Below are 72089 nucleotides of genomic sequence, written 5' to 3'. Positions count from 1 at the left end.
ATAATAGTTCCCCATTTCATGACTGCTAATTTTGTTGTACAACCTTAAATGACTCCAAGCATTGGTATGGGCATCCTAATATTTTCCTGTGACGTTACCCAATTTCCAGACTCTGAACAACAGCCTCCATTATACATATCTTCTTGTTCTTTTGGACAATTACATTATGAACGTAGCAGTCAGGACACAGTCAGGAGACAGAGACCACAACTTGTTTTATTTTAAAAGAGAGAATTTAATGTAAAGAACGGTTAACTAAGAAATGAAAGGCAAAATGAATGAAGTTATGGTGGAGGGAGCAAATGCAGGAAGCAGCTACCACTGTTAGGGCTGGGAGAACAAGGAGAAAAGGTGGGAATTGGAAAACCTTAGAAGCGTGGAAGAGAGATCTCACGGAGCTGAAACTAAGAATTCTGAGAAGGAGCCATTGCTTAGCAGGTCCTTGTTTCTCTAAGCTGAGAGTAGGTGTCCTGGCTTCTAAGGCAGGGACACTGGTTGGCCGGTATTTCTGATGGCATACAATGGGGCTCGATGCACAAGTACCGGGAAAATGCACTGGTTCAGTTGATGCTCTGGGAAGGAGCTGCACCTGCTGGTGTAGAGAAGGAAAGCAGGGTGACACAGGAAGCAAGCAGGAAGGAGCAAATCTCTTCTACCTCCTCTAGCCTTGGAATCTCCCTTTAGTTCCTCTATGGGCAGCACCTGACAAGGAGAAGCTGGCAGGGGAATCACAGGGGAGAGTACAGAGGGTGGGTTTGGCACTGAGAGGCAGTGGCCTATTTGGCACACTGAGCTATCACTGTACAAATGCTTGTATTTGCAAAGGATTGTTATTCAGGTTCTGTAGTTTCAATGCAGTCAGCATGCCACACATAGAGAATGACTGTGATCAAGATATTTTATCACTTTCAAGTCATGCTTATAAAATGCTCAATAAATGTATTTTTTTAAAGTGCGAATATTTTAGTGAACACAAGAGGTTCCATCTGGGGACTACACAACCTTATGTGGTGGTTTTAAAATATGTCCACGAATCTTTCAAAATTGCTCCTTCGAAAGAACGTACCTCATGTCCCTCCCTTTCTTAATTTCCCTCCCCTGGCATGTGCGTAGACTTAGTTATTTGCTTCTAACTCACAGAATGTACCGGAAGTCACGGTATGTGACTTCTGAGGCTGGATCACAACAGGCGCTATGTCTGCCTTGCCTTCTTGGATTACTCTCAACAGGGGGTCACTCATCACTGTGTTTGAGGATATCCAAGCTGCATGAGGAGAGGCTCACGTAGGGGGAAACCGAGGTTTGCTGCAGCGACTTGCCAGGCGTGTGAGTGAGCCAACCTGGAAGCAGATCCTCCAGTTCCAGTGAAGTGTGTGGATGACATCAGCTCCAGCCTTCATTTTGACCACAACTCATAAGACACTCTAAGCCAGAACCACCCTTGAAGCTGCTTTTAAATTCCTAAAGTGGAAATAATACATTTTATTGTTTAAAATCACTACATTTTGGGGTAGTGATTTGTTTTGCATGCCATTTGTTATGTTGCAATGGATAACCAATACATCTTGACTTTTGGAAACCATGAGGAGGGATCAATGTTTTAAAAAGATTCATTGTCCTCATTTAGGTAGTAGCTATTATTATTTCTTAAGGGAGTCTGCCTACCTGGACTATAACTTTTCCAAGAAAGTGTTTATGAATACAGCACTGCCATGGATATTTAAAAGCAGGCTTGTGGATTCCACACCAACTTTGAAATAGAATATCTGACACCTAGCAGTTAGCATGAGATAAAAGGAATTATTTCCCAAATAAAGCCATATGTTATTGCTATCATCATCATCATCATCACCATCACTGCCATTAAACATCTAGCTGCAGATAATACCCATAATAGTGTACCTTTGAATGAGAGAAATCAGCAAAGTTCCCAAAAGGCAATTGCACAGGTCCTTATTTACTTATTTTTCCTAAATAATCAAATAGATCTTTTACCTTAAATGTAGATAACATTATAATTCATCAAAATAATTAATAATGGTGAACTGCCACTTAAATATTGTCTATAATTGATGCCTTTTGAAGTTAAAAGTGATGTTGATTCAATCAATTTTTTAAAAATATCTAGAACATATTAAACAAATGATATTAGAAGTGAAAAAAACTGTCTTCTGTTAAGTCTTCTAAGAAAGACAATTATGATAAGTTCCTGATCAGATAAAAACCATTCCATCATTAAAGGAAATAGAAAGAAGCATAAATAAATTTGAATAGAAATGTATGTATGTTTCTTGGGTTTTGTCCTTCTGTACAAGGCTGGACCTTCAGAGTTAGAATGATATTCTGATTTTCCCTCTATAAGCAAGAAATGACCTTAATGTGTTAGTGAGACATATTTCTTCACCTACTGATGGTCACTCAGTGCTCTCATGTCTATAAGATCTGCTGTGTCACCTCTGCTGACCTTCTCAGGCATCTCCACAGGAGGATGGGGAAATGCCTGTCCTCTCCAAGAGGGCTCGACCCAAGTAAGGAATCAGCTCAGGGCTTTCCTTGCACTGGCTTCCTTCTTTCTAAAGCACTCCAGTGCAGAAGGAAAATCCAGGCTGATGAGTCATTATCCAGCCATGATGTCCACCTTAACCTTCCAAACGTCACTGATGTGAGGCAGAACCATCACAGACTGGAATGGCAACAGAACCTTTCTGACCCAGTGGATCCACCACTCCTAGACCCTCTCCAGCTGACCCCTGGTACAGTCAATTATTCTTCTTCCAAGTTATTACTTTCCTCTTGTCTTAAAATCCTTAATATATGTAAGTGTGGTGATGCTTATATTTGTGTGATGTAGCCAGCATTCCATGGGAACAGACATTTGTGAGTCAAGGCAAGAGCACTGAATATGTAAGCATTGCACTGAAAACGCTACTGTCAACTCAGCCATTAGCTTCACTTTGCAAATTGATTCTCTTTATTGTTACCCATATTGGATGACAGAGGAAAGGGAAGAAATAGAAGGAAGAAGTAAGCCTGTTGTGATAACTGCCCTCTTCCCTCTCTGCAGGAAATAAAAAATCTTCTTTATCCTTTCCTTCCTCTAAGCATGCCAGTTCAGAGTACATTTCAGCAAAGAACTCAAATGTTAAAAAGCCCAGATGACATTTCCAGAACAATACATTATCCAAGTTATAAGCCAGGGACTGACAAGGTGACTAATGGCTGGTGGGTTGGTCATGTGCCCTGGAGAAGTGTTAGTAGTCACGATTTAAAGTGATTCCTCCAGGGGAGCCAGCAACAGGATTTTGAAACCTATGATTTGTTTTCTACAGAACAAGCCAAACATTGGGCCTTCATACACCAGTTGCATTCCATGCAGCTAGCGGTAGAGCAAGGTTGCATTTTCTTTTTATTCCATCCTCCCTTTGGTGGCTCTCAATTTCCTACGTGGGCTGGGAATACTAGCCTCCCTTACATATGTGGGTGCCAGAGATAAAAAGTACTTTCCCCAACTCTTCGTTACAAAGGGAACTTGATGCTACATTACATGATGTAACTCCTCCTTTTTTTTTTTTTTTTTGAGACGGAGTCTCGCTCTGTCTCCCAGGCTGGAGTGCAGTGGCACGATCTCTGCTCACTGCAAACTCCACCTCCTGGGTTCCTGCTGTTCTCCTGCCTCAGCCTCCTGAGTAGCTGGGACTACAAGTGACTGCCACCATGCCCAGCTAATTTTTTTGTATTTTTTAGTAGAGACAGGGTTTCACCGTGTTAGCCAGGATGGTCTTGATCTCCTGACTTCGTGATCCACCTGCCTTGGCCTCCCAAAATGCTAGGATTACAGGCGTGAGCCACCGCGCCTGGCCAACTCCTCCTTTTGATTATAGGGCCTTTAGAGGAAGGTCCCATGGACCTCTATTTCCGTTTTAATTCAATATAAGGATAGATGCAAGAGGGAGGAGTCAGTGCTCATGGGAGAGGGAAGAAAGGCAAGGAGAGACAGGCGAAGTAAGAGATTTGGAATTGCAAATCTGGAGTTAAAAGAACAGCTACAGCATGGGCAGTGTCCTGCAGGCCCTCCTCTCACCACTCTGCACACCTGAACCTTCTCCTGTGAGGGCCCCTGCACAGCCACGTGACACCTCGCACCTTCTACCTTGTCCTCTGTTTTAGGAATACCAGTGACAAATAACCTGATGATATATGTCCAGGTTAGCATGAAAAGAAGGCAACTTTCCTTTAAGAAAATAAGAAAGAGAAACAGCCTTTGATTGTCGGTCAGGAATCCCTCTGCAGCAGGGCCAAACTCTATTTGGATGGTCCTTAGCAGCCTCTGTTCCAAGGGACCTCACAAACCTGACCTCATGGGAAGGAGATTTGAGAGATGGTTAGAAATTTTGGGGATGTCAAATAGTTTAAATCTCTGTTGTAACATACAGAGATATAGTAATGTTGTGCTTAAAAATGCTTTGCTCTAAAAGAGACATTGGATTTTTTTTTTTTTTTGAGTCGGAGTCTCACTCTGTCGCCCAGGCTGGAGTGCAGTGGTGCAGTCTCAGCTCACTGTAACCCCTGCCTCCCAGGTTCAAGCGACTCTCCTGCCTTGGCCTCCTGAGTAGCTGGGATTAAAGGTGTATTCTACCATGCCCAGCTATTTTTTGTATTTTTATAGAGATGGGGTTTCACCATGTTGGCCAGGTTAGTCTCAAACTCCTAACCTCAAGTAATCTGCCCACTTCAGCCTCCCAAAGTGCTGGGATTAAAGGCGTGAGCCACCACATCCAGTCAAGACACTGGACTTTTGAGAGCACAATTTCTAGGAGTTTGGATAGACAAGAGAGATGTCCAAGACAGTCTGCTAGGAGCTGCTAAGGAAGCACCTTAATTTAAATTATGATAGCAGTAATACAAGCTTCAATTTCGAAAGGCAGAAGGCTAAGTTGGAAGGAAAAGGGCTTGTCGTTCCTTAGTACCATGGGGTGTAAGAACTGAGTGTTTCATATGGCTGAATGTTTTTGTGTAATTAAAAATAAAATGAAATTATTTTGCAAATTAAGACTTTAAAGAGTTTTTCTTCTATCCAGGCCGATAATATTTAGTCTTTAATGATGGCTCTTATGTAAGTTCTGAGAATATTTTTGAACTATGGGCTTGTACTAATTTGCAAGGTATTGCTAGGTAATTGTTCTGGCTGGCATGCTGCTTCCCTCAGGCATTTCCAACGTTAAGGTCACTCTTTCTCCTTTTCGCTAACTAGGTGTGTTTAGTCTTGCAGGGGTATTATAATTGCTGAGCCTTAGTTCCAGCTATTCAGGTGGGTGGTAACCTATAGAAGCCCTCTATTCTATTTTTATTGGGGTTGAGACATTATAATAAGCTCCTGGAATTTCCTCATAGGCACTGCTGTAATAATTTTAGGCATATTTTTTATGATTTCTTATTAAAATGGAACACATTATCATAGCCACTGAAGAACTTAGAATAAGCCTGGTAAACAGATGTATATGTTTCTTTTTTTTCAGGTTTTTTTTTTTTAATTTTTGATTTTTGTGAGTACATAGCAGATATGTATATTTATGGGGTACATGAGATATTTTGATATAGGCATGCAATGTGTAATAATCTCATCATGGAAAGCAGGATATCCATCCCTGCAATCATTTATCCTTCACGTTACAAACAATCCAATTATATTCTTTTAGTTATTTTAAAATATACAATTAAATCATTTTGACTATAGTCACCGTGTTGTGCTATCAAACGCTAGGTCTTATTCTTATTCTTAACCATCACCACCTCCCCTCCACCCTGCACTATCCTTCCCAGCCTCTGATAACCACCTTTCTACTCTGTATCTCCATGTGTTTTATTGTTTTGAGTTTTAGATCCCACAAATAAGTAAGAACATGTGATGTTTGACTTTCTGTGCCTGGTTTCAGATGTATATGTTCCTGAACTTATATTATCTTGGGTTTCTAGTATCTTGTGAAAAATATTTAGTTTCTCACAGAGAGTTCTAATTTCTTCCAAATCTAGTTCTCCTCTCTTTCTAGGCACATAGGAGGATTACACTTTCCTGCTTCCTTGCAGTTGAGTAATTAATTATTGCCCTTGGATTGTGAACAAAAGAGCTGTGTCAGGTCTGGGCTAGAGCATTTCATGGCTGCTGTGCAATCCTCCAGCTCTGCTCCTTCTTTGCAGTGGTGAGCCCCATGAAGCATCACAGAAAAACAGTGGCATCTCAAGACACAGTGAGTAAATGGAGCAAACTACACATGGAGCAAAGCCGACCTGCCAATCTGTACTAGCATAGAGTATGAGTGAAAAATCAACTCTTCTAGTTTTTAAATTATTATTATTATACTTTAAGTTCTATGGTACATGTGCACGACCTGCAGGTTTGTTACATATGTATACATGTGCCATGTTGGTATGCTGGACTCATTAACTCATCATTTACATTAGGTATTTCTCTTAATGCTATCCCTTCCCCTTCCCCCACCCCACAACAGGCCCCGGTGTGTGATGCTCCCCACCCTGTGTCCAAGTGTTCTCATTGTTCGATTCTCACCTATGAATGAGAACATGCGGTGTTTGGGTTTCTGTCCTTGCAATAGTTTGCTCAGAATGATGGTTTCCAGCTTCATCCATGTCTCTACAGAGGACATGAACTCATCCTTTTTATGGCTGCATAGTATTCCATGGTATATATGTGCCACATTTTCTTAATCCAGTCTATTATTGATGGACATTTGGGTTGGTTCCAAGTCTTTGCTATTGTGAATAGTGCCGCAATAAACATATGCGTACCTGTGTCTTTATGGTAGCATGATTTATAATCCCTTGGGTATATACCCAGTAATGGGATCACTGGGTCAAATGGCATTTCTAGTTCTAGATCCTTGAGGAATCATCACACTGTCTTCCACAATGGTTGAACTAATTTACACTCCCACCAACAATGTAAAAGTGTTCCTATTTCTCCACATCCTCTCCAGCATCTGTTGTTTCCTGACTTTTTAATGATCGCCATTCTAACTGGTGTGAGATGGTATCTCTTTGTGGTTTTATTCATTTTTTTTATTATACTTTAAGTTCTAGGGTACATGTGCACAACGTGCAAGTTTGTTACATATGTATACATGTGCCATGTTGGTGTGCGGCCCTTGTTAACTCGTCATTTACATTAGGTATATCTCCTAATGCTATCCCTCCCCGCTCCCCCCACCCCATGACAGGCCACGGTGTGTGATGTTCCCCACCCTGTGTCCAAATGTTCTCATTGTTCAATTCCCACCTATGAGTGAGAACATGTGGTGTTTGATTTTCTGTCCTTGTGATAGTTTGCTCAGAATGATGGTTTCTAGCTTCATCCATGTCCCTACAAAGGACATGAACTCATCCTTTTTTATGGCTGCATAGTATTCCATGGTGTATACGTGCCACATTTTCTTAATCCAGTCTATCATTGATGGACATTGGGTTGGTTCCAAGTCTTTGCAATTGTGAATAGTGCTGCAATAAACATATGTGCACATGTGTCTTTATAGTAGCATGATTCATAATCCTTTGGGTATATACCCAGTAATGGGATCACTGAGTCAAATGGCATTTCTAGTTCTAGATCTTTGAGGAATCACCACAACGGTTGAACTAATTTACACTCCCACCAACAGTGTAAAAGTGTTCCTATTTCTCCACATCCTCTCCAGCACCTGTTGTTTCCTGACTTTTTAATGATCACCATTCTAACTGGTGTGAGATGGTATCTCATTGTGGTTTTGATTTGCATTTCTCTGATGACCGTGATGATGAGCATTTTTTCATGTGTCTGTTGGCTGCATAAATGTCTTCTTTTGAGAAGCGTCTGTTCATAACCTTCACCCACTTTTGGATGGAGTTATTTGATTTTTTCTTATAAAATTGTTTAAGTTCTTTGTAGATTCTGGATATTAGCCCTTTGTCAGGTGGGTAGATTGCAAAAATTTTCTCCCATTCACTCTGAATGGTTGCCTGTTCACTCTGATAGTAGTTTCTTTTGCTGTGCAGAAGCTCATTAGTTTAATTAGATCCTATTTGTCTATTTTGGCTTTTGTTGCCATTGCTTTTTGTGTTTTAGTCATGAAGTCCTTGCCCATGCCTATGTCCTGAATGGTATTGCCTGGGCTTTCTTCTAGGGTTTTTATGGTTTTAGATCTAACATTTAAGTCTTTAATCCATCTTGAATTAATTTTTCTATAAGGTGTAAGGAAGGGATGCAGTTTCAGCTTTTTACATATAGCTAGCCAGTTTTCCCAGCAGCATTTATTAAATAGGGAATCCTTTTCCCATTCTTGTTTTTGTCAGGTTTGTGTTATTTCTGAGGCCTCTGTTCTGTTCCACTGGTTTATGTCTCTGTTTGGTACCAGTGCCCTGCTGTTTTGGTTGCTGTAGCCTTGTAGTATAGTTTGAAGTCAGGTAGCGTGATGCCTCCAGCTTTGTTCTTTTTGCTTAAGATTGGATTGTCTTGGCAATGAGGGCTCTTTTTTGGTTCCATATGAACTTAAAGTAGTTTTTTCCAATTCTGTGAAGAAAGTCATTGGTAGCTTGATGGGGATGGCATTGAATCTATAAATTACCTTGGGCAGTATGGCCATTTTCATGATATTGATTCTTCCTATCCATGAGCATGGAATGTTCTTCCATTTGTTTGTGTCCTCTTTTATTTTGTTGAGCAGTGGTTTGTAGTTCTCCTTGAAGAGGTCCTTCACATACCTTGTAAGTTGGATTCCTAGGTATTTTATTCTCTTTGAAGCAATTGTGAATAGGAGTTCACTCATGATTTGGCTCTCTGTTTGTCTGTTATTGGTATATAAGAATGCTTGTGATTTTTGCACATTGATTTTGTATCCTGAGACTGCTGAAGTTGCTTATCAGCTTAAGGAGATTTGGGGCTGAGATGATGGGGTTTTCTAGGTATGCAATCATGTCATCTGCAAACAGGGACAATTTGACTTCCTCTTTTCCTAACTGAATACCCTTTATTTCTTTCTCCTGCCTGATTGCCCTGGCCAGAACTTCCAACATTATGTTGAATAGGAGTGGTGAGAGAGGGTATCCTTGTCTTGTGCCAGTTTTCAGAGGGACTGCTTCCAGTTTTTGCCCATTGAGTATGATATTGGCTGTGGGTTTGTCATAAATAGCTCTTATTATTTTGAGATACATCCCATCAATACCTGGTTTATTGAGAGTTTTTAGCATGAAGTGCTGTTGAATTTTGTCGAAGGCCTTTTCTGCATCTATTGAGATAATCATGTGGTTTTTGTCATTGGTTCTGTTTATGTGATAGATTACATTTATTGATTTGCATTTGTTGAACCAGTCTTGCATCCCAGGGATGAAGCCAACTTTATCATGGTGGATAGGCTTTTTGATGTGCTGCTGGATTGAGTTTGCCAGTATTTTATTGAGGATTTTTGCATCAATGTTCATCAGGGATATTGGTCTAAAATTCTCTTTTTTTTGTGTGTCTCTGCCAGGCTTTGGTATCAGGACGATGCTGGCCTCATAAAATGAGTTAGGGAGGATTCCCTCTTTTTCTATTGATTGGAATAGTTTCAGAAGGAATGGTACCAGCTCCTCTTTGTAACTCTGTTAGAATTTGGCTGTGAATCCATCTGGTCCTGAACTTTTTTTGGTTGGTAAGCTATTAATTATTGCCTCAATTTCAGAGCCTGTTATTGGTCTATTCAGAGATTCAACTTCTTCCTGCTTTAGTCTTGAGAGGGTGTATGTGTCAAGGAATTTATCCATTTCTTCTAGATTTTCAAGTTTATTTGCATAGAGGTGTTTATAGTATTCTCTAATGGTAGTTTGTATTTCAGTGGGATTGGTGGTGATATCCCCTTTATCATTTTTTTATTGCATCTATTTGATTCTTCTCTCTTTTCTTCTTTATTAGTCTTGCTAACGGTCTATCAATTTTGTTGATCTTTTCAAAAAACCAGTTCTTGGATTCATTGATTTTTTTGAAGGTTTTTTTGTGTCTCTATCTCCTTCATTTCTGCTCTGATCTTAGTTATTTCTTGTCTTCTGCTAGCTTTTGAATTTGTTTGCTCTTGTTTCTCTAGTTCTTTTAATTGTGATGTTAGGATGCTGATTTTAGATCTTTCCTGCTTTCTCTTGTGGGCATTTAGTGCTATAAATTTCCCTCTACACACCGCTTTAAATGTGTCCCAGAGATTCTGATATGTTGTGTCTTTGTTCTCATTGGTTTCAAAGAACATCTTTATTTCTGCCTTCATTTTGTTATGTACCCAGTAGTCATTCAGGAGCAGGTTGTTCAGTTTCCATGTAGTTGTGCAGTTTTGAGTGAGTTTCTGAATCCTGAGTTCTAATTTGATTGCACTGTGGTCTGGGAGACAGTTTGTTGTAATTTCTGTTCTTTTACATTTGCTGAGGAGTGCTTTATTTCCAACTATGTGGTCAATTTTGGAATAAGTGCGATGTGGTGCTGAGAAGAATGTGTATTCTGTTGATTTGAGGTGGATAGTTCTGTAGATGTCTATTAGGTCTGCTTGGTGCAGAGCTGAGTTCAAGTCCTGAATATCCTTGTTAACCTTCTTTCTTATTAATCTGTCATATTGACAGTAGGGTGTTAAAGTCTCATATTATTATTGTGTGGGAGTCTAAGTCTCTTTGTAGGTCTCTAAGGACTTGCTATATGAATCTGGGTGCTCCTGTATTGGGTGCATGTATATTTAGGATCATTAGCTCTTGTTTAATTGATTCCTTTACCATTATGTAATGGCCTTCTTTGTCTCTTTTGATTTTTTTTGGTTTAAAGTCTGTTTTATCAGAGACTAGGATTGCAAACCCTGCTGTTTGTTTGGTTTCCATTTGCTTGGTAGATCTTCCTCCATCCCTTTATTTTGAGCCTATGTGTGTCTCTGTACGTGAGATGGGTCTCCTGAATACAGCACACTGATGGATCTTGACTCTTTATCCAATTTGCCAGTCTGTGTCTTTTAATTGGGGCATTTAGCCATTTACATTTAAGGTTAATATTGTTATGTGTGAATTTGATCCTGTCATTATGATGTTAGCTGGCTATTTTGCTCATTAGTTGATGCAGTTTCTTCCTAGCATCAATGGGCTTTACGATTTGGCATGTTTTTGCAGTGTCTGGTACCAGTTGTTCCTTTCCATGTTTAGTGCTTCCTTCAGGAGCTCTTGTAAGGCAGGCCTGATGGTGACAAACTCTCTCAGCATTTGCTTGTGTATAAAGTATTTTATTTCTCCTTCACTTATGAAGCTTAGTTTGGCTGGATATGAAATTCTGGGTTGAAAATTCTTTTCTTTAAGAATGTTGAATATTGGCCCCCACTCTCTTCTGGCTTGTAGAGTTTCTGCCAAGAGATCCACTGTTAGTCTGATGGGCTTCCTTTGTGGGTAGCCTGACCTTTCTCTCTGGCTGCCCTTAACATTTTTTCCTTCATTTCAACCTTGGTGAATCTGACAATTATGTGTCTTGTGGTTGCTCTTCTCGAGGAGTATCTTTGTGGCATGCTCTGTATTTCCTGAATTTGAATGTTGGCCTGCCTTGCTAGGTTGGGAAAGTTCTCCTGGGTAATATCCTGAACAGTGTTTTCCAACTTGGTTCCATTCTCCCCATCACTTTCAGGTATACCAATCAAATGTAGATTTGGTCTTTTCACATAGTCCCATATTTCTTGGAGGCTTTGTTCATTTCTTTTTACTCTTTTTTTCTCTAAACTTCTCTTCTCACTTCATTTCATTCATTTGATCTTCAATCACTGATCCCCCTTCTTCCACTTGATCGAATAGGCTGCTGAAGCTTGTGCATGCATCACATAGTTCTTGTGCCATGGTTTTCAGCTCTATCAGGTCATTTAAGGTCTTCTCTACACTGTTCTAGTTAGCCATTCGTCTACTCTTTTTTTCAAGGTTTTTAGCTTCCTTGCGATGGGTTCAAACATCCTCCTTTAGCTCAGAGAAGTTTGTTATTACCAACCTTCTGAAGCCTACTTCTGTCAACTCATCAAAATCATGCTCCATCCAGCTTTGTTCTGTTGCTGGCAAGGAGCTGCACTCCTTTGGAGAAGAAGAGGTGCTCTGGGTTTTAGAATTTTCAGCTGTTCTGCTCTGGTTTCTCCCCATCTTTACAGTTTTACTACCTTTGGTCTTTGATGATGGTGACCTACAGATGGGGTTTTGGTATGGATGTCCTTTTTGTTGATGTTGATGCTATTCCTTTCTGTTTGTTAGTTTTCCTTGTAACAGTCAGGACCCTCAGCTGGAGGTCTGTTGGAGTTTGCTGGAGGTCCACTCCAGACCCTGATTGCCTGGGTATCACCAGCAGAGGCTGCAGAACAGCAAATATTGCTGCCTGATCCTTCCTCTGGAAGCTTCGTCTCAGAGGGGTACTCATCTGTATGAGGTGTCAGTCGGCCCCTGCCGGCAGATGTCTCCCAGTTAGGCTACATGGGGGTCAGGGACCCACTTGAGGAGGTAGGCTGTCTGTTCTCAGAGCTCAAATCCATGCTGGGAGAACCACTGCTCTCTTCAGAGCTGTCAGACAGGGACGTTTAAGTCTGCAGAAGCTTCTGCTGCATTTTGTTCAGCTATGCCCTGCCCTGAGAGGTGGAGTCTACAGAGGCAGGCAGGCCTTGTTTTGCTGTGGTGGGCTCCACCCAGTTTGAGCTTTCTGGCTGCTTTGTTTACCTACTCAAACCTCAGCAATGGTGGACGCCCCTCCCCCAGCCCAGGCTGCCATCTCACAGTTCGATCTTGGACTGCTGTGTTAGCAGTGAGCAACACTCTGTAGGTGTGGGACCTGCCGAGCCAGGCATGGGATATAATCCCCTGGTGTGCTGTTTGCTAAGACCATTGGAAAAGCACAGTATTAGGGTGGAAGTGTCCTGATTTTCCAGGTACCATCTGTCATGGCTTCCCTTGGCTAGGAAAGGGAAATCCCCCAACCCCTTGCACTTCCTGGATGAGGCGACACCCCGCCCTGCTTTGGCTCACCCTCTGTGGGCTGCACCCACTGTCCAACCTGTCCCAGTGAGATGAACGAGGTACCTCAGTTGGAAATGCAGAAATCACCCATCTTCTGCATCAATCCCGCTGGGAGCTGCAGATTGGAGCTGTTCCTATTTGGCCATCTTGGAACGATCAACCTCAACTCTTCTAGTTTTAAGCCACTGAGTTTTCTGAGATTGTTACTGCAGCATAATCTAACTCATCCTAACTATCATATGCTTCCTCTTCAGAAATATATACAATGTCCAACTTTAATTCAAGGCTTAACTAACAGCAACCTGCCTGTTTTATTTTTTAAATTTTAAATTATTTTTACTTCTTTTATTGTGGTAAAATATTTATAATAAGGTTAACCATTTTAACAATTTTTATGTGTACAGGGATTCCGTGGCATTAAGTACATTTGCATTGCTGTTCAGCCACCATCCATTTCCAGAACTCTTTCATCTTCTGTGACTGAAACTCTCTACCCATTAAACACTTACTCTCCATTTCCCCTTCCCCCAGTCCCTTGCCAACCACCATTGTACTTTCTGTGAATTCATTTACTCTATTCCAATAAAACCTTATTTACAAAAATAATATGAAACTAGAAAAAAAATCAAGACTTAAAAGAATTTTAAGTGGAATCATACAATATTTGCCCTTTTGTGACTGGCTTGTTTTACTTAACATGATGTCTTCAAGGTTCATCTATGTTGTTGCACATGTCAGAATTTCCTTCCTTTTTAAGAGTGAATAATACCCCATTATATATATGTGTATATGTCACATTTTGCTTATTTGTTCTTCCACTGATGGACTTCTGGTTGGGTTCACTTTTTGTCTATTGTGAATAGTGCTGTTATGAACATTGATGTACAAATACTTGTTTTTGTGCCTCAGTTTATTTCTTTTGTGTATATACCCAGAAGTGGAATGTCTGAGTCATAGGATAATTCCATGTTTAACTTTTTTAGGAATCACCACATAATTTTTCCACAGTGTTTGCACCATTTTACATTCCTACTAGTAATGCACAAGAGTTCTAATTTCTCCATGTCCTTGTCAACGCTTGTTATTTTCTGTTTTTTTTAAATTGATAATAGCCATCCTAATGGATGTAAAGTGGCACCTTGTAGTTTTTATTTGCATTTCCATAATGTTTAGTGATATTGAGCATCTTTTTGTGTGCTTGTCATTTTTATATCTTCTTTGGAGATGTGTCTCTTCAAGTCCCTTGCTTATTTTTGAATTGGGTTGCTTATTTTTCTCTTGCTAAGTTGTTGCTGCCTGTTTTTGTAAATAAGGTTTTATTGGAATTCAACTATGCCTGTTTATTTACATGTTTTTTTGTCGGTGCTTTCAAATTTTAACAACAGAGTTGAATAGTTGTGATAGAAGGTGAATGGCCCACAAAGCCTAAAACATTTACTATCTGGCCTTGTACAGAAAACGTTTGCGAAGTTTTGCTCTAGACCATTCTGTTTCTATTTCTACCTTCTATGTCCACTTTCCTTAGGGAACCTGGTAAGTTGTTCTCTCCCTATCACTTGTGCTTTACTCCTGCTCACCCTTGTCTTCAAGGTGTGAGACTTGGTCCATTGGTCAAAGTCTAAAGGCTGTGAAAAAAGGCAGAATCTGGGAGATGTGAGGAAGAGAATGGATATTATAGGAAGGACAAAATTTCAAGACTGAGGTGAAAACATGGAAGTAGGACTCCTCAGTGTTAATTTTTTTAAACTAATATTTATTAGTGCTTTAAATGTGCCAGGTACTGCTAAGCAGTTTCTATGCATAATAACATTTAATCATCAGAACAAATCTCCGAGATTGTTACTCTGATTATTAACCCCATTTTAAAAATGAGGGCACTGAGGCTACTTGCCCAGAGTTATATAACAAGTGGCTGAATCAGGATTTGAACTCAGGTCAGTCTAACCCCAGAGCCTAAGCTTAACCACTCAATCACTATGCGGAGCAGATACAAGCTGCATTTGGAAACAGAAAGCACACCAACTAGGTTGGAGGAAAGGCTGTGTGTTGAGAAGTGGACGTAGCTAAAGTAAATGTAGATTTGAACCAAATTTCAGATGGCCTTGAATGGCAGGCTGTAGATTTTGGACTTTATCCTGAGAACTGTGGGGGCTTAGATAATAAAAATCAGTCTAGAGTTGTGAAAAATTGAAGGGAATGAGAAGAGGTGAGGCAGAGAGAGCTTTGGCAGGTTGCAGTAGTATTTGAGCACAACGATAAAGCCTTGAACTGGGATGCCATAAATTCAAAACTAGATAATAAGAAGTCATGAATCTGCATTCTCAGAGTAATGACCTCTAAAGGTATTTCTAGGTTAATTTAGAGGACATGTTGGTTGTCCCTCTCCTGTCCCTGTGTCCTTGGATGAATTTTTCATCTACCACGTGGAGAATACTAGGAGATCTGCCACAATAAAAATGGGAAACAGGATTCAGCATTCCCTGAAGTAACATTTACTATGGCTGCTGTTATTTGTGCCTTTCTCAAGGCTTACTAGGGCTTTCTTCATGGTCACAAAGACCGAGAACTTTAACTTGATCCCCTTCTAGTTCCTAACTCCTACAATCTTACTCTATTGTTGATATCAGATAGGACTCTTTATAATATTTTTCTTAGTTTTATCAGATAAGCAGAAAAGAAAGGGTCTTAATTTATTAATATTTAGGAGGGGTCTACAGGTAGGATAAACTTGTTGCTACAACTTCTCAGATGCCATAAATGTTTGAGAGTTGGAGGCCTGTCTATGCCCAAGAAGGTTCCTGGTATTAAGAAAGGTCCGGGATGGCCAGGCGCGGTGGCTCACACCTGTAATCCTAGCACTTTGGGAGGCCAAGGCAGGTGGATCACCTGAGGTCAGGAGTTCGAGACCAGCCTGGCCAACATGGTGAAACTCCATCTCTACTAAAAGTACAAACAGCTAGGCATGGTGGCAGGCACCTGTAATCCCAGCTATTCGGGAGGCTGAGGCAAGAGAATCACTTGAACTTGGGAGGTGGAGGTTGCAGTGAGCCCAAGATCGTGCCATTGCACTCCAGCCTGGGAGACAGAGGGAGACTTGGTCTCCAAAAAAAAAAATAAATTAAAAAAAAAATAAATCCAGGAATGAGGCAGGCATTTTAGGTATTTCTAACGAGAAACATACAATAATTATATCTAGTTCTGTGTGTATATCTTAGTAGAGATGGGGTTTCACCATATTGGCCAGGCTGGTCTCGAACTCCTGACCTCAGGTAATCCACCTGCCTCGGCCTCCCAAAGTACTGGGATTATAGGCATGAGCCACTGCACCTGGCTCTGTGTATTTATCTAAAGTTGATTTAAATTATAACATATTCATAATACAGTCGATTCACATGATTTGCAGTAGTTGTGACCTATAAAGTCACTGTAATCACTTAATACCAAACCATTGCTTCTTTTACCTATTTATGTATTTATTTATTTTATTTTATTTTATTTTATTTTATTTTATTTTTTGGAGACGGAGTCTTGTTCTGTCATCCAGGCTGGAGTGCATTGGCACGATCTTGGCTCACTGTAACCTCCGCCTCCCAGGTTCAAGCAATTCTCCTGCCTAAACCTCCTGAGTAGCTGGGATTACAGGCGCACGCTGCCATGCCTGGCTAATTTTTTGTATTTTAGTAGAGACGGAGTTTCACCGTGTTGCCCAGGCTGGTCTCGAACTCCTGAGCTCAGGCAATCTGCCCACCTCGGCCTCCCAAAGTACTAGGATTACAGGCATGAGCCACTGCGCCTGGCCATATTTATTTATTATACTTTAAGTTCTGGGATACATGTGCAGAATGTACAGGTTTGTTACATAGGTATACATGTGCCATGGTGATTTGCTGCACCCATCAACCTGTCATCTAGGTTTTAAGTCCTGCATGCATTAGGTATTTGTCCTAATGCTCTCCCTCCTCTTGCCCCGCACCCCGACAGGCCCCGGTGTGTGATGTTCCCCTCCTTGTGTCCATGTGTTCTCATTGTTCAACTCCTACTTATGAGTGATACCAAACCATTGCTTCTAGGGGAAATACAGGGTTAGGTTTCTGTAAGCCTCTGGTCTCAACGTTTTCACCAACTGATTGATACATAAACTTATTTTATGTGTGTGTCTGTTTAAAGAAATCTTATTTCATATATATTATTGATTCATTAATATGGAACTCATGGCCAACAGCACTATAATTCATGCCTGAATGAAGCTTATCTAAGATGTGTATTTTCTCTGTAAGACACATCACAGTCTTTTTATGATTAGAGACACTTGACAGCACTTTGGTGCTGTGCTTGGGGCCATTTTAAATAGCAAAGTCACCAACAAGAAAAACAACACAGAAATGCTAAAAACGTAGCACTAGACAGATCACAAAATGGATAATTATGTACAGAATGAGAGTTGAAACTAGAAGGCAGAGTGTTGCCTTGTTTGATCTGAGTCACATGTTGGGTGACTCATTTTTTCACTACTCTGCACAGGTTCACTAATGACCATGAAAGCATCACGAGTATTGATCTTTGGGGTTACAAATAAATTTTAGTCAGTAGGCAGATTTACAAACATGGAATCCATGAATAACAAGGACTGACTGTACATAATTATGAATGACTCTATTTCTAAAACAGAAGTTTAATTTGGTTAACTAGGTGCTAACCTATGCTTAGTTAACCCCTGTCTGAGGCAATCTTTTATCCCACACAGTTCTGCTTTGACCAGTAGGTACTAACTGGACCAGGTGCTTGCTTTATAAATCTAAACCCCTACATGACAGCAAAGGGCCCTTCCCTAGTCCAGGTGTTGGAAACACCAGGGTAAGCAATGACTACTACCAGCCTACTAGTGAGAACTCATGACATACTTAATCTACTTTTGCTTTCCTATACACTTATAACAATTAGGGCATGAGAAGCATGGATGTGTTTTAATTTTGAGACAGGATTTCCATCATAGGAGTCAAGGACACAAGGAACTTGCCAAAGTTAACCTTGCATAGACATCTCCCAAGACAGGGAAATCAATTAAACAACTTGGAAAGGAGGATGCCGTTTGATGCAATGCAAACAATTAGACCTGTATGTAGATAGAACAGGACATCTAACCTGGGTTTTGCCTAAAATATCTGGCTCATAACTCTTGGCAAATTAAATTTTCATAGGTGAAAGCCAAAGAGGTAGGAAGAATGACTCAACCTAGTTAATTGCAAAGTTCGATACAATATTGAAAGCTATTAAAGCACCATCATAATACATTATTGTCTCACTTGAATAGTGAGAACATTTGAGGTCATTTCAGATTTTGGAACCAATTGCCAAATGTGGAACTGAGCCCCGAATTCCCTAGATACAAGAGGTGCCAGTGCTGGTTTGTAGTCCTCTACAGCACAGTGGAAGCAACTCCAGGTCTCACCTTGAGCACCATCTCCTGCACTCCTCTGGCACCCAGCGTCCTCACAGTGCTGTTGATCCCCACAAGCCTGCTCTCTGTTGCAGGACTTCATACTTCTAGGCCACTCATTCTTTCTCCTTCTATCAAAATGTCTGATTTTCTGGTCAGGTTATGACCCACTTAGCCCTGTCTGAGCTTTTTAGAATAGTAAACCTGCTGCCTCCAAGCTGCTCTGACCATTTCCAGACTAGTAATGGGTTAACTGAGTGTCAGCTGGGGTCCTTGGCCTGCAAACAGAGCATTCAGTAACTTCTGAACTCCCTCTGCTGGGCAGCTCTCCTTACCACCATGTTCCTGTGGGGAAGCCAGGGACCCCTCCTGGCTACCTCTGGTGTTCTTCAGTGCCGCCCTAAGCTTTATTAAAGGACAAACAGTAGCAGATACTAACATTAGAAGTTCTGGGGAGATAGAAGTGACAGTAGAAAGCAAGGATGACTTCAAAGGAGAAGGTACTTTCACAAGGAGCTACAAATATTTTGAAATACAGTGTAGACTCACCCAGCAGGCTGGAGCAAGATATGGGTGTTCAGTGTTGAAGCAAATGGAACCTCAGGGGCATTACAATGTTCATGCACAGTACTATAATTGATACCCATAATGGCAGCTCTGATATTCAGGGAATGTTAAACTATGTTCAGACACACTGCCAACTAGGACATAGATGTAAAGCAGTCATCCTTCCTACCTCTATGGCTTTTACCTATGAAAATTTAATTTGCCAAGAGTTATGAGCCAGATATTTTAGGCAAGAACCCAGGTTAGATGTCCTGTTCTATCTACATACAGGTCTAATTGTTTGGACTGCATCAAACAGCATCCTCCTTTCCAAGTTGTTTAATTGATTTCCCTGTCTTAGGAGATGTCTGTGCAAGGTTAACTTTGGCAAGTTCCTGTGTCCTTGACTCCTATGATGGAAATCCTGTCCCCCAATTAAAACCCATCTATGCTTCTCATGCCCTAATTGTTATAAGTGTATAGGAAAGCAAAAGTAGATTAAGTATGTCATGAGTTCTCACTAGTAGGCTGGTAGTAGTCATTGCCTGGGTGATCTGGCGAGTGTTTCTGTTTCATGGCTTCCAATTAAGCCCTGAATGCTTACAACAACAACCCTAACATAAAAACAATACTAGCTAATATTTTACTGAGTGTTTATGATGTCCTGGATACTGTTCTAAGACCTTTACACATATTAACATCCTAATTCTCTGGATAACTCCATCAGGTAGTGTGATCGCTAGTCTCCAAGGTAATCCCCAATGATCCCCATGTCCTGGAATTCACATCATTGGGTGGTCTTTTCCAACATTGTATCAGGGTGGGTCTGTGTGGCCAACAGTGTAGGACACAAAGGATGGTATGTCCCATTCAAGATTAAACTACAGAAAATTGCAGCTTCCTTCTCGGAGAGGAACTGAGGACTTGATCCAACAGCCCACAGTGAATGAAAGTTGCCAACAACCACGTGGACTGTTGTTGCTAGGAACAGCATTGTTGTTGTTATAGATAGGAAGTGGATCATCTTATTTCAAAGGACTGCAGCCCTGGCCTGACAGCTCTACTGCACCCTCACAAGAGACCCGGGATAGAACTTCCCAGCTAAGGCTCTGTTGATTCCTGATTCACAGAAATGACTGGTTTATGTGCCAAGTTTTGGGGGTAGATAGTTACACAGCAATGGATAACAAATACAAGTTGGTACTAATTTTTTTATTTTATTTTATTTTACGGAAGAACCAAGACACTGCCAGATATGTAACTTTCCCAAGCCGACCTTTAAATGATGTGTTGGGGTGGAAATTCCAGTCTGTCTGTACAGCCTGTCGCCTCTAGGCTAGATTGCCTCTGGGCATTTTTATAGATGTATATTGTTAGATCATCTGGGGTGGTCTTCAGTGTGGAAGAAGGGGTATAAATCTGTAGCCACTATTGGAAGAATAAGCTCCCTGCTCACTGTGGGTCAACTTTCTGCATCAAGGATGCTGTGTATGTAGGACTCTCGGCCAACTCAGGATCACTCTATCAATCTGTGACTTAAAGGGCTCAAGTGGACCTAAAGCCTGAGCTCACTAGGCCTCTCTCTCCAATATTTGGTGCCTGCCAAGGATGTGGAATTGTGTCAAGGATAAAGAGAATTTGTTTAAAACATGGGTTGCATCTTTGGGAGAGCTTTGTTTAGTCACAGAGCTTGTTCTTGCTCCAAGCAGTGGGTTAAGTCCCTTTTCATAATCTTTTCAAATTTGTATTAATTAATTCCTCCTCCCAATGACCTCTGGATGTGTCAGATTAAATGCTCTTGGGAGATTGAGGTCCCAGAAGAAATGTTAAACATTTAGTGACATTGTAGAATATTCATTCCAGAGACAATACACACTCAGGCTCTTAGCCTTCAGTTTACCAAACTGAAGTGTGGCCCAAAATAAAAATACTCTTTGCAATAACAAACCTTGTATCATTTCACAATTTACCTAGCTCTTTTAACTTTTCAGAATGCCTCCACATCCTTTTTTTTTTTCCCTCAGCATATACTTATTCTGTCACAGAATTCCCCATTCTGTCCAGATGGGGAAAAGTGACTCAGGAGGCCAATTGATTCCCTAAGGTCCTACCTTAATAGATTTTTTTTGGTGCTTACTGTGTCTTCAAAGCACTTTGTACATATTAACTCATTTAATCTTAACAGTAGCCCTATGAGGTAGAGTCTACTATCAGCCTCGTTTTTACAGATAAGAAAACTAAGACCCAGTTAATTAGCTTGATTTCATAGCAAAAAAGCCATGGATTGAGTCAGGATTTGAACTCAGGAAGTCTGACTCATGGAGGCTGCCTGCCTCCAAAGCCTTCCAGGTAACCAGCCCATGCTGGTTTTACTGGCCATTAGGTTTTACTGTAATTAATTCACAATATAGGCTAAGATCTGAACCCAATTTTACATTTTCAACTCTCATTTTGTTGCCATGTCAAATATAAAATTTTATATCAGATGTTCATTTATTTGCAGGTAGAAACTTTTGTTTCAGAAAACGTAACGAGTTTATTTGTAAATATGGTCTATCTTTTCCACTAAGCTGACTGCGGTGTTTAATGGAATGACCTTCACATGATAGCATTGAAAAACGCAACCACCTGACAGTCATTCCTGAGTCCTGAGGGTGCCACACAGACCACAGAGCGGCCTGGAAGGTTTCAAGCCACATGTCATTGCCAGCTGGACTGTTGACTTAAGATTGCATGTAGCTCCTGTCCTGGGGAGGCTAGGAGCTGGGAGGACCTGTTTTTCCTGTCTAGTCTGGGACATAAATGGAAATTACGTTCAAGATCTTCTGTTTTCTTTCCCCAAGCCCCAGACTGAATTTGACTCTTGAGGTCTTACCCCTCTGAGAGTGAGAACTGAGATCTGGGGCTGTCTGCTCATTGCCTCTATTAGTCAGTTCTCCAGAGGGACAGAATGAATAGGGTGTGTGTGTGTATGTATGAGTTTATCAGATTAAAAGCTGACACAATTATAAAGTGAAGTCCCATACTAGGCCGAGCTGGGGAAAGACAGAAGGTGGTAGTGGCCCAGTCCAAGTCCTAAAGACTCAAAACTAGGGAAGCCTACAGCGCAGGCTTCTGTCTGCGGCCAAAAGCCAGAGAGCACCTGGGAGGCTGCTGGTCCAAGTTCCAGAGCCCAAAGGCTGAAGAACCTGGAGTCTGATGTCCAAGGGCAGGGGGAGAGGAAGCAAGGTCTCAGCATGGAGAGACAGCAGGAGTGAGAAGACGCAGCAAGCTGCTTACCCCCTTCTTCTATCTGCTTTATTCCAGCTGCACTGGCAGCTGATTGGATGGTGCCTACCCACACTGAGGTGGGTCTTCCTGTCCCAGCCCACTGACTCAAATGCCAATCTCTTCTGGCAACACCCTCACAGACCCACCCAGAAACAATACTTTACCAGTCATCTAGGCATCCCTCAGTCCAAGCAAGGTGACACCTAATATTAACCATCACATTGCCTTCAGCATTTGTTACTATTTCGTATGATTGCTCATTTCTGTATTACTTATAGGAGGCAGTATAGTATAGGGGTTAAGAGACTGGGTTTAGGCTCAGCTGGCCTGGCTTTTTATCTCTGTTCTACAATTTCTTTTCTTAACAACTCTCCTTCTCTTCTATGACTTGTGTGAGCTGAGTAGAAGCAGCATTGAACATGGCTTGAGCCCATTTCTCCCACCCAGTGTCAAAGGCTGAGCCTCATTACCCTTTGTGCCTTTTGACCTAAGAGGCCACCAACAGTTCTTACACTCTGAGGGAGGAGGGTCATGCGGGGAGAGTGGCTGGAAAATCTTCCTACGTCTGCAGAAATACCATGACTACCAGTGCACACAGTACTCTAGTGCTTACATTAGAGAACTTTCTCACATGTAGTTACATTGGATTCTCACAATTCCGTCTACTAAGTAGGACAGTTATCTTACCTATCCTAAAAGATTATCCTAAATGGTCTTACAGAGGTTTTAAGGCGTGATGAAAGGGTAACACGAGAATTCTAATTCATGTCACGCTGCTTTGCCCATTACCATGCTATTTCAAGAGCTTTTCAGGACATTATAAAGAAGATCTTACAGAATATCCAGTCACTAGCTTGGAGCCCGATAATTTAAATTTCACTATAACAACAGAAACAACAATGATCAGATCAGCTTATAGTTACTGAATGCTTACTGTGTGCCATGAACTGTGCTGAGAACTTCGTGTGCATTATCTCATTTAAGCTTAAAACAAGAACCCAGGCAAGCTTTGCCCCTCAAAATGTGGTCCACAGGCCAGCAGCATGGGCATGGCCTGGAAGCTTGTTTTAAATGCAGACCTCAGGTCCTGCCTCAGACCTCCTGAATTAGAGCCTGCATTTTAACAAGAGACCAGATGATTTATGTGCACATTAAAGTTTGAGATGTTCCTCTGGCTTCTCTGTGAGGAACTGTCATAGCCCATTTTATAGAGGAGGAAAGGGAGGCTAAGAGAGATTTAAGTAACTTACATATTCGTTTATCCAGTGGAGTAAAACCAGGCAACTTGCCTCAAAAGCCTTGCACATCACTTCTGGTCACCTTCCTTCTTTGAGCCTTAGCCTGCACACCGGATGCATGGAAATAATTGTGTCTTGGAGCTTTGATGTCATTTCGTGAAATGCAAGAATCACGCAAAGTGGCAGGCTCAGTGTTTGGCCCACAGATAAAGAAAAGCCTGATATATTTTCTGTAAAATAGTCTTTCTAATACTCACTTGTCAGTATTCCAAAACTTCTGCCATAGCCCCTGCAAAGGACTTAGCCAGAGTTTAACAAACGATGCTTATTATGTGTATAAGAATGAAAACCTGTGGTTGAGGACTGGACTGAGCAAGTATTTTCACATGAATTTCCAGGCAAAGTGTGATTTCTGATTGTTTGCAAGGACAAAAACCCTTTCTGTACACACACACACACACACACACACACACACTCCTGTTGCAAGAAACCTGGAGCGAGATAGTGGGATCAGAAACATCATATCTACTCAGAGGCATCAGGCTTCTCTTGAAATTATTTGCTTAGTGGGAAGCAAGCTGGACCATGAGCAAATGTCAGTTTCTGTATTTTCTAGCAATATCTCCCTGCTATGGATGTGATTCTGGAAGTGTTTCAGCTTGAGTGAGTGAATGCCAGTTTTTTGTTTAGGAACAAACCATAGCTGGCTTGAAATCTGTAATATAATCTACACATTCTTAATTGCCCTAATTTTCTTCCCTGTGTCCTCTTATGTCATAAGGCCCCCTTTCTTTGTCACCAAGGAGACATCTTTGTTGGCACACACTGGGGGCAGGGGGTCACACAGGGACATGGCATACTGGGATCTGGCCATTGGGAGGCTTGCTGGCATCACGGGTGTGAGTCTGACCTCTGACTGATGAGCGCTGGTCCCTCACCCACTCTTTGTACCCTTCTACACCCTCCTCCTGGGTTAAAGCACCCTCCTGCTTTGTACACCTTTTCCTGGGGTGACCAGTGCCATTCCCCTTTCCTTGAATGCCTTACATTGTGTAGCTACTAAGTCTAGGGCTTCTGTTTTCATTGTTTTCCATTTACAGTGAGACAAGGGTACAGTGGCCAAGGCACCTCAGTTTAATAGACTGCCTAAGTTTAACTCCTGGCTCTGCAGTTGACTTAACTTTTTTGTGACTCATTTCCTCTGTATTAGGTCGGTGCAAACATAATTGCGGTTTTTACCATTAACTTTCAATGGCAAAAACTGCAATTACTTTTGCCCCAACCCAGTGAAAGGGTAGTAATAAAAATACCTACCTGCTTTATAGGGTTGTGAGATTTTAGTACAACTTAGAACAGTGCACACACAGTAAGTATTCAGTCATGCTCTTGGTACCTTTTTTTTTCCCCCAGAAAATCTGTGATCTGGTCAGGACAATTTTGTGTTCTCCTTTAACAGATGAATACTTTAGAGTCACCCAACCACACGTTCATAATCCTTTGTACCAAAAATCCCTGAAAACAAAAGGGAATTCTTTTTTAAAAGTAATTCGTTTGATGACCAGGTATTTGTAATCTTTCATCCCAGTTTGTGTAAATATTTATGTGTCACTGAAACGTAATGTATTTGGTTTTGGATGTGGCTGCATGCACTGCTGGGGAGTTAATGAAGTTCTCTGAGCCTCAGACCGCTTGCCTGAAAAACAGGGTTAACGATTCCCCCCTCTTTGGATAGCTGGGGGATTAAATAAAGGAGCCTATAAAAAATGAGGAGACAGGGCCATCCCATTTCTCTTCTCCCAAAGGGAGACTAACGACAGCCAAGACTTATGGAAATAATGTAATACAACTGTTTCCTGAATGGGGCATTTATTGTGTCTCTTGTGTAAACAATTGGGTTATACCATTAAGGTGTGCTAAGGCCAAGTTCTCAATTCTGCAGGCTCCCAGGCAAGCAGAGAAAGAGCCAAACACTGCTCTGCGCACCAGTCGACCCTGCAATCCTGCTTTCTTCCCCCTTTTCTACGGAGCACTTATCTAATGTGTTCTGATCTGTTGAGTTATCTTCTTCTTGTCCCTCTCCCCTCGTTGGAATGTAAGCCCTCTAGGGAGGGGTTTCTCAGTCTTGGTCATTACCATGTTCCCAGAGTTTAGAGCAGTGCCTGGCAATCCACTAATTGTGAATAATGAATGTGTGAAATAAATGAGTTAAGGAGCAGAAAAGGGAAACTCATCCTGGAAGACCCATACTCACTTTATACGATGGTGTCTGGAGAGCCAGATTCCACCTCTTTTCCCCACTTTGAAATGTTTTGAGGAGCTTGACAATCCTGCTGGCATCATGGGAAAGCAAACCCTAGACTTCTCCAGCCCAAAAAGTGTAGACTTGAGAAAAATGCATGAGGCAAAACATCATATCCCTAAAGCAGTTTCCTCCAGTTAGGGGATGAGGGAGGAAGGAGGGCATGGGGTGGGAAGTGTTAGGATGATGGGATTTAATTATTTTTATGAAATATTGTTACTTTTTAGAAAAAGAATCACAGGTAAATATAGCAAAAGTGTTTAGATTTAATAAAGCTTGGAGGAGGGTGCACGGATATTTAGTATATGATTCGTCACAGTTTTCTCATTGTTGGAAAGACTTTATATTATAACATACTATGCAAAAATAGAGATTCTGTAAGATCCAGGAGAGGAGACTCCTTTCTGTGGATAGGGATGATTTCACTGAGAGATAGGTGGAATTCACACGTGGACACTTGCAGAAAGAGGTGACTGGGAGAGAGAGAAGCAGGAATCGCAGGGCAGGGCAGCCAGGTAGGATCTGTGGAGTATCCATGAATGATCCTCTTGTGGAGGGTTCATTTCCTTGGGGACTTTCCCTCTGGCTTCTGGAAGTAGTTAATGAAAACAGCCTCTCCTTCTCTCCATGTTGTAATTCCTTTTTAAAATTTGTCCTAACCCTTTAGTGAAGAAATTCATAAAGGTATAGCTTCTTGCAACAGCCTGGAGGAAATGGAAGACTCACTCCTATCCTGGAGAGGAAGCCTCATCCTGTTGAGTTGACAGTCAGAATTTCTGCCTATGGCCATTAGTGCTGTGAAAAGTTGCTCATGGTGGGGGTTAGGAGGGATGGAGGATGAAGTCTTGATACTGAGAACAGCTCCTCAGGAGCCACTCACAGCTGTATAAAGCCTGTGCTTATCCTTATATGTTAGGAGGCTGGAATCTGAGCAAGAAAGGGAAGTGGACATCTGGATTTTACATGTGCGGTAGATGTGTAATAGAATGTCAATGGAAGGTCAATCTCCAAAATTTGGTTGAAGTCTGTATTAGTCTGTTTTCACGCTGCTGTTAAAGACATACCTGAGACTGGGTAATTTATAAAGAAAAAGAGGTTTAATGGACTCACAGTTCCATGTGGCTTGGAGGCCTCACAATCATGACAGAATGTGAAAGGCACATCTTACATGGTGACAGACAAGAGAGAAATGATAGCCAAGTGAAAGGGGAAACCCCTTATAAAAGCATCAGATCTCATGAGACTTCTTCACTTCCATGAGAACAGTATAGAGGAAACTGCCCCCATGATTCAATTATCTCCCACTGAGTCCCACCCACAACATATGGGAATTATGGGAGCTACAATTCAAGATGAGATTTGGGTGGGGACACAGCCAAACCATATCAAAGTCCAAAACCTTAGACTAGGAGATAAGTATCCTCACATTTGTAAAGGCAAGTAATAGACACATCCAAGCCAGTCTTACTAAAAGATAGAAAATCTGATCCAGCAAATAGCACCCCCAACCCGGCCGCATTTTCAGCTTATAAAGAAATGAAAAGAAATTCGAATGGGTTTTATTGGAAGGAGTCCAAATAAATAGAGATCTCTGCCTTTTTTCTCAGGGTGTTTCCAACAACTCTTCCCCTCCTCCAGCAAGTGAGGCCTCCCAGGAGGACCCCTGTAGAGACTGGCAGTGCCCACAGCCTACAGAAGGGAGGATTGGTTCTTCAGTCCTGGCGGGAGGTCTGTTGGGGAGTGTCACCATCTGTATGGAGCATGGAGAGGGAGTTCCTGGGAAACGTCATGTGTCCACAGGTGTGACATTAGGACTGAAGCCTGTGTCCTGCAAGTTCTGAAGGCAGAAGGGTATCAGAAGTAGCCCACAGAGGCAGAGGGTGGGTGGGCTGTACCTGGGCAGATTTATAACAATGCTGAGTTCCCAAGGACCAAGGTAACAGGGCCATCTGGATGAGATCCTTCCCAAAGATCACCTACAGTTAGATCTTTTGGGGGTTTGACTGCTGAGGATAGGAGGTGGAGGTGATGCAGGATTTTTGCTCCTTAGTTCAGCTAAATGTGAGTTCTTGTCTCACAACTAGAAAAAATTAGACATGCAGAAACATTGAATGGTGAGAAGGATGGAATTTATTAAGTGAAAAAAGGTTCTTGGCAAAAGAGGGGAGGTCCTGCTAACAGGTTTTCACCTCCCTAATTGAATATCACGGCTACCACACACGCACCAAAGAGGCCAATCCTCCCTTGCATAAGGCATGAATTCTTGGTGGCTCCATCCCATTCCCCCAGTATGCTGGCAGGCACGCCCTGGCAAGCCATAGATAGTATTGGAAAAGGCAGCATTTGATTGGTTAAAAGGCCTTATTCAGAAAGAATCAATTGGGAAAGGGTGGGCAAACAGGGGCAGAAGTTTTCCCTCTGGGTTGCAGGTTTCATCTGGAACCAGCACTCCGGTCTTTCCGCTTTCAGGCTGCTTTAAGCTTGAAGGGGGGGTCTCACCCGAGACCCTACCCTATCTGCCTAGGCATTTGTCTGCCTCCTGCCTTTATTAGAGCAAGATTGAAAGAGGCTGGCCAGAGAGCCCCTTGACCAGGTCTGAGAGCTCAACACAGCTGCAGGGAACCTTGGAAGTATGGACGTCTTCATCACTTGAGGGCTGATGTCCAGCTGGGGTGATCTCAGGGGGCGTTTCTGTAGTTTGCTTCTCTTCCCCTTTGGCTCTATGAGGCTGAGAGAGAAGGAAGATAGAGAAGGAAAGGTGGAAAAGATATGAGAGACCAGTTTGGGCAACCTTATACCTACTGTAGTTGTCTGACCTGCAGGCTAGGCCTGAGTTAAGGGGGAGGAGAAAGTTGTAAATGTGATCTTGGTGTTTTGATACGACTCTACTGGACTTTTCAATATCTAAGAGTGAGTCTTAGTTAAAGTGAATGAAAGTGGTGGGAGCTGCCTGAGCTCTTGTCCAGGGATAGGACAGAAAGCTTTGACGTAGCAGACCAGCAATGGGAGAAAAAAAGAAGTGTTTCCTGGTTGTATCTTGTTGTGACCATCTCACCTAATAAGCCACACAGAACCTGATATGTTGCTGTAAATGGCAAATTCTTGGTAAGTGCTAAGTGAAAGGCAGTTTTGTGATCATCCTTTTTATCTTCCCTATGTATCAAGTGAGTCAGAACTAAATCACCACTTTGCAGACACAGAGGGCACGAGGTAACAAGAGTTAAGCAATGCCTGACAACCAAAAATCCAAGAAAATGTCAGTAATCAAATCATACTTTAAAGTTCACCCTCTGACCCACTTGCCTGGGAAAATGCCAAGGAAATAAATAGGAAAGATGAAGTCTCTTAATACACAATACACATTTGTATTGAACAAATGTGCTGTCTTTCCCAGGGGAGCAGGACGATGTTGACCCACCTTGAGTGACATTTCCCAGATGCTGTCCCTGAAAATCCCCCTTTATAAAGCCTTCAAGACACTTCAGTAAACTGGGGAAGGAGTTGTGGTTTTCAATGGTCCATAGGTCATGGGAATAGCAGGGCGTGAATCCATTCCTGCTCTTCTTGGCTTTGGTGTAGGATTAGCATAATTCCATCTTTTTGTAATCCTAAATCATGCCATTTCTTCACGCCTGCATCTTATAAGTGGAGAAGAGCTTACATACAAATTCTCAGGGTAAGGAGGATCTGGAAGGCATGACTATGCTAGTGAATATCAATTTTCATGACATGAACTGGCCTGGGGAAAGTATAGATGATTGAAATACACACATAATCCAAAAATGTCATCTTAGTCAATTGCTTTAATCCTTACCGCCATCTTTACTGAGACCTTAAGTTCTTAATAGACTAGTTTGAGTTTTATTTTTTTTCTTCTTGCCAACCTAATACTTAGGGATAATGACAAGCACTGAAATGAAAAGAAAGTAGGTAAAGTGATGGAACAGGGTAGTCGAATTCATAAACTGGATCATCAGCCTTTGAATGCTTTGGAGTCAGCTATAAATACTGTTTTGTGATTATGCGTAAGCATCTGGGTGATTTAAACCCACAGTCTGTGAAATGTGACAGGATAGATGTACCCTGCACCTGTTTTTCTTCCTGTTTGGATTTCTTAATAATGAAGCTTATACAACTCAAGAAAATTACCACTGACAGAATCACAGGAGGCTCAGTGCTTTGGGCGGTATAAATTTTAGGCGATTGAGTCTGAATGTGAAACAAACCTTTGTTGGGTCAGACGAGTTCCTGGAATAGAACACTATTGAGATTTGCCATGATTGATTCTGAGAATCTTGGGGTCACTTTCTCTAGTACTGTTAGAAAAAAAAACCCCACACATAAAATCAATACGGTCAGGAATAGCATCTACCGAACAGTTTAACACGTCCTTCTCTCCTTTAGGAAATAGCTTATTTTTCATTCACAGGAATACTTTGCTGTTTTGAATGCTGACCCTACGTTTATTCGAGCTGACCGGAGACAATAATTTAACAATAAAAAAATTTCTTTAAATGCATGACAGAAGTTGACTCATTAATGTGGAGACAAACATTTAAGGAAACAGAACCTGTCTAAATCCAGCTACCCTGTTATTCAGCTGCAGCCCAGGGACCTGCCTGAGCCTGTGTACAGCTCTCTGCCCCCACTGAGACCTCCAAATGCTGTCTGCTCCTGATTATCTTAATTCATATATATACCCCCCATTCATTCGTTCATTTGCCATATACCCCCCAATCATTTCATTCATTTATTATATATCTCATTTATTTATTTACTTTTTGAGATGGAGTCTTGCTCTGTCACCCAGGCTGGAGTGCAGTGGCATGATCTCGGCTCACTGCAACCTCTGCCTCCCAGGTTCAAGCCATTTTCCAGCCTCAGCCTCCCGAGTAGCTGGGACTACAGGTGCATGACACGTGTCCGGCTAATTTTTGTAATTTTAGTAGAGACGGGGTTTCACCATGTTGGTCAGGATGGCCTTGAACTCCTGACCTCAGGTGATCACCCGCCTTGGCCTCCCAAAGTGCTGGGATTACAGGCATGAGCCACCATGCCTTGCCTCTTGTTCGTTTAATCCATTGTTATACATCTTGCTCATTTTGTTCATTTGCTGTATATCTCCTTGTTTAGCTCATTGATTTGTCATTCAGCTCTGCTCATTTGCTGGGACGGGGCTGGCCAATGGGAATAGAAAAAGCTTCAGGACAGAAGAAATGACAGGAACCTTGTTTCCTTACAACGAAGACTGAATGAATGTGGGAAAACCTCAATCAAATCCAGGGCGGTCTCACTATGCAAGGAACCAGGTTGAACTTTAAAAGGGCCAAGGTAACCCAATCCTGTCTAAAATATGGGTTTGGTTTCCAAGTAAGAAGAACCAGTAGCTGATTACAACTCCCAAGGGAATTGACAAGTACTAGGCAAAGTATGTGAGGTTGCCTGGCTCACCGATTGGAACTGAGGACCACTGCTTGAGTCCCCTCTCTCTGGAGTAGTGGTAGATGGTTGGGGGAAGGGGGGATTAAGATGGTAGGCAACTGAACAATGAGAACTCATGGACACAGGAAGGGGAACATCACATTCCGGGTACTGTTGTGGGGTGGGGGGTGGGGGGGGCGGGGACAGCATTAGGAGATACACCTAATGCTAAATGACGAGCTAATGGGTGCAGGAAATCAACATGGCACATGGATACATATGTAACAAACCTGCACATTGTGCACATGTACCCTAAAACCTAAAGTATAAAAAAAAAAAAAAAAAAAAGATGGTAGGCAGGTTCTGGTCAAGGTAGGAACACCCTGTGGAATGGGAACAATGCAGAAAAGCCATAACCTTATGCTAGTATTGCACTCAGAACGCTCTGCTTCTGGATATTCAGATTTGAGGTAAGAGATAGCTAAGAATTTTTCAATTTGATGCTGGACTGGACTTTATTGCTTCATAGTTAAGCCGTCAGATGACTGATCTTAGTGTATTTTCAGTAGCCAGAGTTGGGTGACGCTTCTTGAGGACAGGCTCTGTGCCTTATTCACCCTCCTATATGTTTCAGCACCTCTCACTGGGCATTGGGCATAGTCAACATGTCAAGGCAACATTTGAATACATATTTGAATGTTTTGATATTGAGCTTTACTCTGTCAACCTCATCTATTATTTTTTTCTCATTTCAATAGACTTTGTGGTTAGAAAGACCTGGATTTGGATTCAAGTTGTGTTAGTTAATAGCTGCAAGACTTCAGGAAAGTTACCTTCTCTGAGCCTCCTTACTCACCTCTGAATTGTGGATGACACAGCTATATCTTAGAATTATTGTGAAGATGCAATAAAGTAGAAAGTATAACATACCTTAGGGTGCTAACAAGGAGGTGCTGAATCTCCTTACTGTCCCGGACCATTGTGACACCCTCCCTCAGTGGTTAGTGTGCCTCTTCATGCATCACTCTAAACTATTGTTTTTATCATAAGATGTATTATCTTTATTTCCTAGTAAAACAAAAACAAGTTAATTTATTCATGGATATAGGCCTGGAGTTCAGCATAGCCAGGATTTGAATCCCATTCTTTCTGACTCACATGCCCACAGACTCTTTTTTTCTCTTATTTCTCTCTCTGTTGCAATTAGCAAGATTCTAGCATTAACTGTATTTTATTTTACTTTGGCACTTTGAAAATTGGATCAAGTTTTTGCAGTTTTGTATTCTCACAGAATCACTTATGATAAACACAAAGCAGACAAAACAAAATGCTAAATTGCTGTGGTTATGTTTTGCTGACTCAATATTCCATTCCTCAACTCGCAGAAATTGGTTTCCTTTGTGCATACGTCTGCACTTTCACATATACCCACGTGTGGTCAGCTGAAAAATGACTCCTTGAAAGATATTCATATCAAACTCCTGGAAGCTATGAATGTGACCTTATTTGGAAAAAGGGTCTTTGCAGGTGTAATTAAATGAAGGATGTTGAGATAAGGTGATCATTTGGGATTGCTCAGGTTGGCCCTAATTCGAATAATGAATGTCTTTATGAGAGAACGTCAGAGGGAGATTTGAGACAGATAGGAGTGAAAACACAGAGAGGAGGAGGAGGCAATGTGACCGTGGAATAAGATATTGGAGTGAAGTAGCCACAAGCCAAGGAATGCCTAAAGCCACCAAAAGCTGGAAGATGCAGGAAAGGAGCCTCTGGAGAGCCTTCCAAGGGAGCACAGCCCCACCGATGCCATGATTTCAGACTTCTGGTTCCCAGAATTGTGAAAGAGTAAATTTCTGTTGTTTCAAGTGGCCAAGTCAGTGGTAATTTGCTACTGAAACCCCAGGAAAGTAATATACCATGTTTTTATCTGCATATGATAAATATAATGATAAGAAATTATATCTCTTGAGGACTTACCCTCTTCTGTGATTTCTATCTCAGACATTGCTCCAAGCTTTGAAGCAACTATCAGCTTTGCTTCTTATCTTAACTAAGATATAAATCTTAATGCAGCAGCTGCCTCAGCTGGTAGTGTAGCTGCAGGGTCTCCGCTAACCCATCTTGAATAGAGCAAGGTCAGATGACTTTGAGTGGAGTTTGGAGAGTTTGGAAAACTGGGTCTTGAAGACCCAAGGTCAGCTTTTCTGTCTTTAATCATTTGCTTAGAGGAAGGTGGAAAGGTGAGGTCAGAATTTCCATTAAATATAGAAAATATTAATTAGGGAAATGGGCAAAGAAGATTGTCTCATTACCTGGCAAATTAATTTTAGCTCACCAGCAACATGGTGCCTCTAGATTTGAAGATCCTGCCAATGAGTAGTTTAATACATTCTTTGCAAGGAGGTGACAACTGCCACAGTGAAGACTATGCATCATTTTAAAATGAAAGTAAATTCCTGTAGAATACTATTGAGGTAAAAATCAGAGTGATCTCTTAACGTCTAGAAATGAATAAAATGACCAAGGGTTATGGGTAAGTGATTTGTAGTGAATAATTGCAGACTTAAGATGGAAAATGAAATAGATTAAATCTTAAAGACTTGAGATAAGGATTCTGTTTCTGAAGCTAATGCGGTGCAATATCTGTATCTTACTAGTGAGGAGAGAAAGAAGAATGGCATTCTGATGAAAGAAACCTGTCCACAGCGATGAGTTCTCTAAGGGCCTATTTTCATTGTCAGAAAATCCAAGAGAAAAATTACGTTGCAAGGGCACAGAATTAATCTTTCTCTGAACAACAACCATAACAAAAATGCAATTAAAATATATAGATTTACACCTGGAAGTCAATCTGTTCAAAAGGATGCAGTTCCTCTTTGAGTGTCAGGTGAGTAGAGACTCACACATGAATTAAAAAATCTTCCTAATTACAAGAGCTTTGGAAGTTGGGTTTGATTTCAGGTCAGAGTTGCTGGTCACTCAGGTGGCCTAGCTCTGTGCTGCAGGAAGGGCAAATGAATTCTGGTGAGCAAAAAATAGAAGTGGAGATGTTCCTGTTCTTCTCTATTTTGTCACAATTTTATAAATTCTCTGTTTTAACTGTAATATCCATTATAAATTCTATTTTTTCATGGCTGATACTAGGTCAGAGACATCACACAACTGTCCCTATGGCTCAGGTCCCTTCCTGTCTCTTTCTTTCATTCTTTTCTTTTCTTTTCTTCTTCTTTTTTTTTTTTTAAACAAGTCCCTATCATTATTATAGTGCTTGAATGAAAGGTAAAAAAAAAGAATATAGAGGGCAACAGTCCTTTTCCCCCAACTGTTAATGCCTACATGTAGTTTTCTGGGGAAATAGATAAAAAAGAATGTATAATTTTTGGAAATCAGCTATTCAGTGGTAAATATAAGGCATGATTCTTTTTTTCATGTAAATATAAGAATTTTTAAAAAGTACCAACAAAGAAAACTAAAATAAGGAAAGCAGTGAGTATTCTTTCTTGGAGATTCCTATCACTATCACATCTGGGTTATCTGGGACTCCTGGACAAGGTTTTATTCATGTTGGGTGTATATTATCATTGTTGTGTAACAAACTAGCTTAAGACTATCATCTTCAAATAGCAGACATTTATTATATCTGAGTTTCTGTAGTTCAGAAACCAAGAAGCGGCTTAGCTGATGGTTCTGTCTCAGAGTCTGTCCTGGGGTTGTTTTGAAGTTGTTGGCTAGGGCCATAGTCACCTCAAGGCTCGACCGTGGGAGTATCTGTTTCCAAGCTCATTCACGCAGTTGCTGGTTCTTGGCAGAATGGGCAGTTAGCAGTGGCTGTAGCCAGGTTGGTCTTGGTGAGTGGAAGTCCATGTTGCTGAGCCCATGCATAACCTCCATCCTTGCCTCCATGGCCTCTTTGTGAACCAAGTGGGCAATGACAGGAATGGCAGGGAAGGAGGCTGACTAGCCTCCATAGACTGGCCGTCCAACCCACCTGATTATTATAATCCTTCCCTGAGGTCACTTTTTAATGAGCATTCATGAGGGACACAAATATCTTTACACTCTACTCATTTGAACATATCTTTCTACATACTTCTTTCCTAGACTTCCTAGCCACCAATTTTCTAGTTGTGTTCCTTTGAAGTCTCTGACCATCCTGCCAAACAATTTATTAGCCACAGCTCATAAATTGGTATAGATGTGTATCTTTGGGCATCTCTCTTTCCTGAAAAGTGAACAATCTGGTGCATTTCTTGAAGTTCAGCCCACTGGAAGAACCTCCCTTCATCTTCTGGGTTCTTCCGCATTGGGACTGTAATATTGCAACTCTCCACTTTGGTTGGTAACTGAATATTGCGCAGAACTGTGTGTAATCCAAGCCTTAGATTTTTTTCTTCAATCAAATGATCATAGAGAACTCCCTAAGAGGCCATAGATATTGTGTGTGTGTATGTGTGTGTGTGTGTGTGTGTGAGAGAGAGAGAGAGAGAGAGAGAATATAATGTATCATGATTGAGGCCATGGGCATCTGGATTATTTCTTGTCAGACTTGTGTCTAAAGACCTGCTTAAGCCTGACCTCATAGTGCTGCTGTGCATGCCCATCTCTATAGCTGGGTGAGTTAGAACACACCCAGTTCATGATGGGCAGTTCAGGTTTAATGTTAACTTGATATCCTATGGACAAGTATTCAGTCTCTACCAATGCCCAGCAGCAAACCAAATGCTGTTTCTCAAAATGAGTGTAATTATCTTCAGAGGTTGGAAGAACTTTGCTCCAAAATCCTAACCATCTTCACTAAAATTCATGTATAGGGGCCTGCCAAAGGCTTCAAACAGCATCTTTATGGGCCACTGCCACTTCAAACACCACCAGATCTGCTGAGTTGTACAGGCCATGTAGCAGAGCACCTTGCATGGCAGCCTGGGCCTGTTGCAGAGCCCTCTCTTATTTTGAGCACCACTCAAAACTGGCAGCTCCTATGGATCACTTGGTAAGTGGGTTGAGGTATACATTGCCCCTCAAATCAAAAGAAGGCTACTAGGTGTTATACTTCTTTCTTATTGGTAGAGAGGACCAAGTGCAGCAATTGTCTTTCTCTTGGAAAGGCTACTCAACATTCCCCAGACAAGTGGGCCTCTAGAAATTTCACTGAGGTGGCAGGCCCTGGAATTGTTGTGGAATTTATTTTCTATTCTTTGGTATATTAGTATCTTATCAATATATTTAGAGTAGCTGCTATTCCCTGATCACCAGGACCAAACAACATCACATCATCAATGTAACGGACATCCTGTGGAGAAGGAAAGGCAGTCAAGGTCCCTGCAAACTTGATCATGACATAGGGCTGGAGAGTTGATATACCACTGAAGTAGGTCAGTAAAGGTATTTGGCCAGTCTTCCTAGCTGGAAGCAAACTGCCTCTGATGGTCTTTACTAATAGATCTAGAAAAAAAAAATAATTTCCCAAATAAATTCCTGCATAACAAGTACCAATGGATGTGTTTCCAAATGAAACCACATTTGGAAGAACAGCTGCAATTGGAGTCCCCACCTAATTACACTTATCATAGTTCACTGTCATTCTCTGAGACCTGTCTTCTTCAGAAGCCAAACAGGCAAGCCGAATAGGAATGTGTTAGAAGTTGGGAATAAGCACCTTTCAAGTCCTTGATCATGGCATTAATGTTTGCAATTTCTACAAGAATAGTTATGACTTTTGGTTTACTATTTTCCTAAGTAAAGGCAGTTCTAGTGGCTTCCACTGGACTTTCCTACAGTACTAAGCCTTATTCCATGGTCAGGGAACCAATGCGGATATTCTTCCAGTTTGTAAGTGTATCTATTCCAATTATGCCTTCTTGAAATGGTGTAAAAACCATACATTGTGTTTAGACTCACTTGGCCTACTATAACAGACCTGAGCCAAACTCCATTGATCTCCATTCACCTGACCTCCACAAGCTTCTTTTGCTCTGATGTGATAGAGAAGTGACACTTAGGTCTCCAGGAGTTAGTGACAGTTTGGAGTCAGTATCTGGTAAACCCCTAGAAAGCCTGATTATTTCCCCTTCCTCAATGTGCAATTACTCCAGTAAATGGCTTCAGGTACAATTTGGGACAGCTGAGAAGATTAATAATATACATGTACTTTTTTGGAAGCATAGCAGGATTCCTTCTTAGAAGGATCTGGCCTCCTCTTTATTTAAGGAGATCTGGGCCTATCAACTGGCTGAAGCTGGGGATTGAGTGAGGGACTGTGACTCTGTTTTGGTGATTCAGGTTAGACTTCTGTTCACTATCTCTAGCGCTTTCCTCCTATACAGATCAAGTAAGATTTAAGTCGGCTGACATTATATTTCAGTTCTAGGGTTACCATGATCAACTAGCCAATAATGAAGATCTCAGACTATATGAATACTGCTTTGGCTTTGCTGTGCATTATGGTGACCAGGCACAACTTGCTCGTGGATTGCAGAATCAGCTCTTGCCTGAGAGTTTTCAGCCTACCCTTCTTGACAATTTGCCCTGCAGATTTTGCTTTGCCTAGCCAACCCCGACAGTCACTAATTCCTTGCAATAAGTCTCTTAATACATATTTCCCATTGGTTCTTTTTCTCTGGTGGAGCTCTGACTGGTACAGAAGCCGTGCTTCCTCCCACTATTTTCAAGCTTTTATTCTCATGTCATTCCCTCATATTTCATTATTTGTCTCCTCATTGTTCAGTAGCAGCCATGGTATATCAAACAAGATCATCTTTAGTGGCATAAAACTGATTAATGTCTTATTTCAAAGAGAGATTTATTGTTCTCATATAACTATTAGTCTAAAGGTGGCAGTCCAGGCTCATTCCTCAAGGGAAACTTTAAGGATCAAGGTTCCTTTTAACCTCCCACTACCATCCCTAGGACATGGTTTTCCCACTCTTGATTTTAAGAAAATAGCAAAGTTCTTCTAACCTTTCTCTACAGCTTTGTGCCTGGATACTAGCAGGAAGGAAGAGGAGGAGCAAAAGTGGAAGGTTTGTGCCAACTAGTTCTTATCCTTTTTAATGAGGAAAACAAGAGCATCCCTATTCTGCTCTTATCTCACCGAGTTCCGTGGCCATTCTGAGCTGCAGTGGAGTCTGGGGAGGTGAGTATTTTTTACTGGGCATATTTTCTTCCCAAATAAAAATGGGGTTGTCTATGGAAGGAAGAGAGGCATAATGGATGTTGGAAGTTCCTACTGCTTGTGATTTTTTTCTTTTCCAGAGTTTGCATGTGTTGAAGTTGGTGGACAGACATGAGAAGCAGATTGAGGGATCTGTGGAAAGGGAGAGGAAGAGGAGGAGGGGGCTGTCAGAGGAGTAATGGATGCTAGAGGAATGGATTCCCTCCAGTTTTAGTAAATATAGATAATTTTCACTGCATGTAAACTCTCATTCTCTTCTTAAGAGAGAAGGCTTGGGAGATAAGAATTCCTTAAACTTCAAGCCACTTCTGCTGTCTTTTCTCTCTGAAAGGAGAATCTCTTTTTCCCCATTATTGCTTGCTGAGTCTTACGAGGGTTTGCTTTGGCCCACGATACCTGTTTGGTGATCTTGTGTCTTCTCTGTCAACAACCAAAGTGACTTCTTTGGGTTTGGATTTCCATTTTTCCATTCCTTGGAGACATTGTCTATAAATTTGCTGTCAAAGTAAGAGAATGACTCTCAGCTTATGATTTTAGGCTGAGTAGTTAGGAAGGACAGAATTTATAACATCAATGAAAGAGTTCCTTTTAGGCAGGTGGAACTTGGGTAGATACCAGGTCACACCATACAGAAGTTTCCTACTTGGTCTAAACACAGATGTTATGGCTGTGGAAATTCTCCTTAAACTCATTCTAGTGGCACTGATTACCCAGGTCCCATCTGAATGCTTCCTAAATCCCTGTGGAATAAACTTTGAACAAGGTGGCCTACCCTGCAGAAACCTTCATCCTATGGTCATGACAATATTTAATTAACAAGACATCAGCTGTGCTGAATATTAGCTAAGTGGCAGGCCTTTCTGCTAATGACTTATTAGTATGCCATCTTCTGACACTATACCAGAATAGAACATTGATTATTTGGGGGCAGGGCCATGGTAGTTAACACATTTGTTATGTGCAACTCTGTACTATATCCTCTGGTAGATCTTATAAATCATACATATATAAATTGACAAACTGACAGGATGAAGCTATGGAAGCTACTGCACCATAAAATTTCTGCATCTAGACTAATAATAAATATAGTGAGATAAACCTAGTGTCACAGTTCATAAACTATTTAGAAAATAATGTTAATTTCTCTTTTGCTCCAAGATAAGTATTGCCAGTCTAAATGGAAAACTATTCAAATTATCAGGGTTTCTCCTTAGATTAGTAGGTTTTAATAATTTAAGTCATATCTTTGATTTCTAAGCTGTCTCCATGGTAACCTAGTTGGAAGTCTTCGTGGCAACTAAGTGGGTGAGAACAGGTCCCATGGCCACTTTGACTTGTGGAAAACTGCCAATAGCTGTTTATTCTTATCAGATACAGAGCATCTCATTAGAGCTGAATTATCCCCAACAATTTTGTACTGAAGAAGATTTAGACACTTACATTTCAGGATGGGGGACTCCACTGCTTTCTGCCTGACATGTCACCACCTACCCCCATGTCCCACCCCTCCAGCCCATGTTCTCTATTGTGGTATGGCCAGTGTCCAGATTCCCTGATTCTGTTGGAATTCAAATTTCTTAGAGGCAGAATGGCTTGTGGTTGCTAATATGGTTATTGTTTGTGACATTTATGTGCCCTCTATGATCCATCCTCTGTGATGACTTTGTGATTTTCTGCCTTCTCCAAGCCAGGCATATACTTTGTCATATGATCTATCACCGCATTTGAATGAAGTTCTCTTCATGTTCATGACCCACTTCTGCATAACAACAACATAAAGTGAAGGAAGACGAAGGGAGGCTTAGAGCACTCAATTCTTCATTGCCTGCCATCCCATTCTCTGGCAGCTCATTAGACAAGGCTGCCAAATACCAAGGTGAGATGTCAGACTACTTTGGAAACTATATTTACTAAAAACTTCATTTGTAACAGACACCTAGGGGAACATAAGAGAGTGTCACAGAACAATTAACTGATGATATATTTTTTTTCTGAATCTATTATTTATCCTTTTCTTGCAACTGTCAGAACATATTTGTTTGGGTACTCATTTCAAAATGCTAGCAGGAGTTTGTAGAAATCCATTTTTTAGTTTATCTTCTATTGTGGTCTCGTGGAGCAGTTGTCTTGTTCATGTCCTAGAGAGATACAGCCCACAGGAATTCAGGGAGTTAAGGCTGAGTAGTTAGGAATTCAGGGAGCATTCAGATGGAGCCTGGATAGTCAGTGCCACTAGAATGAGTTTAAGGAGAATTTCTGCAGCCAAAACACCTTTGTTTGGGCAAAGTAGGAGACTTCTGTATGGTGTGACCCGGTATCTTTCTATGTCCCACCTGCCTAAAAGTAACTCTTTCATTGATGTTGTAAATTCTGCCCTTCATAACTACTCACTTACCTAAGTCAGGGACTTCAGATAAGCTGACTAGGGAAAATGCGGGATAAGAAATCCTCTCATAAATATATTGTAATACTTCAACATCTCATTTACTGTTTCTATCCTCTCTTTCTTTTCTTTCTTCTCACAAAAAATTCTTTTAAAAAATGGTAATTTCTCAGATTTTTAATCTCCTCAGATCAACCACAATCCTGCATTCCGTGGTTTAACTGGCCATGGCAGAGACCAATAGCTGTCCAAAACAAATTTGTGCTCCTCTTTACACAGCTGTCCAGTGAGACTACACTTCCCAGAAGCCTTTGCATCAAGGCAGGGTCACATAACTAGTTTTCACCAACAGAGTGTGAGTGGAATAATACACTCCTCTTCTGGGCTAGGGTTTTAAGAAATGTTTGTGTGTTCTCTACTCTTTCTTCTCTGGACATTTGGCTGGATTCAAGGAACTTTGAAGCCTAAGGGGATGGAGGAACCACAGGATGGAAGGTACCTGAATCCTGAATGACTGTGTAGACAGTTTACAAACATTTGGGCAGTGCCATCTCTATCACATAAACTTCTTTTGTCTTCTTTTGTTTCTTCTTACCGTCCCATGATTTTCCTGGATGAATGGCTAATTAGAAGAGTAAGATGAGGTAGAGGGTGGAATAGAGAGATTATAAATTCTGCTTTGAGGATATTAATCTGAGTTGTGTGTGAGATGTTCAAGTGAAGATGTCAAGCAAAAATTTAGATGTTTGCACCCCAGTGTGGTGGCTCACACCTGTAATCCCAGTACTTTGGGAGGCTGAGGCCGGTGGATCACTGGAGGTCAGGAGTTGGACACTATCCTGACAAACATGTTGAAACCCTGTCTCTACTAAAAATACAAAAATTAGCCAGGCGTGGTTGTGGGTGCCTGTAATCCAAGCTGCTTGGGAGGCTGAGGCAGGAGAATCACTTGAACCTAGGAGGCAGAGGTTGCAGTGAGCCAAGATCATGCCATTGCACTCCAGCCTGGGCAATAAGAGCAAAACTTGTCTCAAAAAAATTTTAGATTTTTGCCTATGGATTTCAGAGGAGAAATGTGGCAAGAGTAAAAGTTTCAGAGTCAACAACCTAATACTTGTATTTAGCTCCAAAAGAATTGTTGAAATTATATAGGGAAAGAGGGTAGAGAATAAAGAAGTGCCTGAAGTTGAGACTTAAGATTCCTCAACATTTAGAGTTTGGGTAGGAATGGAGTTCAAGAAAGAGCAGAAGGAAAAGTAGAAGGGATATCAGGAGAGCATGAGGTCAGAGAAGCCAAGAGAGAAATATTGTTCAAGACGGAAGATGTGGCCACCATTATGAGTTCTACTGACTGTTGAAGTAACTATGGGAGCCATCAGTGGCCTTGACAAGAGACATTTCCTGGGATGATGATTGGAACCTAGACTAGAGCAGATTGAGGAGACAACCAGTAGTAAGGCTACAGAAAAAAGGGAACACTTACACACTGTTGGTGGGATGTAAATTGGTTTATCCACTGTGGAAAACAGTTTGGAGATTTCTCAAAGAACTTAAAACAGAACCACCATTGACTCAGCAATCCCACTACTGGGTGTATATCCAAAAGAAAATAAATCATCCTAACAAAAAGACACATGTTCTCATATGTTCATCACAATACTATTCACAGTATCAGAGAAATAGAATCAACCTAATACTCATCAACAGTGGATTGGAAAAAGAAAATGTGGTAATATATACCATGAAGTACTACAGAGCCATAAAAAGAATGAAATCATGTCCTTTGCAGCAATATGGGTAGAGCTGGAGGCCATTGTCCTAAGTGAATTATGCAGGAGCAGAACACCAAATATCACATATTCTCATTTATAAGGGAGGTATTAGGTACTCATAGACATAAAGATGGCAATAATAGACACTGAAGACTACTGGAGGGAGGGGTGAAAGGGGGAAGAGTTGAAAAACTAACTGTTGGGTACTATACTCTGTACTGGGTGATCATCTGTATCCCAAACTTCAACATCATGCAATATAACCTAATAACAAATCTGTACCCCCTGAATCTAAAATAAAAGTTGAGATAATAAAAAAAGGTGTTCATTATCATTAGCTATTAGAAAAATTCAAATTAAAATTACAATGCAGGCTGGGCGCGGTGGCTTATGCCTGTAATCCCAGCACTTTGGGAGGCCGAGGCAGGTGGATCACGAGGTCAGGAGATCGAGACCATCCTGGCTAGCATGGTGAAACCCTGTCTCCTCTAAAAATACAAAAAATTAGCTGGGCATGGTGGCGGGCGCCTGTAGTCCCAGCTACTCAGGAGGCTGAGGCAGGAGAATGGTGTGAACCTGGGAGGCGGAGGTTGCAATGAGCTGAGATCGCGCCACTGCACTCCAGCCTGGGCAACAGAGCGAGACTCTGTCTCAAAAAAAAAAAAATTACAATGCAATATCACTACACGTCTATGTGAATGGCTAAAATAAAAATTAGTGACAAGACCTAATGCTAGCAGGTTGCAGGGAAACTGAATTACATTGTTGGTATGCATGGGTGAGAATGTAAAATGGTACAGTCACTCTGAAAAAGTTAAGCAATTTCTTATAAAACAAAATATGTATAGTACACCTCAGAAATTTCACTCTTAGGCATTTATTACAGACAAATGAAAACTTACATGCACACAGAAAACTTATACACGAATATGCATGAATATGCATAGCAGCTTTATTTGTAATCGCCAAAAAGTAGAAAAAACCCAGATATTATTTTTACAGGTGAATGGTTAACAAACTATAATACACCCATACCATGTAATATTACTCAGCAATAGAAGGGAATGAACTATTGATACTAGCTACAATTATATAAATCTTCAGAATTTATGCTGAGTGAAAAAAATTAATCCCCAAAGATTACATACTGTATAATTTCAAATACACACACACACATATATACATGCATATATGTATTTTTTAAATGATAAAATTTTAGAAAAGGAGCACATTAATGGTTTCCAGGGCTTAGGGAAAGAAAGTTGGGTGGGGAGGAGATGAGAAGGAGAAAAGGGTCAGGAAAGAATGAGAAGGGGGGCGTGTTTATTAAATGGCAACCAACTGGAGGGATCATAGTGATGATGGAATGGCTCTGTATCTTGACAGTGGTGAAGGATACATGACCCTATACATGTGGTAAAATTAAGTACAACTAAATAGATGCACGTGCACACACATGCACAGGACAAAAAGCTACTCAAATCTAAATAAGATCCATTGATTATATGAATATCAATATCCAAGTCATGATATTGTATCATAATTTTGCAAGATGTTACCATCGGGTAAAGGGTATATGACATTGCTAAGTTTTATTTCTTACAATTGCCTGTGAATCTGCAAATTTCTCAATTAAAAATTTGATTTATAAAAAGGAAAAAAAAGAAATTACATAAAAAGAGGGGCAGGGAAATTAGGTAGAGTGGGAGGGGATGTGAAGTGTGGGGTCAAGAGGAAGATTTTCTAAAGATAAAAAGTACTCGAGCCTCTTCTAATACTATTGGAAATAATCCAGTGGGGACAGAGAGAGAAATGATGAGGAAAGAGAGGGAGGGAGAGGAAAGAGAGGGAGGGAGAGGAGAGAGAGAGAGGGAGAGAAAGAGAAAGAGAGAGAGAGATATTAAAGAAGAGAAGTCCTTGAGAAAGAGATGAGTGATGAAGAGAGGAACCCCAGTGGGGGAACTGAGCTTTGAGAGCAGGAGGCACATGGCTTCCACTCTAATAGGAGAGAAGGAGAGGGATCAGTTAGGCAAGGATGCAGGCAGATTTGGTGGTGGGAAGATGAAGGATTTTATTTCTGTTTTCTGAATGAAATATGTGGTGGAGACCTTACATGGAATAGAGGGGAAGGAGATGGTGAGAAAAGTCTAAAAGAGTAGGTATGAAGGTTGTAGTAGCCAAGGATATCCAGTCCTAAACCCTGGAATCTGTAAATGTTACCTTACATGGTAAATATTTTGCAAATGGGATTAAGGATCTTGGCTTGGGAAGATTGTCCTGGATTACCTGAGTAGGCCCTAAATGGGATCACATAAAGGGAAGGCAGAGGGAGATTTGACACAGACACTGTGTTAGGCCATTCTTACATTGCTATAAAGACATACCTGACAGGAGTAATTTATAATGAAAAGAGGCTTAATCGGGTCACAGTTCTGCAGGCTGGACTGGAAGCATGATGCTGGCATCTGCTCAGCTTCTAGGGAGGCCTCAGGAAGCTTTCAATCAATCACGGTGAAAGGTGAAGGGGGAATAGATACACCACATGACAAATGCAGGAGCAAGTGAGAGAGAGTGAGGCTGGAGGTGCCACACCCTTTTTTTAAAAAAAATTATACTTTAAGTTCTGGGGTACGTGTGCAGAACGTGCAGGTTTGTTACATAGGTATACACGTGCCATGGTGGTTTGCTGCACCCATCAACCCATCATCTACATTAGGTATTTTCCGAATGCTATCCCTCCCCTTGCCCCGCACCCCCTGACAGGCCCTGGTGTGGGAGGTTCCCCTCCCTGTGTCCATGTGTTCTCATTATTCAACTCCCACTTATGAGTGAGAGCATGTGGTGTTTGGTTTTCTGTTCTTGTGTTAGTTTGCTGAGGATAATGGTTTCCAGCTTCATCCATGTCCCTGAAAAGGACATGAACTCATCCTTTTTTATGGCTGCATAGTATTCCATGGTGTATATGTGCCACATTTTCTTTATCCAGTCTATCACTGATGGGCATTTGGGTTGGTTCCAAGTCTTTGCTATTGTGAATAGTGCTGCAATAAACATACATGTGCATGCGTCTTTATAGTAGAATGATTTATAATCCTTTGGGTATATACCCAGTAATGGGATTGCTGGGTCAAACACACTTTTAAATGACTGGATCTCATATGAACTCAGAGTGAGACTTCACTTATCAAGGGGATGACCCAAGCCATTCATGAGGGATCTGTTCCCATGCATCACCCACCAGGCCTTACCTCCTGCACTGGGGGTTACAATGCAACCCCCAGTGATTTGGGTGGAAACAAACATCAACACTATATTAGGCAAATAGACGAGAAGGTGGTGTGACGATGGAGAAGAGGGGGGCTACCAGCCAAGAAATATCACTTGCTACCAGAAGCTGGAAGAACTGAGGGATGAATTCTCTTCTGGAGCCTCCAGAAAGAATGTGGCCCTGCTGACACCTTGATTTTAGCCCATCAATACTGCTTTCAGACTTCTGGTCTTCAAGCTGAGAGAATAAATTTCTTTTGTTTAAGCCACTAAGTTTTTGGTAACTTATTGCAGCAGGCATAGGAATCGAATACAAAGGTACTCTACACTTGTATTTCATTCAGTAGCTCTCTGTAAGACACTGTGGGGTGTGAAATAATTTCTCCTAGGATAGTCAGTCACCTAGTACTAATTAGTACTTTTGTTAGTACTGGTTAGTACTGGTACTAATAATCTAGCTAAACTAAAATAATCTAGTTTTCTGTGCTGCTAATAATTTCCAAATTTCTCACACACACACACACACACACGCACACACACACACACACACATTTTTTCTCCCTGCAAAAAGTACAAATTTTTGAAGGCAAGCAGCTGCTCTATAGGTTTTTTGTTTTTTTCCAAAGTGTTCCTTTATTGTGCTTAGAACAGTACTGGGATGTGACAGATACTAAAAAACTAGTATTTGAATTTAAATGAAGTAGTCATTTAAGTATGCGTTTAATTTTGTTTTGGTTCATATATAAATCTATGGTCTTTTGGCCTGTGAATTTTGGGGAAAAGGATGTCTATTGCACTGTAGTGTTGACAGAATGAGACAGTGGATGGGAAAGTGGCTGTCCATGGTGGTGCGTGAGCTTGTTTTGACATAAAGCCTCCTCTGTCTAGGGCTTCACAACTCCTGTTCTAATGCATTTCCTTGGGACAGAACTGTGTTTTCTGAAGACTTTACAAAAATTCTTTTATGAAACAGATTTGGTAGTGTTGCATATTTTACTTTTTGAGTCAGATAATTTGTTTCAATTAATTTATTGTTGATTTTTCTTCACTTAATGGGATATACATACAGATTTTCCTATACTTAATAGAATATGTTCTGCTTTCTTAATTCCTGGGGCACTTTGCTTTTTTTTTTTTTTTTTTTTTTTTTTTTTGAGATGGAGTCTTGCTCTCTCGCCCAGGCTGAAGTGCAGTGGTGCGATCTCGGCTCACTGCAACCTACAACTTCTGGGTTCACGCCATTCTCTTGCCTCAGCCTCCTGAGTAGCTGGGACTACAGGCGCCCACCACCACACCTGGCTAATTTTTTTGTATTTTTAGTAGAGATGGGGTTTCACCATGTTAGCCAGGATGGTCTCGATCTCCTGACCTCATGATCCGCTGGCACTTTGCTTTGATCTTCCACTTCCTCCTTAATCTAGGCCTTCACTTCTAGTCTGGTTTATTTACCAAGTAAGGAAATGTTTTAAAAACACTTATATGAGAATGTAGAATTGACACACAAAACAAACAGGGTGTGTTCTCGAGTAGATTATAATTCATTTATCTATCCATTTATTAATCCATCTATCCATTATCCATCCATTTTGACAAACATTTTTCAAATACTTATTGTGGTCCAGGCCCTATATTATGGGTATAATAAAAATAATAATATTAGTAATAATAAAACATGCCACCTCTTTCATCAAGAAGTATACACCTGGGGAGGTAAGGGAGAGAAATGACTATCGTATTGTGTGCTTTTAGTGCTATGGTAGAGATGAGAACATGCTGCTTTAGCAGCATGGTGGAGGGCCATCTAGCCATCTAGTCAGGGGCAAAGGAGCTGGGAGAGGTGAAGAGAGCACAGAGGAAGTCAATCTCAATTGTGAAGAACCATAGATTAGTTGGGTGAGAGCTATTCTAAGCATAACACAATATGGCACCACCCGACCGGAACCATTTTTCCAGATAAGGTACAGTCTCTTGGTACTCCATGGAGCCTTCCTTGATTGACGTAACCTAAAGTTACCTCAGTCTCCTCCAGTCTCCAGAATGTATGCTATGTATGGTGTCTTTCACATCTGCCCTGCACAGCTTGGTGTGGTGGGAGCACCAGGGTGTGGTTGAAAAGACTGGGGTTGAGTCTTCCTCCGCCTATCTGCCAATGCCTCTTGACGCACATGCCTTTTCACTCCTACCTTCCCACTTTCTATTCCAGCCATTCTGACCTACTCAAAGTTCCTTCATGTGCATTTCTCCATAAATTCCTGACCTTTGCAGGGGCTAATTGCCTGGTCAGGTGAGCCCATGTCCTCTTCTCCCATCTTGGCATGGCTAACTCCTGTGTATCAAACTCTAGTATTTTCTGCATAATATTTCCTTGATATCTATAGTTAGATTCCAGTGTGCTGCTGCAGAACTGCAAGCATCCCTCTGCAGTGCACTTATCACAGCAAAAGACAATTGTCCTTGCCACTCTTATTCTCCAGTAGACCTTGAGCACTTTGACAATAGCGACCATGGCCTGTTTATCTTTGGATCCCAAGTAACTTGCATAGTGTCAATGACATGATATGCATTCAAAACATAATGGATGAATGGGCGACTGAAATAGGCAACAGATTGGCTGTTGTTTCACTGAGTTGGTTGTTATTAGTAATCTTTACCCAGCACCTAATAATACATTTTTTCTTATGTAGGCTCAAAAATACCCTGCATTTAATCACATACAAGATCACTATACTTAAGGATTAAAGAATGTCTATTCCATTGCTAGAAATTTAGTAAAATATATTCTAGTTATAGACGACATGGCTTAAGAAACTTTAACAAATATAGAGTTGAAATTAGGTAGAAAAACACAATCTGTTGATTAGATCTAATTCTACTGCTTGGAACAAAGCTTTTGATTTTAAAGAACTCAAGGGGTATTATGCAGTGTATTTCTGCTGCTGAGAAAGTTAACTTACATTAGGTAAAGAAGACCAATATATGATGTAATGTCAGGAGTAATTAAATTGATGATGACAAAATATCTTTCCGGTTTATCTTTTATTGAAATGAAACTGTTGTTTTAATCCCCCTTTGAGATAGAGTGGGAGTGGGGAGGGCATGATGTCTCATTTTCTGGGTAATTTACTTTATGAAATATGTCATTTTCAGTGGGACCATTTGTTAATTACCAATAAGGGATTTGAAATGCCTAAAATTTAAAGTCATAGCAGTTGGTTTGTTTTAAGAAATAAGTCACCTTGCAGGCTCTGATTAGAAGATGCTCTCAGTACTCAGAGAATTGTTAGGATCTCCTCTGGGAGCTTGTTAGAAATGCAGAATCTGAAATCCCAGCACTGCTCTAGGCTATCCATGCTAAGATTTTAGTTCAACCATTCTGTACCACCCACCACCCCCATCTCTGGGCCTTAGTTTTCCATCTGTAGGTTGGATAGAGTGGGGTTAGTCACTAGGTTCTTATTCCTGAGCTTGAAGAGACACTGAAGTGGAGGGACTCTTGGGAGGGAGAGAGCTATGTCCATGCCAGATACCTGGCAAGTGCTGGGCTGAACATCATGGAGTTTGTATCCTGTAAAATGCAATACACATGCAAAACTGTTCTGTCAGTTGATGAAATGCCAGACCAGAAAAGGTGACATTTTTTCCTTTGGAGTGCTATACTGTGATGGCAGAGGTCATCAGCCATCAGTTATGGACAACAGGGAGCTGAAGTCAAAGGAGAGAGAGCAAGAGAGTAAGGGCATGTGAGCTCAGGGCAGAGCAGCTGCAATGACCTGGGAGGACAGGACCAAGTTAGAACAATGTGGAAGGAACCAGAGCCATGGGGCTTAGTGAAGCAGAGATTTAATAGGGGCAGAGCAGGGCTGTCTGACAATTTGAGGGGTGTAAAACTGCAAGAGTGAGAGAGTGTTTGATCCATGGGAGATTTCAGCATGAGATGCAAATGGAAACCTCAGTGCAAGATTTTCCAGAAGAGCTGATGAGAAGGGGATAGACTCAAGGGATATCTGACAGCTTGAATCATGAAATGGACAGAGTACTGAAGTATACTTCAAATCAATCCTCTCTGCTCTCTGTGTGTGGGGTGGGAAGGAGCAAAGGAAACAGGGTACTATCTTTTTGGGCTACATTAATAACAGCACACTCACCTTGCTTTTTCCTCCACAGAGTCCTCATTGGATCTATCCCAGTGACTTCCACCTAGTCTTTACCGGTCTACTCATGTTAACTACCATTAAATATTTGCCTGGTCTTGATGTGCCTCAAATCTTTTTTCATTTAATGCTAGCCTGAGAGCTCCGGAGTCTTTTGTATTTCACTTCACCCTCCATATCCCCCTGTTCAAAAATGCCACAGTACATCTCACAGGTGCTGCCTGGAACTGACAAACAGCTGTTCAGTTAAGCTGTTCCTTTTCAGTCCCATCTCTTGCCAAATTTTTACAAGAGCTACAGACGTGCAGATAAATCAGAAATGATTGAAAAGCTAGCATTCCAAATAGTGCCAAAAAACAACAAAAATAAACTAGATAAGTGAAAGATAGCATAATTAACCCTTGCACAATGTGGAGGGACTGAGTCACTTGTCACCTCTGCTGGGACCTCTGAGAGAAACTGATCCTCAGGGGCTGTTGTTACCTATTTAGAGGGGACATGTTGTCCATAGTGCCCCATTTTTCCTTAATCTCAAAAGGATTGGCTTTAGTCCCTTTAAATTTAGTTGTTTGAAATGTTCTGTAGCAATGTTTCTTAAGAAGTCTCTGACTTTTTCATTGTGAAGATGCTGTGGTATAGAAAAATCAACTTTGGGTCTGGAGTTGGAAGACTAGGTTCTGACTCACTAGCTAAGTGCCCTTAGGAAGGTCACTTAGTCTTTTTGAGGATCTGTTGTCCTGCAAAGTCTGTTCCTTCCTCCTGGGCACATGGTTGCCCAGCTAAGGACTACATTTCTCAGCTTCCTTCATAGCTGGATATGACTGGTCTCATGACTAAGTTCTCACCAGTGGAATATAAGGAGAGGTGTTGTTTCAGAAAATTGCCTACCCTAGACTCTCTCCTCCTTCCCCTTCTCTTGAGCTGGATCCTGGACCTACGGGTGATCCAGATTCTATGGTGCAGATGAGAACGACTTCCCTAGGAACAGCAGACCAAGAAGATGAAGGAACCTGGTTCCCAAGATGACTTTGTGAAGTATAGCTTTCCCACCAGCTTGGACCTCTCAGCTCCACAGGATAAAATGGGAGAGGAACAAATGTCTGTCTTATTTAATCCTCTGTATTATTTGCCTTTATATGATACTTGCTTAGTCTTAGCCTTAGTTAATAGAACATCTGTATCTTTATTGGTAAGATTGGAGAAATCATATGTAACTTGCAGAGCTGTTGTGAGGGTTAAGTCACATGATATATACAAATGTTTTACAAATTGTTAAGTACTATGACAATGCTATCTTTTGTAGTTGCTGCCATTCATTGCATTTGTAAGACCATGAGGTGGAGCATGGCAAATGATTGGATATAAGGTGAGTACCAATAATCAAGTCTCTGGAGGGGCATGCAGCACTTCTGGTGGTCTATCTCCTGCCCCTGCAGGGAAACATGGGTAGGTATGATTAGAGAAACATGATGTTATTATAGTAGAATGATTTCTACTCCTTTGGGTATATACCCAATAATGAAATTGCTTGGTTGAATGGTAATTCTGTCTATATATATATATATATATATATATGAATATATATGTGTGTGTATATATATATGTATTATACTTTAAGTTCTGGGTACATGTGCAGAACGTGCAGGTTTGTTACATAGGTATACACATGCCATGGTGATTTGCTGCACCCATCAACCCGTCATCTACATTAGGTAATTCTCCTAATGCTATCTCTCCTCTAGTCCCCTACCCCCCAAAAGGCCCTGGTGTGGGATGTTCCCCTCCCTGTGCTCGTGTTTTCTCATCGTTCAACTCCCACTTATGAGTGAGAACATGTGTTGTTTGGTTTTCTGTTCCTGTGTTAGTTTGCTGAGAATGATGGTTTCCAGTTTCATTCATGTCCCTGCAAAGGACACGAACTCATCCTTTTTTTATGGCTGCATAGTATTCCATGGTGTATATGTGCCATATTTTCTTTTTCCTGTCTATCATTGATGGGCATTTGGGTTGGTTCTAAGTCTTTGGTATTGTGAATAGTGCCGCAATAAACATACATGTGCATGTGTCTTTATAGGTGAATGATTTATAATCCTTTGGTTTTATACCTAGTAATGGGATTGCTGGGTCAAATGGTATTTCTGGTGGTAGATCCCGATGATTTGCCACACTGACTTCCACAATAGTTGAACTAATTTACACTTTCACCAACAATGTAAAAGCGTTCCTATTTCTCCACATTCTCTCCAGCGTCTGTTGTTTCCTGACTTTTTAATGATCACCATTCTAACTGGCATGAGATAGGGCAAAGACTTCATGACTAAAACACTGAAAGCAATGGCAACAAAAGCCAAAATTGACAAATGGGATCTAATTAAACTAAAGAGCTTCTACACAGCAAGAAAAACTATCGTCAGAGTGAACAGACAACCTACAGAATGGGAGAAAGTTTTTGCAATCTATCCATCTGACAAAGGGCTAATACCCAGAATCTACAAGAAACTTAAACAAATTTACAAGAAAAAAACAAACAAACAACCCCATCAAAAAGTGGGAGAAGGATATAAACAGACAATTCTCAAAAGAAGACATTTATGTAGCCAACAAACATACGAAAAAAAGCTCATCATCACTGGTCATTAGAGAAATCAAAACCATAATGAGATAATTCTGTTTTAAGTTATCTGAGAAATCACCAAACTGCTTTCCACAATGGCTAAACTAATGTACTTTTCCTCCAGCAGTGTATAAGTGTTTCCTTTTCTCCACAACCTCACCAGCATCTGTTGTTTTTTCCCTTTTTAGTAATAGCCACTATGACTGGTGTCAGATGGTATCTCATTGTGGTTTTGATTTGTATTTCTCTAATGATCGGTGATGTTGAGCTTTTTTTGATATGCTTCTTGGCTTCATGTATGTCTTCTTTTGAAAAGTGTCTGTTCACATCCTTTTCCCACTTTTTAATGGGGATGTTTGGTTTTTGCTTTTAAGTTTGTGTAAGTTCCTTATAGATGCTGGATATTAGACCTTTGTCAGAGGCACAGTTTGCAAACCTTTTCTCCCATTCTGTAGGTTGTCTGTTTACTCTGTTGATAGTTCCTTTTGCTGCTTTAGTTTAATTGGGTCTGATTCATCAACTTTTGTTTTTGTTTCAATTGCTTTTGGCATCTTCACCATGAGATCTTTGTCAGGTCCTATGTCCAGAATGGTATTTCCTAGGATACCTTCCAGGGTTTTTTATTTTTTATAGTTTTTGGGTTTTAAATTTAGTTCTTTAATCCATCTTGAGTTGATTTTTTATATATGGTGTAAGGAAGGGGTTCTGTTTCAATCTTCTGCATACGGCCAGCCAGTTATCCCACCACCATTTGTTGAACAGGGAGTCTTTTCCTCATTGCTTGTTTTTGTCAGCTTTGTTGAAGATCAGGTGATGGTAGGTGTGTGGCCTTGTTTCTGGGTTCTCTATTCTGTTCCATTGGTCTATGTGTCTGTTTTTGTACTAGTACCATGCTATTTTGGTTATTGTAACCTTGCAGTATAGTTTGAAGTCAGGTAATGTGATGGCACACATATGTTCATCGTAGCACTATTCACAATAGTAAAGACATGGAATCAACCTAAATGCCCAGCAGTGGTAGGTTGGATAGAGAAAATGTGGTACATATACACCATGGAATACCAAGCAGCCATAAAGAAGAATATCATGCCCTTTGCAGCAACATGGATGGAGCTGGAGACCATTATCCTAAGCAAATTAACATAGGAACAGAAAACCAAATACTTCATTTTCTCACTTGTAAGTGGGAGCTAAACTTTGAGTACATATGGACACAAAGAAGAGAACAACAGAATTCAGGGCCTCCCTGAGAGTGGAAGGTGAGAGGAGGGTGAGGATCACAACTACCTATTGGGTACTATAGTTACTACCTGAGTGACAAAATAATCTGTACACCAAACCTCTGTGACATACAATTTTCCTATGTAACAAACCTGCACATGTACTCCTAAACCTAAAATAAAAGTCAAAAAGAAAAAAAAAAATGGAGAAGCACAATGGCCTAATGCAAAGGCTTTGATTCACACTGCCTGATTTGAATTCAGGACCTGCCACTTACTATCTCAGGCAAGTTATTTAACCTCTTTTTTCTTTAGTTTTCTTAGCAAAATGAGGATAATAATGATGGCACCCTTGTTGGGTGGTTGTAAAGATTAAATGTAAAAGAGGATTACTGCATGTATAAATGATGCTGACAACATGGGAATCACTCCATAAATGTTATTAATATTTGTATTATCTATATGCTTACAGGAAAGGACAATAGAAGTGGGAGATATGAGGTACATAAATGGATAAGCAGCTTCTTCATCTTAGATTCACTATAGTTAAGACAACTTCAATGTCTTTATAGATGACTTACTAGCACCAAGGTCCAAAGTTCCTTTTCTTCTCAACTTTCGCTACTATACCTTAGTTCTAATGGCTCTAAGAGGTACATTTTTTTTTACATTTCTAAAATTGGGATGCATCTTAAAATTGATAGTGTTGTTGGTGGGAGTGTAAATTAGTTCAACCAGTGTGGAAGACAATGTGGCGATCCTTCAAGGATCTAGAACCAGAAATACCATTTGACCCAGCAATCCCATTACTGGGTATATATCAAAAGGATTATAAATCATTCTACTATAAAGACACATGCACACGTATATTTATTGCAGCACTATTTACAACAGCAAAGACTTGGAACCAACCCAAATACTCATCAATGATACACTGCATAAAGAAAATGTGGCACATACACATCGTGGAATACTATGTAGCCGTAAAAAAGAATGAGTTCATGTCCTTTTCAGGGACATGAATGAAGCTGGAAACCACCATTCTCAGCAAACTAACACACAAACAGAAAACCAAACACTGCATGTTCTCACTTATAAGTGGGAGTAGAACAATCAGAACACATGGACACAGGAAGGGAACATCACATACTGGGGCCTGTCGGGGGGTTAGGGGCAAGGGGAGAGAGAGCATTAGGACAAATACCTAATGCATGCGGTGTTGATAGGTGCAGCAAACAACCATGGCACATGTATACCTGTGTAATAAACCTGCACGTTCTGTACAGGTATCCCAGAACTTAAAGAAAAATTTTAAAAAATATTGACCGTGTTTTACAATTGCCATAGACCAGGCAGGAATTGTGATGTAGTTGTCATTGCCTGTCACTGCATACACAAACTAGATCATAGCTACTCATACTGTTGTTACTGCAATGAACTCATGTACCTTGTCAGTTTAGTTGCCATTTTAAATATCTTAATAAGAATTACACTGATATTTGGCATTGAAATGATAAATTATGAAAACAAGTAGACATGGAAACAGAACAGCAGCATGTGTATTTGATATTACTGAAATAGATATTTCTAGTTGGAGGCATAATTCCTTATTCTTTTGAAGAGCAAAAGCCGAGTATAATAACATCTAAGGAAAGAAGATTCCCTCAAGTAGGTGAAGCTGTGTTATGTTTGTGGAGATACCTGTACAAGGATTGTGGACCCCATGTCTACATAAGTAACTGAAGATGGAGAAATTATAAAACTCCTCAGTATACATGAAAAATGTCAAAGCCACGGAAACTGTGTGTTGAAGAGAACTATGATTATAGCATTAAATCACTGAACAACAATTTGTCAGAAACTTCTTGCTAACTTTGAACAGAGAAGTTATTAATTTCTAGCAACATATGATTCAATTGAGGGAAAATGTATGAATTAAATCGGAAATGCTGATGAAACCTCAGTGGTTTTTGGCATGCCTAGAAATTTATACTAATGGTACTTAAGAGATAAAGCACTTGATCATGGATTGGAAAGCACCGTATCCTTTAATAATACACATAACTGCACTGGTCAAAAGTCACCACATTTAACTGAGTCCACAAAAATACATCAAATAATGAGATATTCCTCAAAGAGGAAAGAAATGGATGAATAGGTGATGGTTAAATTGGTAGAGTACTGGCATGAAGTCCCATTTGTCTATTTTTGTTTTTGCTGTATTTGCTTTTGAGGTCTGTATCATACATTCTTTGCCTAGGCCAATGTTGGACATCCCAATGTTCACATTCGCACTCCAACCAGAATTTCATGGCCTTCCAGAGTTCTTATTCTCTTACGCAAAATGTTTTCTTTGCTTCAAGGAAGTCTCCAATTGCCTTAGTTCCTCTTTTCCATTTTCCTTGCCAGTTCATGTCTCCCCTCCTTTGTCCACTTCACCATCCAGTCTGACCCCACGGCACATCTCTTCAACTACTCTCCTGCTGGCACCTTCAACTTTCCAGTACTTTCCCTTTAATCCCATGTCATAGTTGTTTAGCTAATTGTCAACTTTGTATCAATATGCTTTAATTTCTTCTTTAAAAATTAATTACAATATGTGATATGATTAGGCTTTGTGTTTCACCCAAGTTTCATCTTGAATTGTAATCCCCATAATCTCCACGTGTCAAGGGAGAGACCAGGTGGAGGTAACTGAATTACAGGGCCAGTTTCCCCCATGCTGTTCTGGTGATAGTGAGTTCTCATGAGATCTGATGGTTTTATAAGTGTTTGGTAGTTGCTGCAAGGAAGATATTTCTTTTTTTTTTTTTTTTTTGAGACGGAGTCTCGCTCTGTCGCCCAGGCTGGAGTGCAGTGGCGCGATCTCGGCTCACTGCAAGCTCCACCTCCCGGGTTCACACCATTCTCCTGCCTCAGCCTCTCCAAGTAGCTGGGACTACAGGCGCCCGCCACCACGCCCGGCTAATTTTTTGTATTTTTAGTAGAGACGGGGTTTCACCGTGTTAGCCAGGATGGTCTCGATCTCCCGACCTCGTGATCCACCCGCCTCGGCCTCCCAAAGTGCTGAGATTACAGGCGTGAGCCACCGCGCCCGGCCTGCAAGGAAGATATTTCTTTATGTGTCTTTGAGCTTGTGTGCAAGAATCTGTCTAGAGTATAATAGAAGTGGGATTGCTGGATGGCAGGATATACACCTATTCAAGTTTACTAGGTATTGCCAAATTGCCTTACAAATATACCAGTGCTGTATGTTGATTTCTGTCATAGAGAAGCTTTAAATATTAAAGAAACCAAGTTTATCAATCTTTTTCTTTATGAATTTGTACTTTTCAATGTGTTGTGTAAGAAACCTTTTCCTACCACAAGGTCATTAAGATATTTGACTATATTTTGTTCTAAAAGCTAAAATGTTTCTTAAAAAAATTTTGTCATTTGATGTACTTATATTAACTTTTGAGTATGGGATGAAGTTAGAGTATAATTTTATCATTTCCCACATTGTGGGCCCTTTGTCCTAGCACACTTTATTTCATTCCACTGGTCTACATGATTATCCCTGTTCTCACACTTTAAATTCTTGTAGCTTTATAGTTTGTCTTAATTTCTGACAGGGAATCAAAGGTTAGTGACTCATGGTGGAATCAAGGGTTAGTGACTCATTGTTATTTATTTTCTTCAAAACTGTCTTGGCTATTTTTGGCCTTTTACTCTCTCGAATGAATGTTAGGATCAAATTTTATGAAAACCTCTGTTGGGATTTTGATTAAAATTGTGCTGAATTTATAAATAAGCTTGAGGTAGAACTTATATTTTTGTGATACTGAGGGGGACATCTTACTAAATAGGGTCTTGCTCTTCAGCATGTGATCTTTGGGCCAGTAATATTGACATCACCTGGATGCAGCATTTTGGGTGCCATCCTATTCTTACTGAATCAGAATCTGCATTTTAGCAAGAGCCCAGATTTGCCTGTACATGAAAGTTTGAGAAATATGCTTCTAAAGGCATCTCTCCCTTCATTCTATGAGTTTCCAATCACCTTAGGCTTATATTTATATTTTAATAAAACTCACATTAATGAATTGGCATGTCCTAAGTGTGTGTCTTGCCACAGTGTTTTTGTTAGCTGTGTAACAAGAAATAAGCAGACAACACAGTGGGACGTGTTAAAAACATCTCATCATTTTCACATAATAAAACATGGACACTTTTTCATCTGATGTTCATGGGATAATAAATATTGTCTGGTGTTAGAAGTCAATAAAAAATATAGCTATTGATTTAGGGTTTGGATGTCATTTTTCAAACCTCCCTCTCTACTAGATTATCTTGAGCAGAAAAGACACATGCTAAAACATCTATCATTTTAATAAAGATACCCCAACCTCGGACTCTGACTCCATCTCGTTATCTTCCACTGTCATTGTCTCCCTTCACTATCAAACTCTGTGACAGATATGTTTGTGCTCCTGGTGCACACTTCGTTAACTTCCAGCCTTCTCAGGCTTCTAGTCTCTATCATTTCATCAAAACTGCTGGAGTTTGGGTTACAGAGGACCTCCTAATATCCAAATCCTCTGGGCATCTCCCAGAGCTCACTTTACTTGACCTCCTTGCAGCATCTCTGCACCTTTTCACGATTCCCTAATTTCTCCTATATTCACAGCATTTGACTCAGTTCAGCTTCCAATCATCTTTCTTATACCCTTGCAATTCTCTCCTAACCAATATTTTCCTCTCCAGCCCATGCCTTCAACTCTCTATAAAACTTCTACAATTCTTCTAAGTGTAAAGCAGAACATGTTACTCGTTCACTTTAAACCACTCTGTAGGGCTCACAGATAAAACCTAAAACTTCTTGGGTCATCATCAGAGGGCCTTGTTGATTATGCCTGGCTGTCTTCACTTCATTTCCTTCCCATTCCCTTTCATGAGACTTATGTTCTAGCCAGTCTAGTTGACTTGCAGTTACCCAATAGACATTCCATTCTATTTCCTGTGTCCATGCCTTTGCATTTCCTTGCACCAGAGCTGTCCCTTACTCCTGTGTCTACGTATCAAGCACTTACTAAGCCTTTGAGATCCAGTCCAAATGTCTTTTCCTCTGTGAAACCTTCCATTCCCACCTAGACAGAGAATCTCTGCCACCTTGGGCTGCATTTTTATGATTTGCTATCACAGTTTACTGCAACTATTGTTTACCTTTCCTCCCCTACCAGCCTGTGAGCTTGTTGTGACTGGACTTACTCGTACTCATGTTTATATCCCTCATAAAAGCATATAGTTAGGCACTCAATAAATGCTTATTGCATGAACAAATGGAAGATTGAATCAGGCTACTAAAGGAGATATTTGCTCATGGTGTTTACTCTATCTGCTTGCAGTTGTTTCTGCTTCTGAAATTTCAGCACATCCTTCTGGGACCATTGCAAATTATTCCTCCTCTGGAAAGTCCTTCCTGAGATGCTCCAGTTGGAGGGAATCTCTCATCCTCATGTGCTTAAATACCAATTCTGGCTGATCCCTCTCTTAGACACTTCCCTCTTGCTCTGTATTTGAGTCTCTCTTGCTCAACCCAAGTCATTTGTAAGTTCCCCAAAGAAAGAGATTCTGCCTCATTCTTTTTCTTCCTTTCCCCAAATGCCCATCTCAGTGCTTTGATATGGGAGGTGCTTGATTGATGTCTATTAAAATGAGTCAACATTGTTTTAAGTCAAGCAACGAAGAGTTTTCCAATGAGAACATAAAGGACCTGTAGATTCCTAAACTGGTGAGAACATTATGTGGGTAGAGCACATGCTGTGATTATTAATGTCAGATAGGCCAGTCATTCCAGAAATCAGAAGCTGAATACTTGCTGAGAGAGAGGCTTGTGGAGGTTTGAAAAATCTACCTCCACAAGGAAGCTGCCCCATGGAAATGCTCTTAACCCACATAGGAGTATTTGGTATATCCTCTGTACTCTTATCCTGGGGCAGGAGCAAAAACTGCCTTTTCACTAAGCCCATCTAAGCTTCTGATTGGACTTTGGGGCTAAGCTTGGTGAAGCTTCTAAAAGGCTGTTCTTAGAAGATGTCAAAGGAGGTGATTAAATCTTCTTGAGCCATGGGAGACCGTGGGAGACAATGCATTCCCTCCGGCTCAGTTCCCTTGGCTGAAATACCACGATTGAAGAGTGTTCCTTTCTCGCTCCCAGAGGTCTTGGTATTCTAATCTCTGGTTAAATTAAGCATCACTGGAGAGGAAAAACAGCCTGACTTGGTAAAAACAATAAGCTTAAGTGGAACAACCTGAGCTTGTGGTACAGCGCATGCCTTCGGCAAGTAAACGAGCTCAGACCTCATCCTTATTCTGATCCACACTCCTGACTAGAAGGGGGGGCCCATTAAATATCAAATTTACCAACAATCAACATTTTCTTTGATTTTCTCATAAGGCATTAGAAATTTCAGTATTTTATTTTAATATGTTTTCATCATGTGCTGTTTCAAAACAGGCTTGAAAACAGGCCTGCAGCCCCAGCTCCTTTCTTGCCTGCTAAGGGAAGCAAGGTTGTGCCTAGCCCTGGATGACTCACACTTGGACCCTGATCATACCTGGGGTGGTAGTAAGTGATGACCTCCCCACAGTTCCTCTAACAACAGGATGGACGTCCCAGCAAGGTGACCTTTTGGCTTCTAGGACTTGAAAATGCTTATTAAAATATGCGGCATGAGACACGGCCATTCTGTGACTCAGAAAGGGTCATGTTTAATTTTTAAAATCCGTCAATACATTAAACCCCAACAAAGCATAGATGGACATTTCTCCTGTGAAGGCTAGAGGACAGCAGTGTTTCAGTTGCTTCATTTTTTTCCAAGTAGAAACAAAAGGAAAACATTAAAGATAAGTAGAAGAAAACTCTAACTTTATTCTTGTGGTCAGTGAGCTTACTGAGTACCCACTCACTTCCTGCACCAAAGAGGCATGTGTCCTTCTTCCATTGAAGTCAGAGTTTAGTTGGGAGAGACATTGTACCATATAAATGCAATGATTGAAGCTGTGTTGGATGTTTTCTGTTTGTCTTTCTAGCTCTACCTCCTTCTCTTTCTCTGATCCCTAGGAGGTTAATCACTACAAGCTGAATCAGAGGGCACTCTTGCCCTCTGGCTCCAGGTGGTGTTTGATCAAAGGATTGAACTAGCAAGAGATGGAAGGAAAGGAGGACTGTAAGGCTAGGGTGTTTATTTCTTGGCTCCTCCCTGATGGTCACTGCAGGTTAGATGAGTTTCTACTTACAGCTACAGCTTCTGTCAAGCGGTCTTCCCTTACAATTTCACTGACTTTCTCAGGATTTTGGCAGTTGTCTCTTCCCTCTGCTGCTTCAGACCTTGGAGGAAGAAACAGCTCCCTGATGTTGCTACTCTCAGGGTACTATACTATCCCTTGTCCCTTAATCCTGGCCAAATTTCGGAGAGTCCTGATATGGTTTGGCTGTGTCTCCACCCAAATCTCGCCTTAAATTGTAATAATCCCCACCTGTCAAGGGTGGGGCCAGGTGGAGATAATAGAATCATGAGGTCGGTTTCCTCATCTTGTTCTCGTGGTAGTAAATAAGTCTCACGAGATCTGATGGTTTTATAAATGGGAGTTCCCCTGCACAAATTCTCTCGTCTGCCACCACATATGAGACGTGAATTTGCTCCTCGTTCGCCTTCCACCATGATTGTGAGGCCTTCCCCAGCCACATAGAACTGTGAGTCCATTAAACCTCTTTTTCTTTACAAATTACCCAGTCTATGGGTATGTCTTTATTAGCAGCATAAGACCAGACTAATACAAGTCCCTTTATTAAGGCGTCCTCTAGTGCCCTCCCTGAGTGTGCCAATTGTTTTCTGCTAAGACCTTGCCTGATATAATAGGTATCTTGGAAATATAAGATGGGGCACTTAATACAGCATGTGGAAATTCTAGAAGGTATTTGGAGGAAGTCAGGCATGAAATAAATTGTGGGTTAGCTTAGTGGGGAGGAGATTTCAAGCAGCTGGAACTGAAGAAAGTACTAGTTTGTCATGGTTGAGACATATTGCTCCAAAGGCAAAGGCATCATTACCTATCTTGCTTATTGTTACAGGCTCAGCTTCCACTGAAGCCCCAGATACATCATTTGTGATCAATCACATTTGCCAAATAAATGGAAGAATGAAGGAAGGCAGGGAATTGAAGATGCTGGGGTATTCTGCAGAGTTCAGATGACAGGGAAATGGTTAAGCCATGGTAAAGAGCTGGGGTAGACAGAAAGGAACACATTAAAAATTATGTAGAAGGAAAAGAATAAAAAAGAACTTGGCGAATGATCAGATGAGTGGAATAAAAAATTCAAGAATGGCAACTACTATAAAACCTTGCTCATCATTTTTAATAAGCTATTTTCTCCTGTATTCTTTTGGGGTCCTTTTGCAACTTTCAATGATTCATTCATACTGAACTGTCGAGAATTCCTGCTAACCTGAGGCAGATTTTACTCTACATATTTAGATCTTCAATTTGATAAAATGCCCTGGGGACACCTGAGTTAAAAAGGACACAGATGTTCTTAATCCTTACCCTTTATTAAGACTCTCCTTCCAAAGCCCAGGCTCCTGGAATCAGCATTAAGCTCATGCCAAGAAGGCAACACCTTTTCCACCAAACAGGCAACATTTTCTGAGATGTTAATGCATTGCTTTTGAAAGAGTTCTTCTTTAAAATTTAAATACTTTAAACAATTTTTTAGATTCTTTTTCACATGAGTCTTCATCCTTCTTTTTACCAGTATTCACTGAAAGCCTACTGTATGCCAGACATGGATAGATTTGGGAATTACAGAGAAAAACAGACACAGTCCTTGCTTTAAAGAGCTTAAGGCAATTTCAGTTGTAAATACAAGACGGTATTACCTCCTGCACAGGTTGTTCCTGAAAATATCTGTAGTAGAGTGTTTGAAGTTAGGGGAACAAAGTTTATTATGAGAGAGTTGTGTGTACTAAGATGCACATGGTTGCAGAGAAGTGATATGGCCACAATTTCAAGTTGAAGTTCATGGTTGGGATGAAACATCTCTCTGAAGGTTTGTTAAAGCAGCCAGAGATGGATGAAAGTGCACCGAGAGGGCACAGTACTCAGTTTCCTGAGGTTAGGAAACCTGCTAAAATGAGGTTGCATCTGTGCTTAGTCTTAAAGGAGAATTAGTTTGCTGCCCTATGAGGTGGGGGATGGGGAAGGTGAGGTTTCTGTTAGAGTGAATGGTGTGTGCAAAGGTGAAGTGTGTGGGAGGCAGGTGAATGGCCATGGGCTAGGCAGGAGTCAGATCACAATACAAAATTGCCTGCTATTTTGTTTCCTTTTTCTATTAATTAGCTTGTATTCTATTATCAGAATAGTTCTTTTAAGTTTTTAAAATTATACAGAAAAATACAAGGTGAAAGGTAAGTTTTTCACACTCCAGTCTAACTCCCTAGAGGGATCAAAAAGCATTAAGACATTTCCATGTTTTCTTACAGATAATTTTTTTTGCATATCTGCCTGCACATTCATGTATTCCATATTTTGCAAGTAAGGTTTCAACCTAGATTATGTACTCTACGTAAAATGCAAAATTTTAAAATATAATGCCATTTAATTTCCATCTGACTGCTAATTATTGCATGGTATTCTACATTAGGAATCATCATAATTTAGTAACCAAACCAAATAAGGAATGTTTATGTCGTTTGATATTACAACACTATAGAAATTGGAATGGACAGATTCTTAAGAGTGGAATAGATAAATTCAAGGGAAGTAAGTAGCTTTAATTTTGACGTCCATTTCCATGTTATCTTCCAAAAGCTGAACCTTTTTATGCTCACATCCATAAATGTATGAGAGCACTGGATACTAGATTTTATTCAACTTGACAAATCTGAATGTTACTACACTTAATATTTCATAAGACTGGAAAATAGACTTTTAATAGTTGTCTGATAGGTGAACTCCTACTCATTTTCATTTATCCTGTCTCTCCCAACCAAATAATTTATTTAGGCATCAATATCTTCCACTTCTCATTTATAAATTGCAAACCCTAGTTAGAATAAAAACAAAGAAAATCTTTTTATTCTTTTTTCTTTTTCTTTTTCTTTTTTTTTTTTTTTGAGATGGAGTCTTGCTCTGTAGCCCAGGCTGGAGTGCATGGCATGATCTCGGCTCACTGCAAGCTCTGCCTCCCAGGTTCATGCCATTCTCCTGCCTCAGCCTCCCGAGTAGCTGGGACTACAGGCGCCTGCCACCACACCCGGCTAATTTTTTGTATTTTTAGCAGAGATGGGGTTTCACTGTGTTACCCAGGATGGTCTCAATCTCCTGACCTTGTGATCCACCTGCCTTGGCCTCCCGAAGTGCTGGGATTACAGGTGTGAGCCACCACGCACGGCCAAGAAAATCTTATAAGTACTAATTAAACACTTGTTATTTGACCATTTTAGTTTTATTCCCTATATTCACTTCCTTCAGGATATTTCTACAGCTTCTGAAATGTGTTTTTTTCCCCATCTTAAATACGTGAGTATTTTAAATTAGCTTACATGTTAATATTTCCCTTAGCTCATCTTTGCTGCTTTCTCTGGCATTTAACATAATTATTATTTTCTAGTTTTTCAAAGGTAATCTGGAAATGCAATTTCTGCATATGTTGTAGTTAGGGAGGCAGAAAATGAACAAGTGAAAAAGGAACCATATGATTTCAGGTGGAGATAAGTGCTATAAAAAATAAAACAAGGACAGGGTTTGAGTTTATGTGCCTTGGGGGATGTGGGTGATAAAGCTAGTGCTCAGATATGTAGTGGATGCAAGACCTTGAGGAGGCAACATCTGAGCAGATTCTGAATGATAAGGAATGAGACACACGAAGATAGGAGGGGTTGAGGGGTGAACCAAGTAGAAGTGTGTGCAGAGGGGTGGGAGGGAGCTTGGGACATTTGAGATCAGCAGGAAGACAGCTTGGCAGGAGCCTAGTGAGCAAGGGCAGGGCCACTAAGGGCCTGGCACCCACTGTAAGGAGTTTGGATGTGTCTGGATTGAAGGGACACCATGGGAAGGTGTTAAGCTGCAAAGTGACATGTGACATATTTTTAACAGGTCCTTCTGGTGACATGTGCTACCCTGGCTGCTTCCTCCTCTTTCTATCCCACTCAGCCTCAGGAGGCTTCTCCCTGCATAAATATACCACTTGACATTGTGAAGTTACCAAAGGTGAGGATTAAACTGCAACGATAGCTTTGCATGTGGTCTTTTGTCTCTCCTCCAAGTCCTTCAATTTATTACATCAGATGTAGTTTAATTATGCCAAGTCATTGAGTAATAGCTGAAGTATTTTGGATAGATCAGTTAAGAGTAGACGTCATTTGAAAACCACCACAGTTGTTTTAGACCATGTCCAAGTACAGAACTGGATTGCTTAACATTAACTGTTGCTTTGACTCTTCAGAGATGCCTGAAATGTTCCATTCCCATGTAACTTTAAAAGGAAAGCAATTTCAAATAAATCTTCCCTTTTTTTCTCTTTCCAATTTTTTACTATTTTTTTCCTTGTTTAAAAACATTGCCAATAAAAGTCAACTTGTGTGTGAATTATAATTAGAGATACAGTCTCTGAGGTTGCCAAATTATGTTCTTCACAGATCCATTAACATTTCCCCAGTTGTCTGTTGGCTGATGTAGATCCAGTTTCAGGAGGTCTTTTGGCTACTTCTCCATTTAGTCTCTGCACATAGGCTGATATGTATCAAGTTAATTGCGGGATAATTCTGTAATAAATGCGCCCCAGATGTTTTTCTCAGTCTCATGAAGCTTGTACTCTGTTCTCTTCTGCACTTGGACTTGTACTTACATCTTTGTCAACTTGCATAATGCATAAATATCAAATCTCTCACAAACAGTGCCCCTCCCCTTGCTGTAAACTCTAGATTAAAAAATATCCTTGCTGACTACATTGAGTTTAGTTCAGGAATTTTGATTAACAGCAAAAATCAAGTCTGGAAGACTTGTTTGTTTTGAACTAAAATCTGAGAATATACAACAGAATAGCCCAATCACACAGTGCAAATACAGGAAGAGTTTAGGATTGAGAGCGAAAGGGAGGTGGCAAAGGAAATGAAAGAGCAGTGCTCAGGCTCTAACTCTGCTGTCTTTTGCTATGTCTTACACGTTACTTTCTACACAACAGCAATTAAGTGGACCTACAGTTTCAAGATGATGCCAGCTATGCCTTTCACCTTGTTTTTACTCCAGAAGTTTGGAATCTGAGCTGACATTTTCTAAATCTCAAATGACAAACTCTTCGGCATCATGGGTGGAAATTTTTGTAGCAGTCTTTTACAGCCATAGCCTTTACCAGTGATCTACTGGTGACATATTGTTCACGTATTGTTTTTTAAAGGACACCCACCCTTAACCACCATCCCATTTAAAATTGCAACACTGCAGCCACCACTCCATACCATGTTCTTCTTTCGTTTTTCTTAGCACTTGTCACACTCAAAGCTACTATGTTACTTATTTGTGAATCTTAAGACTGCAGGGACATTTGTTCACTCACATATGCTGAGCACTTACTTAAAATAGTGCCTGGCACATAATAGATGCTTAATAAGTATTTGTTGAATGAATAAATGAATGAATGAATGATGTCTCATGACAAGAATAGAACATGACCATCAGCTCTCAAGTTTATTTCTTATTTTGGGCAGCCAATTAATTCAGCTCTTCAAGCAGTCTTCACTTGTGAACATTTTCATGATGTAATATATCGACATCTATATTAAGTTTTAACATGAATTCCTTACCAATCATGTACATTTTCGTCTTACTCTTGGCTACCAAACCCCATAAAATTAGCTCTTTGCGTGGTAGTCAAACTGCTCTAATATAGTCTGATCCTCATAATTATGTGATATCTTGATGTCTTTTCATTGTGTACCACTTTCTATTTTATTTTCATGTGACCATCTCCTCCTTCTTTGGATTTAGCATAGCACTAGGCACTTTGTAGATACCAATTAAGTACATGGTGATTAACTGTAAAGTTCTATAGGAATTTCCATCTTACAATAACTATTTTCAAAATGTAGGTTGTTAATAGTTCTATTATTGACAGCTGTAGCACCTCAGTCTATTCTCATGAAATAGAAACTGCACACTTGCCTGCTGCAAATGTTGCCACCAGACTGTTTTCTCTGTCTCTAGTCCTTTCTGCCTCTGCATTATCCTCTACAACTCCATCCAATTCCCTCCTTAAAGCCCAGATCTGACCATCTCATGCTAACCTCAGAAACTTTCCATCGTCCCCAGTATCTATATAACTAAGCAGAAATTCTTCAGCAACTTACTCAAAGCTCTCTTTAAAGGCCTCAGATTACCTTCATAGCTTTGTAGCTGATCATTTTCATATTCCCAGAAAACTAGGAGAATTATGCTTCCTGCTCTGTACTCTGGGCATTTCTGGTTCTACAGCTTGGCTCATGCTGATTCTCTGACCAATTCTTTTCCTCTTTGAAACTTAGCCCCAAGGCAACCTTCTTTATGAAACTTTTTCTAATTCCCCCAGTTGGATGTGCTTCTCCTTTCTCTAAACTACCACGACATTTTGTACTTCTAATATACACCTTATTATTATTTTTTTATTATACTTTAAGTTTTAGGGCACATGTGAAAAATGTGCAGGTTAGTTACATATGTATACATGTGCCATGTTGGTATGCTGCACCCATTAACTCATCATTTAACATTAGGTATATCTCCTAATGCTATCCCTCCCCCCACTCCACAACAGGCCCCAGTGTGTGATGCTCCCCTTCCTGTGTCCATGTGTTCTCATTGTTCAATTCCCACCTATGAGTGAGAACATGTGGTGTTTGGTTTTTTTGTCCTTGTGATAGTTTGCTAAGAATGATGGTTTCCAGCTTTATCCATGTCCCTACAAAGGACATGAACTCCTCATTTTTTATGGCTGCATAGTATTCCATGGTGTATATGTGCCACATTTTCTTAATCCAATCTATCGTTGTTGGACATTTGGGTTGGTTCCAAGTCTTTGCTATTGTGAATAGTGCTGCAATAAACATACATGTGCATGTGTCTTTATAGCAGCATGATTTATAATCCTTTGGGTATATACCCAGTAATCGGATTGCTGAGTGAAATGGCATTTCTAGTTCTAGATCCCTGAGGAATCACCAGGCTGACTTCCACAATGGTTGAACTAGTTTACAGTCCCACCAACAGTGTAAAAGCATTCCTGTTTCTCCACATCCTCTCCAGCACCTGTTGTTTCCTGACTTTTTAATGATCGCCATTCTAACTGGTGTGAGATGGTATCTCACTGTGGTTTTGATTTGCATTTTTCTGATGGCCAGTGATGATGGGCATTTTTTCCTGTGTCTTTTGGCTGCATAAATGTCTTCTTTTGAGAAGTGTCTGTTCATATCCTTTGCCCACTTTTTGATGGGGTTGTTTTTTTCTTGTAAATTTGAGTTCATTGTAGATTCTGGATATAGGCCCTTTGTCAGATGAGTAGATTGCAAAACTTTTCTCCCATTCTGTAGGTTGCCTGTTCACTCTGATGGTGGTTTCTTTTGCTGTGCAGAAGCTCTTTAGTTTACTTAGATCCCATTTGTCAATTTTGGCTTTTGTCACCATTGCTTTTGGTGTTTTAGACATGAAGTCCTTGCCCATGCCTATGTCCTGAATGGTATTGCCTAGGTTTTCTTCTAGGGTTTTTATGGTTTTAGGTCTCACATGTAAGTCTTTAATCCATCTTGAATTAATTTTTGTATAAGGTGTAAGGAAGGGATCCAGTTGCAGCTTTCTACGTATTAGCCAGTTTTCCCAGCACCATTTATTAAATATGGAATCCTTTCCCCATTGCTTGTTTTTGTCAGGTTTGTCAAAGATCAGATGGTTGTAGATATGTGGCACTATTTCTGAGGGCTCTGTTCTGTTCCATTGATCTATGTCTCTGTTTTGGTACCAGTACCATGCTGTTTTGGTTACTGTAGACTTGTAGTATAGTTTGAAGTCAGGTAGCATGATGCCTCCAGCTTTGTTCTTTTGGCTTAGGATTGACTTGGCAATGCAGGCTCTTTTTTGGTTCCATATGAACTTTCAAGTAGTTTTTTCCAATTCTATGAAGAAAGTCATTGGTAGCTTGATGGGGATGGCATTGAATCTATAAATTACCTTGGGCAGTATGGCCATTTTCATGATATTGATGCTTCCAACCCATGAGCATGGAATGTTCTTCCATTTGTTTGTATTCTCTTTTATTTCATTGAGCAGTGGTTTGTAGTTCTCCTTGAAGAAGTCCTTCACATCCCTTGTAAGTTGGATTCCTAGGTATTTTATTCTCTTTGAGGCAATTGTGAACGGGAGTTCACTCATGATTTGGCTCTCTGTTTGTCTGTGATTGGTGTATAACAATGCTTGTAATTTTTGCACATTGATTTTATATCCTGAGACTTTGCTGAAGTTGCCTATCAGCTTAAGGAGATTTTGGGCTGAGACAATGGGGTTTTCTAGATATATAATCATGTCATCTGCAAACAGGGACAATTTGACTTCCTCTTTTCCTAATTGAATACCTTTATTTCCTTCTCCTGCCTGATTGCCCTGGCCAGAACTTCTAACACTATGTTGAATAGGAGTGGTGAGAGAGGGCATCCCTGTCTTGTGCCAGTTTTCAAAGGGAATGCTTCCAGTTTTTGCCCATTCAGTATGATATTGGCTGTGGGTTTGTCATAGATAGCTCTTATTATTTTGAGATACGTCCCATCAACACCTAATTGAGAGTTTTCAGCATGAAGCGTTGTTGAATTTTGTCAAAGGCCTTTTCTGCATCTATTGAGATAATCATGTGGTTTTTGTCATTGGTTCTGTTTATATGCTGGATTACGTTTATCAATTTGTGTATGTTGAACCAGCCTTGCATCCCATGGATGAAGCCCACTTGGTCATGGTGGATAAGCTTTTTGGTGTGCTGCTGGATTTGGTTTGTCAGTATTTTATTGAGGATTTTTGCATCAATGTTCATCAGGGATATTGGTCTAAAATTCTCTTTTTGTTGTGTCTCTGCCAGGCTTTGGTATCAGGATGATGCTGGCCTCATAAAATGAGTTAGGGAGGATTCCCTCTTTTTCTATTGATTGGAATAGTTTCAGAAGGAATAATACCAGCTCTTCCTTGTACCTCTGGTAGAATTCAGCTGTGAATCCATCTGGTCCTGGATGTTTTTTGGCTGGTAAGCTATTAATTATTGCCTCAATTTCAGAGCCTGTTATTGGTCTATTCAGAGATTCAACTTCTTCCTGGTTTAGTCTTGGGAGGAGAGTGTATGTGTTGAGGAATTTATCCATTTCTTCTAGATTTTCTGGTTTATTTGCGTCTGATGGTAGTTTGTATTTCTGTGGGATCAGTGGTTATCTTTACTTATATTTGGTATATAAACTTGCATGGTTTCTGTCTTCTATTGGAAGCCACCTGTGGCAGGGATTGAAGGTAGTGATCACATGCATAGTGGCTAGCGTATGATGTTACATTGCCACACTAATGTGAATGAAGAGCCTTATCCTGAATAATCAAATATTTTTCATCCTTGTATTTGGCCTTATCTCAAAGTTTAAGTAAGTTTAGCTTCCCTGATTATATCAGAGTTGGAGGGATTACTTCAGGAGATTGTCTCCTAGAATATCTAAGTTTCATTTAACATAAAAATCAAAATTAATGTATATGAAAGCACTTTGAAAATTAAAATAGTTATGCAAATGTAAACTATTTTTATTTTATAGCTCTAGCACACTGCCTGAAATGTAGTTGACACTTCATAAATCTTTGTTGCATTGCATGGAATGGAAAATTAATTGAATATTTGAGATATATGATGTTAAGTTGACTGTCACTATTGGGTCCTTCCTCTGTGCCCTTCTATTGACATGAGGCCTCTTCTTCTGGAATCCCTATCCAGGGTTGGGAGTTTTGACAGGGTGTGTTAGGATGCTCTCCGGTGCCACTCTGCATCTGTGGGCAGAGGCCATCTCTGCCTAAACACTCTCCATTCCCAGTTCTCCTCCACTGCTACTATTGCTGATCTGCCAAAAATCTTCTGAATGGAAAGTTGATATTTTGTTATTAGAATGATTGGTTTGGCTCCTTTGTCATTTAATTGTAGGTTACAAGGAGTGCAATTATGCATGAAAACAATTGAAAGGGCAATAAAAGCATCAGTCTCAATTGGCAACATTCCACTATGTAGTCATTCATTTATTCCACAAATGTATATTTGATCACGTAGCATGTCAAGGCTTTCTAATAGGTGCTGAAATAAAAGGTGAAAAAGTATAATTCCGGCTGTGAAAAACTGACAATGCCACTGTCAAGACAGACACATTAAAGTGTTTTATTATAGTTCCACAGGGTAAGAGCTTGATAGAGCTGTGAACAAAGTACCATGGCCATATTTGGCCTGGGGTTGTCTAGGGATACCCACAGAGACGGGTGACATTTGAATTGAGTGCTAAAGGTGGTAACAGGAAGAGATAGAGGGGAATGATATTCCTGGCAATGAGACTTGAATGTGTAGGATCAAGATTTGTGAAAGGGCAATGTGCTTAGGAATCGTGAGATACTACATGTGACTAGAGTCCCTGGTGTGGAGGTAATTACATGTCTGAAAAGACTTTTATGTCAGTTTATGGAAGGTGGTTTTATGTTGCAGCCCAGGGGTGGAACAGATGCATGCTCCAATCTATTTCCACCTCTGGTTAATGTATAGAGGTTGTACTGAAGTGGGAAGGCTAGGATCGGTTGAAACCACATTGGAGACTATTTGTAACATTCTAGCTCTGAAATGATGAGGTTCCCACTAAAGCCAAGGCCATGGGCATGGAGATGCTGGCCTGGGCTGGAGGGGGACATTTCTAAGGATGAATAGCAGGATGTGATGACTGGTTAGATATGGAAGATGAGGTGGGCTGTAAGGAAGAGGGAAGGCAGGCCCTTTGGCTAACAGGGTTAGTAGGCTCCATTAACTGAAACTTGTAGAATTGGAATGAGAGCAGAAATGTGTTTTTATGCATATATTAAGTGTGGAGTGCTTTAGAGATACTGAGTAGAGCTGGAATTCAGGTAAGGAGCAATGGAAGAGGGCAATAATGAGATCATCAAGGCAGGTAAATATAGGGAGAAGACGACCAAAGATGGAACTCTGAGCTTATCCAACAGTTATGGAGTTAAC

At 40.6% G+C, this 72089-nt stretch overlaps 1 long non-coding RNA gene across 2 annotated transcripts; it reads left to right on the top strand.

Moving 5' to 3' along the window:
- The first annotated feature begins 24356 nt into the window (after positions 1–24356).
- On the top strand, positions 24357–65029 carry LOC131383395 (uncharacterized). 2 transcript variants are annotated; one of them, XR_009213385.1, is made up of 6 exons: positions 24357–24402; positions 33883–34112; positions 36037–36215; positions 38195–38357; positions 40084–40272; positions 64943–65029. It is a non-coding gene; the product is annotated as an uncharacterized LOC131383395 (long non-coding RNA). The 2 variants fall into 2 exon arrangements; XR_009213384.1 differs by lacking the exon at positions 64943–65029 and adding an exon at positions 49983–50077.
- The last annotated feature ends 7060 nt before the right edge of the window (positions 65030–72089 follow it).

The sequence above is a fragment of the Hylobates moloch genome, unplaced genomic scaffold, assembly GCF_009828535.3.
Source record: "Hylobates moloch isolate HMO894 unplaced genomic scaffold, HMol_V3 SCAFFOLD_4, whole genome shotgun sequence".
In the NCBI taxonomy this organism is placed as follows: domain Eukaryota; kingdom Metazoa; phylum Chordata; class Mammalia; order Primates; family Hylobatidae; genus Hylobates; species Hylobates moloch.
Note: the sequence above shows the minus strand (reverse complement) of the source record. Positions and strands in the feature narration are given on the sequence as shown.